The sequence below is a fragment of the Mesoplodon mirus genome, assembly GCF_964341445.2.
Source record: "Mesoplodon mirus genome assembly, chromosome: 10".
In the NCBI taxonomy this organism is placed as follows: domain Eukaryota; kingdom Metazoa; phylum Chordata; class Mammalia; order Artiodactyla; family Ziphiidae; genus Mesoplodon; species Mesoplodon mirus.
The window spans coordinates 68485856-68557944 of record NC_138986.1 but is presented as its reverse complement, the minus strand read 5'-3'; the positions used below and the strand labels follow the sequence as shown (position 1 = coordinate 68557944).

General features: G+C 38.9%; 2 protein-coding genes across 2 annotated transcripts; one reads left to right on the top strand and one right to left on the bottom strand.

Moving 5' to 3' along the window:
* Positions 1-24716: 24716 nt before the first annotated feature.
* Positions 24717-43575, bottom strand: LOC309810898 (SNRPN upstream reading frame protein-like; the record flags this gene model as incomplete). The annotated part of the gene is made up of 3 exons (XM_082633218.1): positions 24717-25837; positions 43364-43448; positions 43553-43575. The coding sequence occupies 3 exons, from the start codon at positions 43573-43575 to the stop codon at positions 25634-25636; spliced, it is 312 nt and encodes a 103-aa protein (XP_082489344.1). The 3' UTR covers positions 24717-25633.
* A 341-nt stretch (positions 43576-43916) lies between these two features.
* Positions 43917-59448, top strand: SPACA1 (sperm acrosome associated 1; the record flags this gene model as incomplete). Its single annotated transcript, XM_082633711.1, has 7 exons — positions 43917-44292; positions 46789-46845; positions 51681-51782; positions 52760-52866; positions 53836-53971; positions 58656-58776; positions 59292-59448. The coding sequence occupies exons 1-7, from the start codon at positions 44049-44051 to the stop codon at positions 59446-59448; spliced, it is 924 nt and encodes a 307-aa protein (XP_082489837.1). The 5' UTR covers positions 43917-44048.
* Positions 59449-72089: the final 12641 nt, after the last annotated feature.

Sequence of the window (72089 nt, the reverse complement as noted above, 5' to 3'; positions counted from 1 at the left end):
CAGGCAGAGAGGGAGTATACAGACACACGGAGGTGACCAAAACTCTTATAATTCATTCATTTAGGCCTTTCCTTATGCCAGCATTGAAGCACTTCCTTGAAGGAGGCTGCCCTAAAGACAGCTGTGGCTAGCTTTCATCACCAAGGAAAGGTAAACAGAAAAACTGACCCACCAGCCAGTGGACGAATGACTACAACTCTCCAGGGAGGACTTGCTCAGTTGACTATTCCAGCTGCTTTCCTCTCCCAATTTCTGTGTGGTGTTGTCCACACACATACACACACCTTCATCCCCATAGGTATTGCAATTCTCCTGATAAGTTGCCCTGTACAGGACTTAGAGGAAAAAAACAAACTAGCATCCAAATAAACTGAGCACTCTCGCTCTCTTTCCCCACCCGCCCCTCCCTCCCTCTAGTTAATTCTTAAATTGCCTAGTTTAAATGATTTTAAAAGGTATCAATAAATTTATTTCGAGTAATAATGGTAACACTTTTTATTTTCATTTGTAAAATAGCTTCTCAAGTTCATTATAAAGGCACATTTCATATGTCAGTCTTGCAGATAGATGTTAGAATTTCCTGGGCTAACCAAAAACATTTTTGTTAGTCTTCTCACATTTACTATAGTATGAGTAACATGTGTCACAATGTGGACCAGTCATCACGTGCACCCAGCCCTGAAGGTGTAGAATATGGTTCTGGTTTCATGGGCTAGATTTGAATTTCCAGAAATCTTCTTGTTCACAGTCCAATTTGTATCAAGCACCAATTTAATTTCTTTCAGGTCTCAGGCCTGTGGCTTCACGCTAATTTGCCAGGCTGCTGATGTTGTATTGATCAAGTCGTTATATTCTTAAGGACTTTTCAACTAATAGCAAATTTATACTTATTAGTTAGCTCCATGGGGTAAGAATACTCAGCGTGTTGCTCAAGTTTCAGTTTAGCACTTCATTTTGCAAACTCTTTTACGGTGCTATCTTTAGAAATTACTTCTCACAACAGTCCTGGGAGATGGGCTAATGCTGTTGGCCGGAAGCTATTTAGGTTTTAGAAAGGGTACATGATGTGTCCCGAGACAGCGTCAGCGCCAAGGTTAGAAATCGCAGTTCCTGGGGCTCAGGCAGCCAGGCCTTGTCACCTGTATACACCCCTTCCTTTTTTTTTTTTTAACATCTTTATTGTAGTATAATTGCTTCACAATGGTGTGTTAGTTTCTGCTTTATAACAAAGTGAATCAGTTATACATATACACATGTTCCCATATCTCTTTCCTCCTGCGTCTCCCTCCCTCCCACCCTCCCTATCCCACCCCTCTAGGCGGTCACAAACCACCTAGCTGATCTCCCTGTGCTATGCGGCTGCTTCCCACTAGCTATCCACTTTACGCTTGGTAGTGTATATATGTCCGTGCGACTCTCTCACCTCATCACAGCCTCCCCCTCCCCCTCCCCATATCCTCAAGTCCATGCTGTAGTAGGTCTGTATTCCCGTCTTACCCCTAGGTTCCTCATGACCTTTTTGTTAACTTTAGATTCCATATATATGTGTTAGCATACGGTATTTGTTTTTCTCTTTCTGACTTACTTTGCTCTGTATGACAAACTCTAGGTCCATCCATCTCACCACAAATAACTCAATTTCGTTTCCTTTTATGGCTGAGTAATATTCCATTGTATATATGTGCCACATCTTCTTTATCCATTCATCTGTTGATGGACACTTAGGTTGCTTCCATGTCCTGGCTATTGTAAATAGATGCAGAGAAAGCTTTTGACAAAATTCAACACCCATTTATGATAAAAACCCTGCAGAAAGTAGGCATAGAGGGAACTTTCCTCAACATAATAAAGGCCATATATGACAAACCCACAGCCAACATTGTCCTCAATGGTGAAAAACTGAAACCATTTCCACTAAGATCGGGAACAAGACAAGGTTCCCCACTCTCACCACTCTTATTCAACATAGTTTTGGAAGTTTTAGCCACAGCAATCAGAGAAGAAAAAGAAATAAAAGGAATCCAAATCAGAAAAGAAGTAAAGCTGTCACTCTTTGCAGATGACATGATACTATACATAGACAATCCTAAAGATACTACCAGAAAACTACTAGAGCTAATCAATGAATTAGGTAAAATAGCAGGATACAAAATTAATGCATAGAAATCTCTGGCATTCTTATACACTAATGATGAAAAATCTGAAAGTGAAATTAAGAAAACACTCCCATTTACCATTGCAACAAAAGAATAAAATATTTAGGAGTAAACCTACCTAAGGAGACAAAAGACCTGTATGCAGAAAATTATAAGACACTGATGAAAGAAATTAAAGATGTTACAAATAGATGGAGAGATATACCATGTTCTTGGATTGGAAGAATCAACATTGTGAAAATGAATCTACTACCCAAAGCAATCTACAGGTTCAATGCAATCCCTATCAAACTACCAGTGGCATTGTTCACAGAACCCTTCCTTTAATTATGTTAAGTTCTGGTGCCACTGCAGAGTCACAGATTAAGATAAAATCACACAGTCTAAATGGAAATGGAGTCCAGTCCATAAAGGCAGCCTGGCATTCAGAGGCCTGAGTTGCACCTCATTGGGGTGGGTGCTCCCATCCCTTCAGGGTCTCTGAGACAAATGGCTCCCCCAGAAGCTATTTCTAGTCTTCTTCTGAGTCTGGCTGTTTGAACTGCAAGATCATTTAGTTCAAACCCTTGTTTTGCAGAGAAGGAAAGTCAGGTCTGGAGAGGCTGACTCGTCCGGGCCTCAGGACAAAATCAGGTATCCTGATGCTGGCTTCAGCACTTCACCCGCTAGACACCCCTGTTTCTCAAGACTGGCTCCCAAGCCACTGTCCATGGAGTTAGAAAGTGAAGAGCGGTATCAGTCAAGGTCCACACAACATGAGTTTGGGATGTTTCCTGGTCCAAATGAAACCCAGAGGTTGACATAGCTTGTTGGTGAGATTAAAGTAAATAAACTGGGGAGTAATGGTCTCTATTTCACCAAGTAATGTTATTTGTTGTGTAACTAGAACTAAGTCTACAAAACTCAAAATGAGATGGACACTTCAAATTGTTACTGTAGATAGCCAAGCCAAACCAATTATCCAGGCCTCCAATGGAACTTTGTGGTCTGAATGCCAGGGATAATAATTTGTTTTCTAAGCAAATTCTGCTTCTTTGTATCGTTCATATGTAAAAATGTTGAGTGAGATGACCCAAGTTAGAAAAAATAAGCCTATGCAATATACACTTTTGAAAACATATTCTGGGAACCAGGATTTCCCACACTTCAGTCATTCACATGCAGCCATCACCATTTTTGTGTGTTTCCATTAAACTGATTTTTAAAAATATAAATAAATGTATGAAAAGAGGAAACTTTATAAAATTATAAAAAATGGTAAGGCAGTATCATTTGCCATAAAAATTTAAAATAAATTTGGAGTTATAAAATTTTTTAACGTTTACCTGTGCTCCCATTAGAACCATCTCATGTATGATCAGCAGTGTGTCTTAGGAAACACTGAACTACGTCAGCAGTTACCAATATTTGGGAGGATGGGAAGATGTGACTCAGGAACCATTTATACTCTTTAAAACAATTTAAAACTCTTAAAGAGATCTTATTTATGTGAGTTATGCCTATAAATATTTGCTATATTAGAAGTTAAAACTGAGATGTTTAAAATATATATGTATTAATTCATTTAAAAATAATAATAACCCATCATGTGGTAACATAAATATCATAAAACAACTATGTTTTCCAAAACAAAAAAAGTATATTAAGAATCATAGCATTGGGACTTCCCTGGTGGTCCAGTGGTTAAGACTCCACCTTTCAGTGCAGGGGCTGCGGGTTGGATCCCTGGTTGGGGAATTAAGATCCCACATGCCTCAGGGTGAGGCCAAAAAATTAAAAATAAATAAATAAAAATAAATTGCACATCTCAAAAGAAAAAAGAATCACGGCATTGTTTTACATTTTTGTAAATTAATGTCTTGCTTAATAGACACCTGTATCTGCAATCACTGTTGTGATACATTGTTTTGGTTGAAGTATATGAAAAATATCTGACTTTACACAGATATGTAGTTGGAAAAGAGAAGTGTATTTTAATAGTGTTTTCACATAATTGTAGATATTCTTCTTTGATACCGTACCAAAGCTCAACAAGATATAGAATCTGAAATCAAATCAATAAATTTTTACTTTAAAATCTATTGGTTTACCTTCTATCTTGAATGAAGATTGGTAAAACAAGATTGGTTTACCAATCTTGGTAAACTAAGATTTTACCCATGCATGGTTTTGAAAGCATACTTTGGTCATTTGGAAAATATTATTTCACTAAGTTATGCAGATCTTCCAAATCTTGGCACATTTCTTCATATAATACTTTAAAAATTGCATTTAAAAATATCATTCCCAGTCACATCAGGAAAATCTCTCAGCATTGGAAAGCTGTTAAGCTCATGATGGCAGATATGAGTTTTCCAAAATTCCAATTTTTCCCTGATAGTTCCAATTTTATTATTGGCAACAAATACTGAAAAACATAGTTTTTTTCCCCTTGAGTTGAGAGGTCCACTAGTTCATTTTCAAGAAAATGTCATCAAATACCAATGTCCCAATAACCATTGTTTGTCTGTAAGTCAAACTTCATCAAATCAAAGTTGGCAAGTGTGTAAGCTGGTGTTCCATGAAAATGGCCACCAGGTCAGCTCACACCTTAGCCATATAAGACAACCATTGTACTTTAGTATGAGGCATACATACTTTATGTGTGCATATCCCATTTCATCACACAAAATATTAAAAATGCATATATTCAAGCATCAAGATTTAACAAAATTAATAACTCTGACTTCTTCATCCAGGACATTCTTGTGAAGCTGGCAATTGTTTTTACCATGAATGCATGAAAAATACAATGACTACAAGCAAAGTTTGGTGCCACTGCCTTGACTGGTACTAACGGGCTGATGGTTTTACCTACCATTGCTTTAATACCATCAGTGCAAAAGTCAACACTGAAAAAAAGGCAAATAATGTCTCCCGTCTTAGTATACTGTGAAAATAGTTTTGATCTCACAAATGCCCTTGAAAGAAGCTTGTTAAACTTCAGGATCCATGGCCACACTTTGAGATCTGCTGATCTAGAACAACTCCTAATTTGTGAAGGGTAAGGGGACAGAATCTGATATTTATTAAGTACCTTATAGACACTGTGTTATGGACTGAGTTGTGTCCCCCCAAATTCATCAGTCGAAGTCCCAACTCCCAGAATGTAACTGTATTTAGAGATAAGGTCTTTAAAAAGGTGATTAAGTTAAAATGAGGCCATTAGGGTGGGGCCCTAATCCAGTATGGCTAGTGTCCTTATAAGAAGAGGAAGAGACACCGGTTGGTGACCCACATGTGCCCAGGGGAATGACCATGTCAAGAGGCAGCAAGAGGATGGCCACCTGCAAACCAAAAAGAGAGGCCTCAGAGGAATCCAGCCCTATTAGCACCATGATCTTAGACTTCCAGCCTCCAGAACTGTGAGAGGCTTCTATTGTTTAAGCCACCCAGTCTGTGGTATTTTGTTATGGAAGCCCTAGCAAACTAATATGCTTTGCTATTCAGTTATCATAAAATCTTTGATGTACATATTGTCATCCTCATCTTATGGAAGAGGCAGCAGAAGCTCAGAAAAGATGGGTAATTTCCCAAAGCTCATGCAATTAAGAGAGAAGAGAGCCAAAATTTGAATCCAGATGTGACCAAGAAGTCAGTGGTCACAGAGCCAGTGCATGAGTGAGCATATAGGACCCATGGTCCAGGGCTCTGTCTTTGACAGAGGGCTGCCCTATAAAAGTGAGGATGTTATTTCCTACGAATGATCCTAATAAACAAGAAACCTGAATTGTAATGAACAATTTCTACTACTAGCGCAATATAAATACTGCCCTAATGAATGAGTTTGCAAAAATTTTCTCTGCTCTATGGACACTAGATTTAAAAAAATTATTATTAAAAATAGATAGAGACTAACGTGACACAAACACAGGATCTTACTACAATTAAGAACTACAAAATCAACCAAACCCTACTCCCTCTAATAAACATGTCTGTGGGAGCTAATACCGACAACCCAAAGAAATAAATAAATGATCTAACACCTCCTCCTTGAACCTGTGGCCTCTTTCTGCCTGTTCCTGTAATGTGTTATCGATCGGTGAGTTGGAAGGGATGCTGGTTCAGCAGCCTGCTGTCTACGGGAGGATGACTTCTTTCCCCACATGGTGTCTCTGTTGACCCCTCAGGAGGTGTGGCTGAAAGTTCAGCATCAAATGGCTTTTAACACCTAGGTTTCATCCTGGGATCTCCCTCATGTCTAGCAGTAATGAAGCAATTGGGTGTCCTGCCATAATAAATCTGAGTCAAAGTAAAGCTGATGCTCCCTTCCTTCCCGTGAGCACAGAGTGTACTGGGGTTTAGATGATGAGGAGGTTTTTGTGCCGTGCCCTGATCGGAGGAAGACCGGAAGCTCCATCCTCTGGCAGAGAGCACCTCTAAGTGCTTTCCCTGTGCTTACTGCCATTTGCATTAGAATTTTGACTGCCAAGGATTTTAAGCTTTGTCCGTGAATTTCTAATCCCTTCTTTCAAAATTCCTGCTTCAGTTAATGTCTTATTTTTGATGCATTTTGAATTAATTCGACAACTGTTAAAGGGGGAAAAAATGTGCACACCTACCAAGTACCAAGCATAGCATTAGACTCCAGGGGTCTTAGGATAAACAGGACACGGGTTTTTGCTCTCAAAGAACTTTTACTGTTTTTTTTTTGTTCACACACACACACTGTATTTTATTTTTACGAGATAAATAAACTGACACCAAGCACTGTAAATGGATGACCACAACAAAAGCAACAATGATGGCAATTACCAAACACAAAACACACTCATACTGTGTCATAATGTTGACATTCAGTCCTTTACTGGTTTTTTTTTAAGGTTCTTTTAATTCAGAATACCACTGCATTGCTTTACTCTATTTTATTTATAGTGTTTATGAGTATCAAATAGTATTTATTTATTTATTTATTTATATGCTTACTGTCCATTTCCCCAACCAGCGTGAAGCTCCGTGAAGGCATGGATCTAGTCTGCTTTGCTCACCACTGTGTTACCAGACCTGAAATAGTGCCTGACACGTTATAGACATCCATAAAAACTGAGTAATCTATAGCTAACAAGCATTGGTACAGTGTACTGAATAGGTCTGAGAACATGACATCTTTTTTCCTCTAAGAATACTAGTCTAATGACTGAGTTCAAAAGAATGGACAGAAGCTCACCTTGTACACTTAGATTTTCTTTTCTTTTTTTTTTTTTGGCTGCGTTGGGTCTCCATTGTTGCATGCGGGCTTTCTCTAGTTGTGGTGGCTACTCTTCGTTGCGGTACACGGGCTTCTCATTGCGGTGGCTTCTCTTGTTGTGGAGCACGGGCTCTAGGCACACCGGCTTCAGTAGTTGCAGCACGTGGGCTCAGTAGTTGTGGCTCGTGGGCTCTAGAGCGCAGGCTCAGTAGTTGTGGCGCACGGACTTAGCTGCTCCACCGCATGTGGGATCTTCCCGGACCAGGGATTGAGCCCACGTACCCTGCATTGGCAGGTGGATTCTTAACCACTGTGCCACCAGAGAAGTCCTGCACTTTGATTTCTCTTAAAAGAGATTTTGGAATATCTGTCGAAACCCATCTGAAGCTGCAATGGTTTAATGGTTGGAGTGATTTCCACAAATTCTCAGTGGAGTAAAATGCTTCCCCAAGAATCCTTCTGACTTAGCTCATTTGGGCTGCTATCACAGAATACCACAGAGTGGGTGGCTTAAACAACAAACATTTATTTCTCACGGTTCTGGAGGTTTAGAAGTCCAAGATTAAGATGTCTGCAGATTCTTTGTCTGCTGAGAGCCCACTTCCTGGTTCATAGGTTCTTTTCACTGTGTCCTCACATGGTGGAAGGAGCAAAAGAGCTCTCTGGGGCCTCTCTTATAAGGGCACTAATCCCAACCATGAGGGCTCCACCCTCATGACCTAATCACCTCCCAAAGGCCCCACCTCCCGTCACCCCAAATCACATTGGGGTTTAGGTTTCAACATATAAAATTTGGAGAGACACATTCGATTGCACCCTTTGTACCACCTCCTTGAGTTGAAAAAGTAGAAAATGTTTTCTTGTGGGTTCCATACCAACTCTTTATAACCTGGTATCCAAAAACATCTGCTGTGACACTCTTACCCTGAATGACACAGAATTTAAACAATTTGTCAAGTGGTTCTTGAGGAAAACCTCTGTGGAGATTATCTTTACCATTTTGAGAAATTCTACAATCAGAATTGGCTTCTACCTTGCACATGACTTCTGTGGTAAAAATTCTGTCTCCTGAGGCACCTCCTCTTCACCCTCTGAGGAAGATTCGTCTCCCCATGATTTATGGTCTTGGAGTAAGAAAAACATCTGTGTTGAGTGGCTTGATTCTACACTCCTGGACCTTTGATGTATAGCCTTGAATGCACACAGAACAGGCATGTGCACATTTGTGTGCGTGTGTGCATTGTGCGGGTCAATGGAGGAGTGGGGGCTGGCCCTTTGCAGAATTTGAATCTGCACTGTAGTTTTCCTGTGTTTGACTGACCCAGGTGGCAAGAATACTTTGCATTCATGATGGCTTTGATTGCTGAGAATGTTACTGTTGAGTTTTATTAACTATGCCCTTTTCTTAGACTGTTATATGTGTCAAATTTGGCGTAGTTAAGAGGCACTCATAGAAATTTTTTTAAGGTCTCTTCATAGAAGATGCTTCCATAGCACGTCATTTAAAAATTTCCCCAAGTTTCAGTGTTGACAGATGGTGCTGCTCTGCAATATAAGCAGCAATGTCCTCACGAGACTATTGATTTTTGTTTGTGAAATATAAATCCCTAAACAGTGACTGATGGGCTGGTGAGAAGTGCTTCTTTAATAATTCAATAATTTCATTAAAAGATCTGGTCCTAAGTGAAACAGGAGTGGTGACAGGCCTGACTGTGGACTGCATTTTAGTCTTGTATAAAAAACAAGACCGTGGTTTCCTTTGTTCATGTTTAGCTATGTTGTTTGCTTCAAGATAAAGTCTTTCAGTATGTGAATTCCAAGAAATAGCGCAAATAACATCAGTTCTTCAATGTGTCTCAGGGCAGCCATTTTAAGCTCAATCTGCCCCGATTCAAGGCAGTGGCTTGGTTCATTTGCTTACTAGGTAGACTTGAACATGGATCTATTTTGCCTGCTGCTCGTTAGTTTTCTTTTTTCTTAGCAGGCTCTCACTTCAATAGAGAATGGATTGGTTTGTAGGGAGTAGAAGCCGAGATGATTCCAATACAGAGCTTCATCACAGCCAAGAAAGACATATTAACTGACGTCGTCTTCCTCTAATGTGCCAGAAGCAAAGACCAACAGAAACTCTAAGAAACAAGTCAAGAACCTGTAACTAAATCATGGAAACTCCTGGAAACACAATTAACACTAACCCTAGAGTATCTTCCTGCATTTTTATAGTTATTATCTAAGCAAGACAAAGTCCTACAAAATCAAATTGATTTATTTTACCTTTATTTACTTCAGAAGAGATTTAAACCATCAGCAAATTCATGTATTATGCTTATATTTACAAAGGAGTTATAGACCTAATGTTTTGTACACGTTGTTATCTTATTAGGGACTCCTACATCGTCGTCAAACAGATGTAATGCCTCTTAAAGTAATACAATTAAGAGGCACAGAGTAAACACATGTACAATTGATTCTTTTTGTTAAGTCTCAGAAAAAACAATTTTGATATGTTAATGGATTCTCATGGGCAAGTAGCTATTAATTAAATAACGCATGAGACTGAGCAGTGAAATGTCAATGCAAGGACAATCTACTAACATTGTTGAAGAATGGTAATTAACTTACAGTCTTTAGCAGTGGCATAGATATTTGTATTTCATTTTGTAGATATTTGTGTCAGCTATACCAAATTAATTAAACTAAATCAGCAATTATTTAGTAAATCTCTACAGTTTGCACAGTGCTGGGCTAAAAATTTGGGATAAAACAAAAAAGTGGAAGACATGCTTTAGATTCTCAGAGAAAAATATAGTGTAGTTTGGAGAGGTGAGACATAAATAAATTTAAAATATAACTATTGTATGTGTCAACATATCAGGAATGTTTTAAGGCATTACATCCTCAATTATTTACTATTTTTCTCATCATCCATCATGACTTATGATCATTTGTTAAGAAATATTAGGTAGGGAAAAACAGTGCTGGGGTAGGGCCTAGGGATATGAAGAAGGCGTAAATCCTGGCTTCTACACAGGAAACCAATGATTTAATTTGGTAGATTGATTGTTCAGTGAAATCTCTGCCAAAGCAGAAAGTCCCATGAATGGGAAAGGGAGAGAGAGAGAGCTGAGGCCTAGGATGTTCTGACAAGTTTTGTGCAGGAGGAGAACTTGAAGTACAGGTAGCATATGACCACACAAAGGAGGGGGAGGTGATGGCTCCGGGGGTGATGAGGCTGGAGCCAGCATCATCCCGTGGTGTGGAGGGCGAGGCTGGAGAAGAGATTTTGTAACTGGGGCCATATGACGTAGATTCTATCAGTTGAAGAATCTGGACTCAGCTGTCCTGCGGAGCATGACAACAGGATCAGAGTCGTCTTAGGAAGACTGATCAGCTGGAAGTGCACCAGGTGGATCTATGGTGGGGAGCAGAGGCTGGAGGAGGCAAGTCTGGCTGGGAGGCCCTTATGAGGGGATAAGACACCCACATGCCTTCCTAAACCAGATCACAGACTTCCTCAGGGACAGAATAGCACCTTGCTTTTCATTTGTTTGTTTTCTTGTTTGCTTTGCCTGATACATGCAGTCCATAATGTATAATGCAATGTAATAACCCCTTGTAGGGTCATTAACTTATGAGCCATCTAAAGACAGGTGCTGTCCTTCGCCACTGAAAACTGTATTTGGCCCCCTGGAACAAGAGAGCCTTGGGCTTCCCTGGTGGCACAGTGGTTGAGAATCCGCCTGCCAATGCAGGGGACACGGGTTCGAGCCCTGGTTCGGGAAGATCCCACATGCCGCGGAGCAACTGGGCCCGTGAGCCACAACTACTGAGCCTGCGCGTCTAGAGCCTGTGCTCCGCAGCAAGAGAGGCCGCGACAGTGAGAGGCCCGTGCACCGCCATGAAGAGTGGCCCCCCCTCGCCACAACTAGAGAAAGCCCTCACACAGAAACGAAGACCCAACACAGCCAAAAAGAAATAAAGAAATAAATAAAAACAGTGCCTCGTGAATAAGGCAAGTCAGAGAAGCCTAAGGAAATTGAGCAGAGGTCACTCACTAGTGAGGCGATAAATTCTGTGACTATCAGGGCCTAGTCACAAGCAATCATTATTGAATTACCTGGTAATAACAACTGCGGGAGAACAAAATACACAGTCTAAGCACAATGCAAATGCAAATTACTAGCTTCCTGGAGAGCCGATCAAAGAAAACTTAGGTTTCAATTAAACTGTGACCAAGTTAATTGAAAGTTACTGCATTGTGTGATAGATAATTATCAACTAGAACGGTATTTATTTTGCTGCAGTATCCTGACTTCTTTATCTCCTTTTCCTTTTCAGAAAATGTACAAGTCCTTTCAACCTTTTAGTTACAGTCAGGCCAAAAAATTACGTTAGCAGTATGTATTAAACATTCATTTAATTAAAGCACAATTGGGGAAGGCGGAATTCTTTTTTCTCTAATTATATCTTAAATTCTCAAGGTAAGTTTTACTGTGGCACATCTACTTTTTGTTTTCCATGAGCTTTTTGTAAAATGTGATAATAATAGTAACTAACGATGTAATGATAGCTGTCATTTCTCTCCATCATCTCAGGATCATTTTGTGCTGAGTGTTCACAACTGAGTCATAACTGTCTACGTTAAAGGATTGTTCCTAGGTTTTATTTATCTTGTTCAGCAAATAAAGAAGCCTTTTAATTCAGTTGGGTTCTTGGCTGATCTGTCTCTCAGTGTGATTAATCAATGGGAACGAGAGGCCCAATTCGCATTTTCATTTAAGTCGATAGAAATGTTGAGCGCAATTGTGGTTGTTTAGAAGGGGTTAAAATGGGGTCACTGACTTAAAGATTATTTCTTCTGGTTTTGGTCCCTTAACTTTATTTTCCCCAGCAGGCTTTCTGGTAACTGATTCTCCTGGTTATGAAAGCCTACAGGGAGCAGAGAGGTAGGTAGCAATTTCTCTTCAGTAGACAGTTTCCATTAGTTTTGTTATTTCTCATCAACTACTGCTGTACGCCCACAGGTGACCTGAGTGAAGGTAAACAATTAGCAATTTGTTTCACTTCATGTCTAATACTTTCTCAAAAGCACTTGTGACCAGTATCTAATAGAAGTTTAATAGACGTCTGAAGCGGGAAGAAAATTTGGGGGCTACGCTGCTTACCTCCCAGCCCTTCCCTCCAACGCCCATCTAGCATTAGACATGATGGTACCACTTCTCTCCTTCAAGGTGTCCAAGCAGGAAGACCCTGCAACAGCCTCTAGGAAATCCATTTCAAGATTAATATCCCTCCTGGCCAAGAGAAGTCATTTGGTTCATATATAATCTGGTTCTTCCTCCTCGTGTTGAAAGCCCTTAATGACCGCATGCCTTCCTTCAGCAGGGTTGAGAGTATTCTGGCAAGATGACATGATGGATGATACACTTGGTGACCTTCTGGGACTTCTCGCAAGGCAGAGAAAGTAGAATGAACGGAGGGCAAGGAGGCACGGAATACCCCTATTTGCCACGCCTGCAGTGGGAAGAAGGCTCAGGGAGGAGACGCTGAGTGATACTCCCCCCTCCTGCTTCCCCGTCCCCACCCCCATGGCCCCTTCCTCCGGGGAAGCAGCAGCAGCTGACACTGAACTCGGGGGGCAGTGCTGGTAGCGGGGGACTGTATCCTCCACTTTGAAATCTTCACAGAAGGAGAAATCATTTAGGGAAAGAAGGAAAATCTCCCTCCTCTGTGCTTAGGAGTCTTTTCAGGGCTCTGACCTCATTCTCGCCCATTGCCTGAGGTACCTCCTCCGACACAGACATGATACAAAGTAGAGTACACTTCGTGTTAAATACTTGTGGGCATTTTTCTCATTTGTGTGTTAACCAAAAAAGTTAAAAAAAAAAAAAAAAGAGCTCACTACATTTAAAGGGATGTAGTAAGAAGCTGTGACAGGTGAGTCGGGTGCTGGCTCACCTGGAAACTGCTCAGGTGACGGGCAGTTTCTCTTCACTGTAAAGGAGCCTTGCTTACCAAAGCCAACCCCGTAACAAAGGCCACTTTCAGTTTGTGCAGAAGTGACCTCAGAATCACAGGCAGGGGAGGGCTGCAGGCAACACTCTGTAGCCAGAGCCCAGTCAGCATTTGTAACACATGTATCTGCAAGACACAGCGCCGCCGTCAAATCACGAAACAGCACAGTTTAAATCATTATAAAACTTTTAAGTTTCCATGTTTCTGCTCTCTTACACTGATGTTCCTCTCTGTGAGGCGCCCTAACTACAGTGTGCTGTGCGTCTTATCTTCCCTTCTAGGCTGAACGCTGGATCGTGCCACTCCTCAGAACCCCCAGCCCCCGCCAGGGTGTGTGGAAATGACAAGGCACTGGTTAAACAACTGAAGAAGGAATAACAGAGAAACTGCCTCTTTCTAGTAGGTTTACCTAGCAAGACTCGTTGATCCTTCTTTGTAAGAGTTTTACTCTAGTGGTTTCTTGGAGGAAAAAAATGAAGAAACAAAAGAATAGGTTTTATTGAAGACTATTTCTAATGAAAGCCATAGCCACTTTTGGACTGAGAAAGGCAAGAAGGCGGGATGAGAAATATCTCATAAGGAAAAGAATATAATGAACCTCTCTGGGGTTTCGGGGGCTTTTATACAGATTGGTTTCTGTTGGGCGCCTATGAACCAGTGTTTGGGTGGGTTGCTCAAAGAGTCTGGAAAGAAGCTCATTTCACTGCTTAGTGTGCAGGAGATTAGGGGTGTGAGGTACAAAGTCAAACCAAGGGGAAAATGCAAATGAAAATCACGTTTCCTTGAACACACTCTATAGCTCTTCATTTTTCTGGCCAGCTTACACTTATGGCAGTTTTCTCTCTGGACCAATATGTCATTTACTTTGGTTCTACTAAGTCACACGCCACTTACCAACTGAGAAGCATCTGCTCTCTGCTAGACAACAGCTATTCTGTTCCGTCTCTTTCCACCTCCTGCTTCTTTCAGTTTTCTCCTATATTTTCAGTCGTATGCATTCTTTTCTCTGTGAATAAGAGACAGTAAACACCAGAGGAATTATCTCTTTGGATACATTTTTTTTCTCAGGCATTGGAATTTTTTTTAACATCTTTATTGAAGTATAATTGCTTTACATGGTTGTGTTAGTTTCTGCTGTATAACAGTGAATCAGCTATATGCACACGTATATCCTCATATGCCCTCCCTCTTGCATCTCCCACCCACCCTCCCTATCCCACCCCTCTAGGTGGTCACAAAGCACCGAGCTGAGCTCCCTGTGCTATGCAGCTGCTTCCCACTAGCTATCTGTTTTACATTTGGTAGTGTATATATGTCCATGCCACTCTCTCACTTTGTCCCAGCTTACCCTTCCCCTCCCCGTTTCCTCAAGTCCATTCTCTAGTAGGTCTGTGTCTTTATTCCTGTCCTGCCCCTAGGTTCTTCATGACTTTTTTTTTTTTTTAGATTCCATATATATGTGTTAGCATATGGTGTTTGTTTTTCTCTTTCTGACTTACTTCACTCTGTATGACAGACTCTAGGTCCATCCACCTCACTACAAATAACTCAATTTCGTTTCTTTTTATGGCTGAGTAATATTTCAGGCATTGGAATTTTAAATTGTTGTTTGTTCCCTTTCAGTTTTTTTTTTTTTTTTTTTTTTTTTTGCGGTACGCGGGCCTCTCACTGTTGTGGCCTCTCCCGTTGCGGAGCACAGGCTCCGGATGCGCAGGCCCAGCGGCCATGGCTCACGGGCCCAGCCGCTCCGCGGCATATGGGATCCTCCCAGACCGGGGCACGAACCCATATCCCCTGCATCGGCAGGCGGACTCTCAACCACTGCGCCACCAGGGAGGCCCCCCTTTCAGTTTTGATCTTCTATATGTAAAATCAAATGTTTATCTGTATACCGGCAAAGGCAAATGTAGTCTTCTGGAAAGTCTCTCCATAGTCCTTAGGTAAACCATGAGTCACTTTTTAACTGGTGACCATTTCCTGTCATATTCCCTTTAGTTCTCAAAAAAATCAGGTAAAAAATGGTAAATAGTTTCCAGAGAAAGTGACAGGTAACACACAAGAAAAATAAAGCAGTTTTAATGTAAACTTACTCTCCCCTCTGCTCTGAGAGCCCAAGGATAGACTCCTCAGTAAAATTCAAGGCATTTTCAGTTACAACTTTGGAGGCGCAAATTCATTCCTGGGCTGCTGGTGTTTACTTGGAGTTTGCGTCTTTGACACCCATGTTCAAGTTTCGTTTCTCATTTATTTGTCCATATGTTTTAGAGGAAACTGTGTGGGACTTAAAGTAACGGGGTGTGGGTTCAAGTACAACTCCGTGGCAAGTTATAAACCTCCGTGAACTTGAGTCTCCTCATCTGTAAGATGCAATTGATACCTATACTACAAAGGTGTTAGGAAGATTAGCTGAGACAGCATATGGGATACCTTGGAATCAGCTGCTGTTCATTAAATGTCAGGTGAATTTTAACCTGCAATTACTGCAAAGTCCAGAAATGAGACCCTAACCAGGATAATTCATCCTCGCACATCCATTTTTTGGATTCCTTGCAGGAAGAGAAAGTCTCAGGATTCAATTATCTGCATAACAATTCAATGTGGCTCTGTAGCTTCTAAACAAGCTTAAAATGTAACAGGCAATCACATTCTTTCTGTAGGTAATGACTTGTAGGGGAAAAGGGGTGAAGGAACTGCTTTTCCCATTTTATCCAAAGATTTTTTTTTAATGATGCCATTAGAAGAGACAGAATCTAAAGTAACATGTCAGCCCCACATCAGCATAAACCTGCTATTATTCCAAAATTCTCTGGGCTTATTAAGATGTTACGAATTTAATTAGCAAAATTCCATCACCTCTCACTCTATTTGTAGAGACCAAAGCATAAAACCATTGTTAAAACCATCTATTAATCAATATGCTGTTCTACTTTTTGGTAATTGAGTTTCCCAGATGAAACAGTATATCAACTTTAGCCGTTTTCTATTCAATCAAAGCTTTCCTTTTACGAGCTGGGACCATTTATGCCATTTTGTATTAAGACTGTTTATGCTTATAATGTTAATCATTAACATAATTTTACCAATTTTGAATAGCATCCTTTAGTTTCCAGACTCTGTAAAGTCTGCATGCCCTAATAATTCTTGGAGTCATCTAAGGTCTTCTGTAATCTTATAATTGAGCATTTTAATTCTGATATATATATTTGCTATTAACTTATTAGTGACATAAAGGTGAATTATAAAAATACCCCCCTCCCCTCCCAGCATCCATCATCCATAACACATCACCAATCTTCCCGGCCTTCAAACAAGTTCCCCTTTGGCCTAATTTCATTACTTCATCAATTTTAGGTATCGTGATCCATTGAAATTAAATCCATTTGGTTGAAATCAATAAAATGCCATATAGTTGCTGTCAAATTTTCTTTTAAAATGGCATCTTTTATATTTAAAAATTTTAAGTGGTATATTTCATATCTTTGCTTTTTCCCATGTTTATTGTAAAGTCTCTTGAGGTCCACTATTGTAGTCTTTTGGAAACCCAGTAGAAAAAAATAATAACACTCAAACAAGGTAACTGAAAGAGTTTCAATAAATGAACTCATAAAAAGGTGCAGGCAGCGTTGAGGGAGACAAAAAGATTTGGGAATGCATTCCAGGGCTAGCCACAGTGGGAGCCATCACCATCGCAGGCAGGAGGGAGCAAGGCAAGGAAGCAACTACTGAAGCCTGAAGAGAGTAACTGTGACTAGGAGACAGGACTGACTGACAAGAGCTAGGTCTTTGCTGGGGACACATTCAATCCAAGGTGACCTTGCATGGAGGGATTTGGGGGAGTATATACCACATTCTCCTCCTGCCCTTCCAAATCCTACCGGGAGTGGCCCCCGACCAAGCCCAACTAGAAGCTAGAGGCAAGAATGCCTTTTGGTGCAGCTCATACAAGTCAGCCTCTGTGGCACAAAGTGAAACACAGTGGTGGAGCATGACTCTGAAGGGGCCAAGGGGCAATACCAGATACAGGTGCTAAACACATATACAGATACAGGTCTCAAACACTTTTTGTTTGTGATCCTTTAAATTCTATTCATTTTAATGGAAAAACAACCTTGGTGATCTACTAGACGAGAGCCACCCTAGCGGGTTCTGAGGATAGAAAGATGAATAAACAGGGCTGGATGAGGGTGAGGCAAGCAAGGCACCTGGGACACCTGCATGAACATGAGAGCGAGTGCCTCCTTAAATTTTGCACCCGAGGTGCTTCAATTGCTTCAACCTAGTCTAAGCCCTATAAATAAGACTCCATCCCTGCCTTCAGAAAATTTTCAGACTAGTCAAACAAACATGAACCAAAAGAATTATAACACAAAAGGTTCAACTCCAAGAGCCATGCTTAAAGGATAAGTATTATGAAAGCCCAGATGCCTAAACACTAAATCTCAATTCCAGGGATCTGGTATGGCTCCTCTGAAGGCTGGGTAAGCTGCATCTTGAAGAACAAGTAAGATTGTGAGAGATTTATTTGGTCAACGTGTATTTACTGAACTTCTACTATCTGCTAAGTGCTGTTTTAGACAGTAGGGGAAAGAGCAGAGACCGAGCAGAGAAGGTCCCTCTTCTCATGGGGCTCATGTTCTGGTGGGAGCAAGAGACAATAAAAAAGTAAACAAATAAGAGAATACCAAGAAGAGAGAGGTGCTGGATGTTGGGAGGCAATTCTCCATGGGTGTTTTTCATGTTCTGCATTTCTTGTGAGCAGAGGCATATCTGCCCTCCTGTTCTGAACTGTCTTTTCAAGCGTGTGTGTATAGCAAACAGCCTCGGAAGAGAGTGCCCTCTTCTGGAGCAGAGGGGATTTGCTTACTGTCCAATTCAAATGCTCAGGGTTCTTCGGTTCTGACACCACCCAGTGTGTGTGCAGCATTCACTGGGGCCCCTCCGCAGTGCTCTCGCTGGATGCGAGAGGCAGGGAGGGGTGACACCAACATGGAGCTCATGCCATTTGCTGCGCTGTGAGTGTAGTAGTCCCCCATTATCCGGCGTTTCTCTTTCCCTGCTTTGAGCTAGCTGCAGTCAACTGCAGTCTGAAAATATTAGATGGAAAATTCCGGAAATAAACAATTCATAAGTTTTAAGTTGCATGCCATTCTGAGTAGAGTGATGAAATATCGCTCCATCAGCCTGGGACATGAATAATCCCTTTGTCCAGTGTATCTTGCCCTTTAGTTACTTAGTAGCTGTCTGGGTTATCAGCACTTTTTAGATTGTTTTCGATTTCAAAAGAGCTCCTCTAATAAATTATGTTTTGTTTAGTTCCAGACTACTGCTGTTCTTTCAAGGTTAATGTCACATTCTTTTGCGTGGCTTAAAAGAGCAGTGTATTTTACCTACATTCATTTCTATTTAATGCACTCATGTTTACTAATGTCCATCTACCAAAATACTTTGGCCAGTCACATACTTGAGGCCCTGAATACTTCTTAAATTTCCTGTGGTATCAGATCCCTGGCTTGGGTGAAAAATATTCTCTCACCACATGAGGTGACAGTCACATTAGCTGTGCGTGGCAAGGGCCATCTTAGCCTACCCCAATCTCCATGTCCCTTTGCTCCTGATTCATCAGAGAAGGCAACGTGCTTAGCTATTTCCCAGCCTCCTTGCAGCCGGGAGTCACCATGTAACCAGTCCTGGAGGATAACTGTCACCTCCTTGTGGGAAATAAATGAAAAACAGGTAATATTTTGTTGTTGTTGTCAGCATCTTCAGGCTTGAGACAAATGCCGATGGTCACCTTACACGTATTTAAAGGTTTACTAGATGGTATGTTTTTGTTCCTCCCCTTGTCCCTTCACCCTTCTCTCCTCTTTTCCTTTCCCTTCCTACCTTTCCCCTCTCTCTCTCTCCTTCTTTCTCATCTCTCTTCCCCCTTTCTCCAAAAAAAGAGCTTTATATTTTAGATGTAAGTTTTTAACGAATAGTTGGACTAGAGGTAGTCAGCCGGTCTTGAGACTGGGGTGTAACGCAGCGGGGTAGTTTCACGTTCATGTAGAAGCCTCCTTCAATTTCCATTCTAGGTTCTTTTATATATCCTCTCTGGCACTTAACTTCACTTGCTTTTAATAATCTACTCTTCTGTGGTTTTGACTTTCCATTGCCTCCTACACATCTGTTTGGATTGATATTCTGCTGTTCATCACGCAAGCATGATTTCACTTTGAAAATGATTTCCTTTTGATGGATGCTCTGGTTGTTCAGGCAAGCATGGTCTCATGTTCTTAACATTCGCTGTTAGCTGGTCTCAGCACTACAACCGTCATCCCTCCGGGTCTTGGGCATTCACTCATGCTCGCTCCGGACTCCTTTGTAATTGAATGCCAAAAACGTTGTATTCCTTGGATTAATCTATATCAGGGCTTGGCAAGCTACATCTGGTGGGCCAAATCTTAGGCCTGCGAGCTAAGACTGATTTTAACATTGTTTAAGTATTGTAAAAGCAAAAAAACAAAGAAGAAAATGTGAGAAACTGTATGTAGCCCACAGAGCCTAAGATATATATATATACTATTTGGTTCTTCATTGAAAAAGCTTGCCTATGTCTGACCTATATTAATCAAATAGTTTCTATGTGACACCCACCCCATCATGTGAAACAAGTCATATGTCCTTCCAAGGCTCTTTTAGGTATGATTTGACTTTAAGTATAAGCTATGTAGACTATATAAAATACACCCTAGGGAGATCCCAGGGAAGATATCATGAGATAGATAGTGATCTCCCAAGGCAGCCAAAGCTGAGATTCAGTGAGACAGATTGTGCATGATCAAACAAGACATACCAGACAAACAATGGTTGTACATGTGAGCCCCAAACTGAAAATAACAAGAGCCAATGCCCCAAATTATATGAAGACTGAGCTTCTTCTCATCTGGCCTTCTCTGCAGCAAGCTGCACGGGGAGTTGTAGCACCAAGGGTTTGTTTACCTGATGACAGGCAATAATTCGCCCAAAAAAACTCAGAGGGAGGTCAGCCAGTATTAAACAACCCTGTCCCTCATTCACACCATTCACTAGTCACACTGCTCACTATACAGCAGAAAGGAACAAGCCTTGGTTACTTGCCTTTTATACTATGACATTCGCAATAAACTTGAACACAATACTAGTTATTTTTACATTGAAAAACTTTGACCCTATGGTCTCCCTAATCTACACATTTCAGCAGTTTTTCTCACTCCACCCACTTCACAAACTCCTTGCCTTATGCCACGTGCTCCCTCCTGTGTGTCTCTCCAGGTAGGTCTCCACCTGGACTGGCCCTCCCCTAATTCTGCCTATTGAAATTCTGTTTATCCTTCAAGGCCCGATTCAAACACCTTACTAGGAAACCTTCCCAGATCCCCTCAGTTGGAACTCCTTCCTCTGGGCCCTAGGATTCCAATGGCCCTGGGCCAATTATAAGCTTGTTTCTTGGCCTGAGATTTCCCCATCATGCAGATAGTATAAATCCAAGTTGTACACCCAGATGCGTCACAGAATTTGGGTTTTGATTTCTGGTGACTGTTTTCCAACCCAAAGCCCAAGGAGGACAGCAACCTTCAGCAGTGCCTGAGGCCTCCATCCCATCCAGTCTCTTTGAGCTACTGCTACATCACACTATCCATTGCATGCTGCTCTGGTTTTGGCTTCTTTCTTTGGATCTGCTTCCTACAGTTTTAACCTTTCTTTTGTGCTGGGCTTGTATTTGTGGTGTTGTCCTGTGTTAACCAGCATTTCTGTTTGGGGAGCTGTGCGTAAGGACAGTGATGCAGGGAGGAACACTGCTCACGTCAGCTCGTTCTGCATGCTGCCTTATGGCCACGGAGCAGTGTAAAGTTCTGTTTAATTATGGGAGCTGTCGCGATTATTCATTCCACTTAATTTGAGCAAACAGAAAGATCCTGAATATGCTTCTTATGTAATATCACTACTTCTCTAACATTTAGCTATCTAGGAGTCCCACACAATATTGTTTCTGACTTTTTCCAACTAAAGGAATAGACCCTGCTGAGGAAAGGTTAAGTGGCCAGAGATGGCTGGGAGAAAAGGAGCAGGCCAAGAGAAATTTCAGACTAATGAAAATACAGGGGCTTCCCTGGTGGCGCAGTGGTTGAGAGTCTGCCTGCCAGTGCAGGGGACACGGGTTCGAGCCCTGGTCTGGGAAGATCCCACATTCTGCGGAGCACCTGGGCCCGTGAGCCACAATTACTGAGCCTGAGCATCTGGAGCCTGTGCTCTGCAACAAGAGAGGCCACGATAGTGAGAGGCCCGCACACCGTGATGAAGAGTGGCCCACACTTGCCACAACTAGAGAAAGCCCTCGCACAGAAACGAAGACCCAACACAGCCATAAATAAATAAATAAATAAATAAATAAATAAATAATTTAAAAAAAGATAAAATACAGTCAATTTTCAGTTACCTGGGCAGATGGCACTTTGCCATATTCAGATAACAGGAATTCACCTATCAGCACAGCCAACCCTATGCCAAATAATGTTTAAATTATAATTTAGCATTCTGAGCCCACACTTTGAGCACTTTTCATAAACTAAAGTAACTGTCGCAACCAGTCAAACAAAGAATGGTTTATACTGAGAATAGTTTGCATTTTAAAGGCTGCATCTTATTTTACAGGTCAATGGACTAACTTCATGCAATTTCCATCAAGTCCACAATGGGGGAATCATACAGGACTGATGGCTAGAAGCCATATATAGCTGGACTTGATTTTATTTCTAAGTTTAGATCTATAGAAAATTAAGGCAACTTGATCAATTACTTGACAGTGCTCACTTGATAATGTTATATATATAACATATATGTATATATACAGACATATACATTTAACGATTGAAAACACAAGTGTCCTCTCTGAAGTTATAGCTTTCAAAGTGAATTCTTGAATTTATTCCTATAATATGTATGACTGGGAAAACACTGAATTAAATCTTTTTTTAAAAAATTAATTTATTTTTGTCTGTGTTGGGTCTTCGTTGCTATGCGCGGGCTTTTCTCTAGTTGCGGCGAGCAGGGGCTACTCTTCATTGTGTTGCGAGGCTTCTCGTTGCGGTGGAGCAGGGGCTCTAGGCGCGTGGGCTTCAGTAGTTGTGGCTCTCAGGCTCTAGAGCGCAGGCTCAGTAGCTGTGGCGCATGGGCTTAGTTGCTTCACGGCATGTGGGATCTTCTCGGACCAGGGCTCGAACCCGTGTCCCCTGCATTGGCAGGTGGATTCTTAACCACTGCACCACCAGGGAAGCCCGAGCCATAGAGTTTTATAGTCAGATGGGAACTCAGGTTGTGAAACGCAGCTTCATCTTTTTCACACATGGGAAGCCAGGCTCAGGAAAGGTGAAATGACTTGCTCAGGGTCACACGGCTGGAAGCAGGGCTACAGCTGGAACCCAGGCCTCTCGTTCCCCAGCTCCTCAGAAGCACATTTACTAGTGGGCTAATGTGAGGAGCTCCGTGCAACAGCAATTGAAGATGATGGGCTCTTTTGGAATAAGTATCTACATCTTGACATAATAAGCACACCCATGTATGTGCAGCTTTGTTACAAAAGGAAGCAGACACATAACTGGTATATTGTTTTCTTCTAGCTCTTGATTCTGAACTATCTGAATGTTTGTAAACATTCTGTAATATAAGGAATTGCAACTCATTTCTCACACTTTGTGCCGGGGGCATGTGGTATTTATGTGGTATTTATGTGGACAGGTTGGCAATTGTGATGGGAAGCTAAAGATGAATAGGACAACGAAAAAAGAAAGGTATTTATTTTCCTTACGTGAACTAACAATCATAATATGGCACATATCAGAGTGTGCATTTAAGGGACAGCGGGGATCCTGGCTCCTGGTACAGTCGGCACTGCATTTTTCTAGATTGGCGGAGCCAAAGGCTCTGCATTTGACATGTTGTATTTTAGTGCCTTGCACAGTCAGTCCTCTGCTTGGGAAGCATTCACAGGACACTTGTTGGTTGGCTGACTAATTCTTCACATCACAGAACTGACCAGTCATGAGGAGTGGCTCAAATCTTTAATCTACAGTTGAGCAGATAAACAAGCGTGAGGGTATAGCTTTAGACTCACAAATTGCATAGCATATTTAAGATACTTTCTGCAGTTCTGATATTGACCTAGGAGCGTTTTTAAAGTACTACTATGGCAACAATTCCTATTCAGTAGGGGAAAGCAGTGCATTGTCTATGCAAAGGAAGAAGTGAGAAGAGTATTTCAGACGTTGCCTCTTTACACCCTGCAGCTGGGCCCTGACCTCTCAGCATTATATTTGCTGAGGACAGTGTCTGGAAAATAAAATTTGTTGATAGTAACTCACTGACTCTGGAAGATATTATCAATTCAAGCACTATGTCATAGAAAACAGCATTTCACTGATTTAAGATTTTCTACAAAATGAATACTTGCATCAGAGTTGACGTCGATCAGGTTATCATTTGAGAACACCATGAAGAAAAAAAAAGGTAATGTTTTCAGCCAGTAGCTGAAAATTACTGCATGGGATACATTACAAAGACATAGCTGTAGGTGTTCATGCATTTGTTCATGTGGCATTCACTGAACAAATATTTATTGAGCATAGTCTATGAGAAGGAAAAGCGCTAAATGTCAATTTCATTAGCAAGAGTTACAAAAGTCTACTGATGCTTTTTGAACATTTACAACCAGATTTTGCTTTTATCACTGAACGAGTCAAGCCTCTGCCAACAATGATCTAACTCCACAACATTCCTTTCTTCCACAGAATTCAGGGTAGGTAACCCACTTTTTATTATCTTTGTTTCAAAAATGAGAAAACTAAGGATACTAGGCTGTCTATATAGCATATATTACAGTGTAAATTGGGCAGTTTCCAAAATTTGCTTGATGTTGATGGCCAAACCTGACAGAACGCTTTGAATGTGTGTATGTGTGTATGCATATGTATGCACATATATGCATATTCATGCATAGGTATACACACATATATAAGTACATGAATTATCGGGATTCACTAGATAAGTAAATTACTCAAATGCTATATGATTATTTACTCAAGTATGGTTGTTGGACCAGCAGCGTAGGCATCGCCTGGGAGCTTGTTAGAAATGAAGAATCTCAGGCCCCACCCTAAAACTACCAAATCAAAGCCTGCCTTTTTGTTTTTTTTTTTTTTTTTTAGATTTATAGCTTTATTACACTGTCAGCTGATTCAAACACATTGGTAAAAAAAGGTAAGAAAAAGATAAAAGAATAATTAGTAAATAAGCATGGGAAATACTTAGCTTCTCATTTGCTAATGGATGTGATGTGTATTTATAATTCAATAGAAACAAATTATATACAATTAACATAAACAATGAAGATGAAAGTGTAACTGGCACTATATTTTTTCATTACAATAGACTAATATAATAATTCATAATACAATTCAGAAAATGTACCTTAATTTCAAATTCCTTGACTCAATTTATTTTTACATCTGCATATCCAAGGAAATGATCCTATCTAAAGTTTTATGCAAAGCAATTCACTGAAGCTTTATTTCAAACTACCAGCAGAAAAAATGAAGTCTCTCACAAAAAGAAATTATAAAACATATTAGCAGGATATTCAGCAGCTATTTATAATGAAATATTTTTCATGTTAAGGTGAAAATCAGTAAAAGTTAAATATGAATAAAACTACCTAGGGCTTCCCTGGTGGCACAGTGGTTGAGAGTCCACCTGCCGATGCAGGGGACACGGGTTCGTGCCCCAGTCCGGGAAGACTCCACATGCCGCAGAGTGGCTAGGCCCGTGAGCCATGGCCGCCGAGCCTGCGCGTCCGGAGCCCGCGCTCCGCAACGGGAGAGGCCACAACAGTGAGAGGCCCGCGTACCGCAAAAAAAAAAAAAACAAAAACTACCTAAAAAAGCAAGGACTATACAATGTCTGAAAAGTAATACATGACAAGTATCAGGGTAAAAGCATTAAGATCCTGCTTTTACTTTTTTAAACTTTCTGCTATGTGTTTATTTGTATGAAGCCTTTAAGAAAAAAAAATTTCTTTGGACATATCCCAAATAATTAAATGACCTCCAAACACCCTACCCTTTAATTAGTTCTTTATTCTTGATCATGACTGCATCAGCTCTAACCTGTTTTGTTTTGTTTGCTCTCTTGGAATCAGCTACCTGGGTGTTCCAATACTGCTTTAACCACCTCTTGGTGTCTCAGCTAAGAATGCCTGTCTCAGTTCCGCCTGGAAATCCACCACAGGTACTTGCTGCTGCTGCTGAGATCGCCTTGGATACAGGTGACACTCCTGGTTGCTCAGTGAGGCTGTTCTTCTCCGTTTGACTTGGACTTCTACCTCTGGTACGTGCTGTTCTGTGGTCCGTCTCAGATGTAAACGGTCCTTTGTTAATTATCCTTTCTCAGCAAATATTCACAGCAGCTCCAACTTCAAAAATGATGGAACGCAAAAGCCTGCCTTTTAATAACGTCCCCAGGCCATTCATATGCAATTAAACTTTGAGAAGCATTGCTGTAACGGACTGTAACCAGCAAAGTGAGTTGAGAGTTGAGACAGTTTTATCTAAAGGAAAAAAACCTGTTTTAATTTTCTGTATGATTTTTTAAAAAGTGATAATTTGGGGGGTGGGGTGTAGAGATGGGGGTCGGTCAGGATGTTGAATTACCTGGATAAGTACCTAAATTCTCAAATTTTTCTGCCAGTGTAGGTACTGCCATGCTGACTGTTCAAGGGTGATCATTCAGGTCTCTTAAATCCCTACTGAATTAAAAGAAGCATAGCATTGCTAGTCATTAAAAGATCAATTATTTATTATACAGACAATGGTAGGAATTTAAAAATTAAAAAAAGGAAATCCTAAATCTCACCATGTGGCTTTTAAATTTCAGTGCTTTGCCAGAATCTGTGTATTCGCATATGATGTTTACGTAGTTGTATCTGTACACTGATCCATTTATTCCAAGTTAAGGAGCGAGCATGGACAAAATTGTGGAGGTTAAAAGGAAAGAATGTAATGTTTGAAGCGTTTGTATTCAGTCTTTTTCATAGAGTGCTATGTTGAGCTAATTGTAATCACTATTATTAACAGCAATTCAAACTATAACAAAACTTCCTAATCATGATTTGTAATGGCTGCATCACATCTCATTGAGTTGATGAACAAAGATTATTCAATCATTCTCCTATTATATGGATATTCAGAGTTTTCATGTTTTGTTATTATAAATAATGTAGTAATAAACATCTTTGTACAATAATTTAATTCATTAAGTTCATTTCCATAGCATAAACTACCAAAAATAAATTATTGTATTCAAGTATATGTAATATTACAGGGTTTTGAAAACTTATGGCTATGTTGTTTTAGAAAAACTCTAACAATTTATTTTGAAACCCGCATTGTTAGAGCATTCCAATTTCACCACATCAGGCCAGCAATAGAAATAACTATTTCCAACTTGCTAATTAGTTGGTATACAGCTCATGATTTTTCACAATGACAATAATTAAAACTACCATTAAAATTCACTTTTTCTCTCTTGTTTTCTTAGAGCAAAATCTCCCAACAGGTGTTCTGCAGCCTAACCTGTAAATGGGCTGCAGATATGTTGATATATTGTGCTCTGTAATCTTCTGAGTAGCACTGGAGGTAGCTAAAGCCTGGATGGTCACTCCCCACCATGAAATAGGTTGAAAAAAGTTTGGAAAGTGTACTCTTATGCTCACTGTTTTCCCTGCTTCAGCTCTCTTTCTTGCTCTTTTTTTCTTTTAATTAAAAAAATTAATATACTTTATTTTTTGAGCAGTTTTAGGTTTACAGAAAAACTGAGCAGAAAGGAGAGAGTTCCTGTACGGTAAATGGAAACCTCCACTCTTTCCCCTGCCTCCCTTCCCCAGTTTCCCCTATTATTATCATCTTGCATTAGTGTAGTACATATGTTAAAACAATTGATGAGCCAATACTGATACATTATTATGAACCAAAGTCCATAGTTTACATTAGAATTCACTCTTCTGTGTTGTACATTCTGTGGGTTTTGACAAACAATGACAAAATCTACTATTACAACAACATACACAACAGTTTCCCTCCCTAAAAATCACCTGTGCTCCACCTATTCATCTCTCCCTTCCCCAAACTTCTCTCACCATTAATCTTTTTATTGTATACAGTTTTGCCTTTTCCAGAATGTTATATAGTTGGAATCATACAGTATGTAGACTTTTCAGATTGGCTTCTTTCACAAAGCCATATACATTTAAGGATCCTCAATGTCTTTTCATGCCTTGATAGCTCATTTCTTTAAAATTGCTGAATAATACTCTGTTGTATGGATGTACCACAATTTGTTTATCCATTCGCTTCTTTGTTGCTTTCAAGTATTAGCAATCATGAATGCTGCTGCTGTAAATATCTGTGTGGTTGTTTTTGTGTGGTCTTAGGTTTTCAACTCATTTTGAGTAAATATCACGGAGCTCAATTGCTCCTTGTTTGACAATATGGTAAGATACTGTATGATAATATGTTTAGTTTTAGAAATACTGCCAAACGGTCTTCTTTGCATTTCTACCAGCAATGAATGAATTTTAGGTATGTAGTGATATATCACTGTTGTTTAATTCACAATTCTCTAATGATATTTACTGTTGAACAGGTTTTTGTGTGCTTATTTGCCATATCTTCTTTGATGAGGTATCTAGTCAAATCTTTGGCCCATTTTAAAACAGGTTGTCTTATTACTGAGTTTTAAGAGTTCTTTGTATATTTTGGATACCAGTCCTTTATCACATATGTGTTTTGCAAGTATTTTCTCCCAGCTTGTGGCTTGTCCTTTCATTCTCTTAACATGTCTTTGCCAGCAGAAGTTTTTTATTTTAATGAAGTCCAACTTATCTATTTTTTCTTCTGTGGATCAGGCTTTTGGTGTTGTATCTAAGAACTTATTGCCAATCCCAGGGTCCCCTAGATTTTCTCCTATGTTATCTTCTATTAGTTTTATGGTTTGTATTTTACATTTAAATATAATTCCACTTTGAATTAAGTTGTTATTCTGGTTGTTTTTATTTTTGCATACGATGGCCTGTTATTACAGCACCATTTGTTGTAAACATTATCCTTTCTCCACTGGACTGATTTTGCTCCTCTGTCAAAGCTCTGTCGACTATATTTGTTTGGGTCTATTTCTGGGCTCTCTGCTGTTCCACGGAACTACTTATCTTTTGTTTTTCTTGGCAGGAGGAGGGGCAATATCACATTGTCTTGATTATGTAGCTTTATATTAAATCTCAAAGTCAGGTAGTGTCCTCTGACTTGTTCTTCTCCTTTAAATATTGTGTTGGCTACTTTGATTCTTTTATCTTTCCATGTAAACATTAGACTCAGGTTGTTAATATCCACAAACTAGGATTTTTATTGGGACTGTGTTAAATTTACAATCAAGTTGGAAAGAACTGACAAACTGAAAATATTGAGTCTTCCTATTCATGTACATGGACTATCTCTCCATATATTTAGATATTCCTTGATTTCTTTCATCAGAGTTTTGCAATTTATCACATATTTTGTTAGATTTATACTTAAGCAGGTTTTTTGGTGCTAATGTATATGATATTGTGTTTTTATTTCAAATTTCAATGTTTTATAGCCAGTATATAAGAAAGCAATTGACTTCTATATATTAACTTTGTCTCTTGCAACCTTGTTATAATTGCTTATTAGTTCCAAAAGATTTTTTGTTGTTTAGTCTTTCACATTTTTTATATAGGCTATCATGTCATCTGCAAACAAAGATAGCTTTATTTCTTCTTTTCCAATCTATATACTTTTTATTTCCTTTTCTTGTTTTATTGCATTAGCTAAGATTTCCAATACAATGTTGACTAGGAGTAGTGAGAGCAGACATTCTTGCCTTCTTCTTGATCTTAGGGAGAAAGCATCTAGTTTTTCACCATTAAGTAATATGTTAGCTGTAGAGTTTTTGTACATGTTCTATATGGAGTTGAGAAAGTTCTCTATTCCTAGTTTGCTCAGAGTTTTGTTTTTTTTTAAATCATGAATGGGTGTTAGATTTTGTTAAATGATTTTTCTGCATCTATTGATGTGATCATGTGATTTTTTTTTTAGCCTGTTGATATAATGGATTACACTGATTGATTTTTGAATGCTGAAGTAGCCTTGCATACCTGGAATAAATCCCACTTGGTCACAGTGTATAATTCTTTTCATACCTTATTAGATCTGATTTACTAATACTTTGTTGAAAAATTTTACATCTATCTTTATGAGAGCTATTGGTCTATAGGTTTTCCTTTCTTGTAATGTCTTTGTCTAATTTTAGTATTAGAGCAATTGTGGTCTCGCAGAATGAGTTAGGAAGTATTGTCTCTGCTTCTATTTTCAGGAAGAGATTGTAGAGAATTGGTATAATTTCCTCCTTAAATGTTTGGTAGAATTCACCGATGAACTCACCCAGGCCTGGTACTTTTGGGTTTGGCAGCTTATTAATTATTATTAATTTTCTTAATAGATATAGGCCTGTTCAGATTGTCTATTTCTCCTTGTGTAAATTTTGGCAGATTGTGTCTTTCTAGGAGTTGGTCCATTTCATCTAGGTTGTCAAATTTGCAGGCATAGAGTTGTTCATAATATTCCTTTACTATCCTTCTAATGCCCATGGGATCAGTAGTGATGCCCCCTCTTTCCTTTCTAATATTAGTTGTATCTTCTCTCCTTTTTTCTTAGTTAGCCTAGCTAGAGGTATGGATTTTATCGATCTTTTCAAAGCTTTTGGTTTTGTTGATCTTCTCCACTGATGTCCTGTTTTCAATTTCATTGATTTCTGTTCTCATTTTTATTATTTATTTCTTCTGCTTACTTTGGGTTTAATTTTTTTCTTTTTCTAGTTCCTTAAGGTGGATGCCTAGATTACTGACTTTTAAAATCTATTTTATCTTCTAATACATACATTCAATACTGTAAAATTCCCTCTAAGCACTGCTTTTGTTATATTTCACAAAATCTTGATAAGTAGTGTTTTAATCTTCACTTAGTTCAAAATATTTCTAAGTTTCCCTTGAGATTTATTGCTTGATTCATGTGTTATTTGGAAGTGTGTTGGTCAATGTCCAAATATCTGAGTGATTTTCCAACAATATTTTACTGATTTCTAGTTTAATTTGATTGTGGTCTGAGAACATTCTTTGTATGATTTCTGTTTTTAAATCTCTCTTATTTATTTATTTATTTATTTGCGGTTCGCGGGCCTCTCACTGCTGTGGCCTCTCCCGTTGCGGAGCACAGGCTCTGGACGCGCAGGCTCAGCAGCCATGGCTCACGGGCCTAGCCACTCCACGGCATGTGGGATCCTCCCGGACCAGGGCACGAACCCATGTCCCCTGCATTGGCAGGCAGACTCCCAACCACTGCGCCACCAGGGAAGCCCCTAAATCTCTCTTAATGTGTGGCTTATGGCTCATTATATGATCTATCTTGATGAATGTTCCAGGTTAGCTTGAGAAGAATGTGTATTCTGTTCCTGTCAGATGGAACATTTTATAAATGTCAGTTAGATCCCGTTGATTGATAGTGCTACTCAGGTCAGCTGTATCTTTAAATTTTAAATTCTGCTTACTTGAACTCTCAGTTACTTCAAAGAAGGGTGTAGAAGTCTCCCACTATAACAGTGGATTTGTCTATTTATACTTTCATTTCCAAAAATTTTTTCCTTTTATATTTTGATACCCAGTTGTTAGGTGCATACAGGTTTTGGATGGTTATGACTTCTTGGATACAAATATATTCTAATTAGAAAGTCAAGAGTAACTGTGTAAGACTGATTCAAGATTTAACAAATCAAATATAAGATGACCTTTCATCTATAACCTCAAAATAATATTCACAATTCCATCGACTGTATACTATGGATAGGAAAAGAGGAGATGTGCCACTATTTGAATCAACTGGTCCTAAATTTGGAGTGAAGACTTTCTTAGGAAACACTTGGAAAGAAGGAATAATGATTCTATCATGATACACAATGCTCTGACAGGTTGCACTGATAGGGTAGCGGCTAGTGCTATTTACAAATAAAAGCATTTTTATTAAATCAACTATTAATTTAAAACTCAGGTTGTAAGTGTAAATGATTCATTTATTTTAAAGGTACTTAGAATTAGTTATCACATAGTAATTGCATGAAAGCCTCTACAACCCAGATATACTGGGGAAAAAGCCATCTTAAACTTGGAAAGCTATCTAATGTCTAGAAATGATGACTAATAGAGATGTCTATTGGATACTTCCCCCTAAATACTTGGCTCTTATAAGGAAACTATGCTACCTACTAGTCAATTAATGATAAACATTCACAGAAGAAGCTCTAGAAGAGGTATCTGAGGTGTAGAAAATGTGGACTCTGAGGAGCTACAAAACTTGGCTCTCAAGAGAAAGTCCCAGAGATCTAACCATATCATTGCACTGTAATGTAAAGTTAGACAACACCTTATTCATAATTAATTGGAGCTTTCTGAAGGTCTGAATTTCCTAGATAGTCATTTAGAGAACAGAAGCACAGAGAATGAGTCACTACATCCAATACTAATAAAACTCATATTGAGACTTGGCTTACACCAAAGATGGAATAAGAGGGGCCAGTTTTACCCTGCCATCTGTAGCAATTCTTCCCCCCACCCCCCGCAAAAAAAAGAAACAAATATATGAAACAACAGTTTTCAAGACACGGACAATCAGGCAATGAAGTGCAGTCATTCCTGAATGATGAAAAAAAAATGAAGTGAACCTTCAGTAGCCCCAGTATATTGCCTTGAGAGAGTTTCCAGTCTGTGGCACAGGGAAGGTAAAGCCAGGCAGAGCCTGATGGGCTCTCTGAGTTGAGGAGATGGAGCTGACATTACATAATGATAAACAGGTCAGTCCATGAAGAAGACACTACAATTCTAAATGGGTATGTAGCAAACAAGATTTAAAAAATGTGTGAAGCAAAAACTGATAGGACTGAAAGGAGAAACAGACGATCCAAAATTATAGCTGGAGACTCCCACAACACTCTCTTAGCAACAGATATAACAACTAGGTAGAAAAATCAGCAAGCATATAGAAGAACTCAACAGCACCATCAACCAACAGGAAACAATTGACATTTATAAAATGTTCCACTCAACAACTGCTGAATATAGATTATTACCAAGTGCCAGTGGAACATACCAAAATAAACCATATCCTGGGCCACAGAACAAACCTCAACAAATTTAAAAGAACTGAAATCATACACTATGTTCTCTGACCACAATGGACTTAAATTAGGACTCAATAACAGGGAGATAACAGGAAAATCTTCAAACATGTGGAAACTAAACAATATGCTATTAAATAATCCATGGGTCAAAGAGAAAACCTCAAAGGAAATAAAAAATAATTTAAACTAAATAAAAATACAATATACCAAAATTTCGGGGACACACCTACAGCTGAGATGAATATATATAGCACTAAATGCTTACAGTAGAAAAGAGAAGAAGTCTCAAATCAATAATTTAAGCTTGCACCTCAAGAACCTAGAAAAAGAAATGGAAAATAAACCCAAAGCAAACAGAAGAAATAACATATGAATAAAACTCAATGAAATTAAAGACAGAATATAGAGAAATTAATGAAACAAAAAGCTCACTCTTGGAAAAGATCAATAAAATTGATAAACCTCTAGCAAGGCTGACAAAGAAAAAAAAAGAGAAGACACAAATTATCAGTATCAAGAATAAAACAAGGGATGTCATTACAGACACTTCAGACAGCAGAAAGATAAGGGGATACTACAAAGAACTCCACACCCATAAATCTGACAACGTAGACAATATGGACCAATTCCTCAAAAAGCACAAACTACTAAAACTCACCCAACATGGAACAGATCATTTGCATAGCCCTACAACTATAAAGAAAATTGATTTGTAATTTAAAAATTCCCTCAAAAGAAATATTGAGGCCCAAATGGTTTCACTAGAGAATTCTACCAAGTGTTTAAAGAATTAACACCAATTCTATAAAATCCCTTCCAGAAAATAGAAGGGTAACACTTCACAATTCATTCAGTGAGGCCAGCTTTACCCTGATACCCGCCCCCCAAAAAAGAAAGACAGTACAGAAAAAGAAAACTACAGACCAATATCCCTCAAGAATTTAGATTTTTAAATCCTTAACAAAATACTAGCAAATAGGATTTAGCAGCGTATAAAAAAGAATTACACATTGTGATCAAGTGGGTTTATTCCAGGGATGCAAAGCTGGTTCGATATTCAAAAATCAATCAACATAATCCATCACACAAACAGGCTATCAAGAAGAAAAATCACGTGATCATATCAACTGATGCAGAAAAAGCATTTGACAAAATTAAACATCCATTCATGACAAAACTACCAGAAAAATAGCAATAAGGAGGACTTCCTCAACTTGTTTAAAGAACATCTGCAAAAACCAATAGTTAACATTATACTTAACAGTGAAAGACTCCACGCTTTCCTCCTGAAGTTGGGAAAAAGGCAAAGATGTCTGCTCTCATCACTTTTATTCAACCTAGTACTGGAAGTTCTGGCCAGTGTAGGAAGGCAAGAAAAGGAAATAAAAGGCATTCAGATTGTAAAGGAAGAAATAAAACTGTCCTTATTTACATATGACATGATTGTCTGTGTGGAAAATTCCAAGAAAGCTGCACAAAGTCTAGAACTAATAAGTGAGTTTAGCAAGTTCATAGGATACAAGATAAACATATAAAAATCAATAATATTTCAGTGAACACACAGAAACAATTTAAAATACAACACCATTTAAAATCACCAAAAAAAGAGAAAAATACTAAGGAATAAATCTAACAAAATGTGTACAACACATATGGTAAAAGCTACCAAATATATAAATAATAATTGGAGAGAATACCATGTTCACGATTGGAAGATTCACAGAGTAAAAACATCAATTCTCCTCAAATTGATATACAAGTTTAACATAATTCCTATCAAAATTTCTTGTAGATACAGGCAGATTATTCTAGAATTTATATGAAAAGGTAAAGGAACTAGAATAGCTATACATTTTTTTGAATAAGAAAAAGAGTGGAAGAAAACAATCTACCCCATTTCAAGATTAATTATGTAGCTACAGTATCAAGACTCTGTAGTGTTGGCAAAGGGATAGACACATAGATCAGTGGAACAGAACAGAGAACCCAGAAATAGACCTACACAAATATGACCAACTAATCTTTGACAAGGGTGCCAATGCCATTCAAAGGAGGAAGAACAGCCTTTTCAACACTCTATGCTGGAATAACTAGATATCCATAGGCAAACCCCGCCCCCTCTAAAACCAAAACAAAACCAAAACTCTAAGTCTCACACCTTACACAAAAATTAACTCAAAATAGATCATAGACTTAAGTATAAAATAGAAAACTGTAAAACTTTCAGAAAAAAGCATAGGAGAAAATCTTCAGGATAGGGCCAGGCAAAGAGTTCTTAGACTTGACATCAACAGCCTGATCAATCAAATGAAAACTGTTAAATTGGACTTCCTTAAAATTAAAAGTTTTGCCCCATGTAAGACTTTGTTAAGAGGTTGAAAAGACAAGCTACACACTGGGAGAAAATATTTTCAAACCACATATCTGACAGAGGACTAGTAGTTAGAACATAGAATACACCTATCAAAATGGCTAAAAATTTTTTTTTAAGTGACAATACCTAATGTTGGTGAGGATGCGAAGAAACTGGATCACTCATACATTTCTGGCAGGAACATAAAATGGTAAAGTTACTCTGGAAGACAGTTTGGCAGTTTCTTTAAAAACTAAATATGCATTTAGCATACAGCCCAGCAACTGTGCTCTTGGCATTTATTCCAGAGAAGTAAAATTTTTGTTAACACAAATATCTACATACAGGTGTTTGTATCAACTTCATTTGTAATAGCCAAAAACTAGAAACAACCCAGGTATCCTTCAATGGGTGAGGTTAAACAAACTGTGTTACATTCATACCATGGAATACTAAACCATAAAAAGGGGCAAACTCTTGATATACACATCATACTGAATAAAAAATGGTAATCCCAAGAGATTACATACTGAATGATTCCATTTGTACAGCATTCTTGAATTGACAAAATCATAGAAATGGACAATAGATTAGTGGTTGCAAGGGGTTAAGGAGGAATTTGAGTAGCAGAGAGTGGGTGTAGCTATAATAAAAGGGCAACATGAGGAGTCTTTGAGGTGAAGCAAATGTTCTGTATCTTGACTGTGTAAATGTTAAATCCTGGTTGATATTTTACTACAGTTTTGCAAACTATTGGGGAAAACTGGGTAAAGGGCACATGGGTCTTCTCTACATTACTTCTTACAACTGCATGTGAATCTACAATTGTCTCAAAATAAAAAAATTTTATTTAACAAAGAGCAACTATATGTTTCCTACCAAAGCCACAATTTAAATATAAAGCCACAATTAGGTTAAAAGTGGAAGGACAGAAAAAGATATACCATTCTAACATTAGTCAAAAGATAACTATTTTTTCCACTCTATCTTGGATTAGCTATTTTACTGTAAGAAAAAGTAGATTTCAGAGAAAAGGATATTACCAGGGATAAAGATAGTTATTTCAGAAGATAAATGGGTCATTAATCATGAGAACATAAAAATCTTAAATATGTATGCCCCTAATAATGGGACTTCAAAATACACAAAGCAAAATTTGATAAAGTTGCAAGGAACAATAAACAAATCCACAATTATGGTTAGAGATTTTAATACCTCTCTTTTAATAACTGATAGAGTAAGTATACATAAAATTAGCAAAGATATAGCTGACTTGACATATATTATCAATCAACTTGACCTAACTGACATTTATAGAACAAGCACCAAACAAGAGACGAAGGGACTTCCCTGGTGGTGCAGTGGTTAAGAATCTGCCTGCCAATGCAGGGGACATGGGTTTGAGCCCTGGTCCGGGAAGATCCCACATGCCGCTGAGCAACTAAGCCTGTGTGCAACAAACTACTGAGCCTGCGCTCCAGAGCCTGTGAGCCACAACTACTGAGCCCACATGCCACAACTACTGAAGCCTGTGTGCCTAGAGCACGTGCTCCACAACAAGAGAAGCCACTGCAATGAGAAGCCCACGCACCACAATGAAGAGCAGTCCCCACTCGCCACAACTAGAGAAAGCCTGTGTGCAGCAACGAAGACCCAACACAGCCAAAAATAAAAAAAAAAAAACAAGAGAAGAACACATATTCTTTTCACATGCACATGAAACATTTACCAATATAGATCATATTCTAGACCATAAAACTGATCTTAATAAAAGATTTCGAGTCATAATACAAAATATTAATATGTCCCCAACTGTAATACAACTAATTAGAAACCAACAGAAAAATATTTGGAAAGTTCCCAAATATGTGAAAACTAAATGTCACACTTCTAAACAATCCACGAGTCAAAGAAGAAATCAAAACGAAAATTAGAAAATATTTTTAATTGAATAAAAATGAAACAACAGCAAATTAGAAACTGAGCTAATGCTAAAGCAGTACTTAGGAAGAAATTTATAGCACTGAATGCCTATATTAAAAAGTAAGAAAAGTCTCGAAACAATGACCTCATCTTTCATCTTAAGGAACTAGAAAAAGAAGAGCAAATTAAATCCAAACTAGACACAAGAAGCAAATAAAGATCAAAGCAGAAATCAATGAAATAGAAAGTATAAAAACAACAGAGAAAGTCATTGGAATCAAAAGCTGGTTCTTTGAGAGTATATCAGTAAAACTGATAAGCTTTTAGCCTGACTGAGAGAGAAGATATAAATTACCAATATCAGAAATGAGAGGGGTAACATCACTGTGGATTCCACAGATAATAAATGGACAATAAGGAAATTTTATAAACACTGAATTTGTTATCCCTCTGAATTTGACAACTAAGGTGAAATTCCTTAGAAGACACAAACTACTAAAGCTCACTCCAAAAGAAACAGATAACCTGAACAAACCTGTATCTATTAAAGAGGTGGAATTTGTAGTTAAAAATCTTCCCATGAAGAAATATTCAAGACGATAATTTACAGGTGAATTGAACCAAATATTAAAAAGGCAATAATGACAATTCAAACAAACTTTTCCAGAACACTGAAGAGGAAAGAATATTCCCCAACTCATACTATGAGGCCAGCGTTGCACTGATACCCAAACAAGACAAAGACATTACAAGAAAACTACAGACTAATATCCTTCATGAATATAGATGTAAACAATTATAAACAAAATATTAGCCAAATGAATGCAACAATATATTAAAAAGATAAAATAAATCATCATAATGAAGTAGATTTCATCCCAGGAATGCAGGGTTGGGTTAACATTAGATAACCAACCAATATAATTCATCACATTAATAAACTAAAAAATTCATCTCAATAGACACAGAAAAAACACCTGAAATAATCCAACATCCATTCCTGATTAAAAACCAAAACAAAATGAAACTAAGAATAAAACAGAACTTCAACCTGACACAGAACAACTGCAAAAAAACCTACAGCTAACATCACACTTAATGGTGAAAGACTAAATTCTGTCCCTCTAAGATCATGAAAAAGACAAAGAGGTCTGTTTACATCATTTCTATTTAACCTCAGACTGGGGACTGTAGCCATTGCAATAAAGCAAGAAAAATAAATAAAATATATCCAGATTAGAATGGAAAAAGTGTCTTTATTCACAGATGGCATGATTGTCTATATAGAAAAGCCAAAGGAATATACAAGAAACCTATTAGAACTAATAAGTGTGTTTAGGAAAGTTGCAGTATACAAGATCAATATACAAATTTTTATTTTTATATACTAGCAATGAACAATCAGCAGTTGAAATTTAAAATAATACCATTAACAAAGCCATTATATGTGACCTAATTATGGATAATTTTGACAAAAGATACAGAAGATTCATATGCTAAAAACTACAAAACATTGCAGAAAATTTTAAAGATTGAGAGGGGTTTACCTTGTTCATGAGTCTGAAGACTCACTAACGATAAGAGGTCTTTTATTTCTAAATTCAAGGCCAATCAAAACCTTAGCAGACTTTTTGTTGGAATTGACATACTGACTAAAATTCATACAAAGATGCAAAGACCTAGAATAGTCAAAATAATTTTGGAACAGTAGAACAAAGTTGGAAGACTGAAACTACCTGATTTCAAGACTATAATAAAGCTACAGTAATCAAAACAGTGTGACATAGGAGTAAAAATGACAGATCAATGGAACAGTATAGAGTTCTGAAATAGACTCACACATAGAAAAAACTGATTTGGGACAATAGTGAAAAGGCAATTCAGTGGTGCTTTTTTTTTTTCAACAAATGGTGTCAGGCTAATTGAATACCCATGTTAAAAAATGACATTTAACCCATACCCCTACCCACATTAAAAAATTAACTCAAAATGTGTCATAGACCTAAAACTTCTGGAAGGAATCTGCAACCCTGCCAAGATTTCCTAGATAAGACATCAAACTCAACCCATAAAAGAACAAATGGGCAAATTGGACTAAATAAAATTTAAATCTTCTACTCTTGAAAAGATACAGCTAGAAGAATGAAAAGCTAAGCTACAGACTGGAAGAAAATATTTGCAAAACGCACATCTGATAAAAGACTTTTATCATGAATATATATCCTAAAACTAAGGGAGCTGTAATACTCCGTGGGGTTTCTGCTATGGGGGTGGTAGGGAGTACAGCTAGAGGTATAATTACAAACTTGAGATTTGGGGGAAATTTCGAGCTCAGAAATTAGGATGGTTTAGGCTTGTCGCCCAGGAGTCTGTGTTCAGAATGCAGGGTGAGGGGTACATCTATTTTGGAGGAATTAGATAAAAGAAACAGGAAAGCAGTTAAGTTGGGTTTGGAGTGGATATGGGTAGAACAGTACTGAAATGGGATTGTGGAAGAGACCTGGTTTCTCAGTAACTAAGGGAAATGAGAGTACTTGTTCATACCACGGATTCAAAACTAAAAGAAAGAAACACAGTATTGGATCAAAAAAACTGCAGGGGAAACCAAAAGATAGGGGCAAATTCTACTTTATTTTGTAATCATGTAGCACATGTAGGTGCCTGTGCACCTATAACCTGAATAACCACTGACAGAGAACCTTATTCAATTTTAGAAAATGTGGCTTAGCCCTACAAATAAGTCAAAACTTATTCACATGTGACACTTATTCCTTTCACAAAATGCTGACCACATTTTTCTAGAATATTATTCAATTTTCAATGGCTTTTTCAATTCTTGTTATTAAAATAGAGAAAGAATATCTTTTGGATACTATTCTTCCCTTAACACTTTGTAAATTCTCATTGCCTTAAGGAGGGCTTTAAAAGAAGGGCTTTGCGGGCAGCTGCATTACATGAGAAAATAAAGGGGTGGTAGAGGCTAAGGCTGGAATAAGAGCAAAAAACTACTGAACATGTGATAGACAGAGAGAATGTATTATGACTATTTGAAACCACTATTTCTATGTACAAAAATTCAGGGGGCTGCCCTCCTAGTTTCTACCATGAAATTCCTCCATATAGCAATATAGTTTTAAGTGATGGACAGAGAATGAGAGCACAACAGGAATAAGGGTGCTAAACAGAAAGATCGGGGAGGGAACTTCCTTAGTGGTCCAGTGGTTAAGACTCCATGCTTCCAACGCAGTGGGTGTGAGTTTGATCCCTGGTTTGGGAACTAAGATCCCACATGCTGCATGGCACAGCTTAAAAAATAAATAAATAAAAATAAAAAGACAGGGGGGAAGTTCTGCTCTTAGACACTTGCTCCAGGAAGAGAAAACTCTTTTCCCCTAAAGATTAGAAATAGGATAAAAGTGGTTTGATGGCCCTCTCTCTGGGGGGTTACTATGGGGAATGCTTTTTACCAATTCAAGCATATTAAAACCAAAATCAATTTGTCTCCCAGACACCTATTTTCATAAATTCTACTATACAACAATGTTGATAACTTTGTAATGTAACATTACAGCAATACTTAGAATATTATATTAAGTGGATGTACATATATATTTTTCCTGCATGTCTTTTCAGTGGCAGTGGTTTTCATCTTCTGGCTTTGTGTGTGTGTGTGTGTGTGTGGTCATCTCAAGCTGTCACTGGACATTTCCACTTGACTTTTTTTGATACCTCCAACTTAATTTCAACCTTAACCTTTTGATCTCCAACTTAACCTATTTGAACAAAACATCTACTGACTTTCCTTAACTCCCTTTACTTGTGCCTCTCCCTCATCTGCTTAGGCAGCCAGTCACTCCATTTTGTTAATCCTTCCTTTGTAATTTCTCTCATTCATTTCTTTTTTCTTTTTTATGGTGATCCTCTATTCAGGGCTTTTGAATCTTGTGTTTATATCACAAATCTTCAAATTGGTCTTCCTTTTCAGAGCATGAGATGGAGTGGAGACTGGATAAAGGAATGCTTTTACTGCCTCCAGACATGCCAAGTGTGCTCACACAAAGGAAGTTCAGGAAGGGTAAGGTCAGACCAACCTATGTGAGATCCTTTGGGGTGGAGTGGGCAGAGGAGTCACAGAAGAATTGCTGAAATCCTTACTCCTTGGCAACTGGAGCTGGAGTTGGAGATGCTTACTGCCAGGCAGGGTGAGGAGAGCTGAGTGAACTGAGGCAAGAAGGTCAAAGGTACAAATCAGGGATTGAGGTTGTAATTCCTGGTCCTTGGTACCTGTAAGGTCAGAGTAGGGTCAACCCCTCTTGATACTATGCCCTTAATGTTTGTTTCACTTATTTATGCTTCAACGAGAAGTACTATAAGTTTGTTGAGGGCAGATACTTTTCTTATAACTTATGTGAGGAACACAGTATTTTCTAAGGGACTAGTATTGCTGCTATTACAGATATTATTTGAATATTCTTTATTTAAGAGTAAAATCTTTCAGCTCCTCTTTGAGGCCCTGAATTTCCTTCCGGATTCTCTTTGGAGCTGTTTATTTAGTCATTAATGGTTCCTTGAATTAAATCACTTACCTTAGAGTTCACAGGACTTCCTCTTCAGGAAACAGGATACCAAAAGATACCATCTTCAGGAAAAAGATGTGTCCTAAATATGAAGAATTCAATAATGTTGCCATGAAATACTACAGATTTTCTTTTTCAAGTTTGTGCTTGAAAGCATAATGGGCGACTTATTTTTCTTAGCATTTAAAAAAGAAAACATTTGGACTCATTTGGCCATGAAACAAACATCTTTGTGCCTCAAGATCATCTCTTAATTTCTCATTTTAATTTCCCTCACAATCTTGTGAGTTGCTCTAATATTTTATGGTATTTTAGTTGATAGAAAATATTATTATGGCCTCCTTACCAATACCAATTTGAACTTTAATGCTGACCATTCTTAGCAGTTCTTGTCTCACTATTTTCAAAACTAAAAGCATTTTTGAAAGAAAAATTCAAATAAAAATTTCATTTTTGTTTCAAGTAATCTACTTTTGCTACAAATAAGTGGCTCTGAAGACCCTAATAGATTTCTCAGTTACTTGCTTAGCTGTTAGTCTGCTGAGGCTGGATGTACATATGTTCCAAAAGCCAGTTTATGCCTGAAGTTCACTCTTGTAGTAGATTACTCTTCAGCCCATGTGTCATAAGAATTTAGACATTAAACCTCAAGGTAGGGGATAATATTACATAGAAACATAGCCAAATGAGCTTTGTTTCAAATCTGAGACAGAAATCCATCAAACCATCTATTCACCAATATTTTCTTAATACCACATTATAGCTATTAGATAAAATGAAATGTGGAAAAACAAGATAAAAAAATTTTAACCCTAATTTGTTTTCAGTCCTTGAACTCTTGACTACCCACTGACTGCTTCTTCATTGTTAATTTTAAATTATATGAAACACTAAGCATTGAATGAGCATTCAGGAAATGTGGTTGTGAGGCCCTGCACTACAGATAATTTTCTGGATGATCTTGGGTGAGTCATTTAATCTCTCCAGCTCTTTTTTTTAATTTTATTTTTTTATACAGCAGGTTCTTATTCATCATCAATTTTATACACATCAGTGTATACATGTCAATCGCAATTGCACAATTCATCACCCCCCCGCCCCCCGTCTCTCCAGTTCTTAATCTCTTCACCTAAAAATGAGGAACTTGGAGTGTTAGATTATTTCTAAGCTTCCTTTGACTCAAAAAGCCTATGAGTCTATTCTTCAGGAAATTTTAATTAATTAGAGCTGACCTCTTGAAATTAACACCATTAACTGAAGGAACCTAACTGAATTTCATTTCTTTCTATGACAAAATTGGACACAGTGATACTAAGTACCATCAAGAGGGCAGTGGGGAGTTACACTTACCTCTAATATTTTCTACTGATTCAAGTGGGAATGCCAAGGTATTCTTGCTTCCAGTCTGATTCAACCTTAGTAAAAGACAGGACTCTTTTTTAGTAAAAGAATTGATTCTTGGGTTAAATCAACGAGTGGATTAGTGGATCATTGTCAGAGACTGACTTCTTAGTGCTCTATTCTTGGCCTGTTACCCTTTTAAACATTTTGTTAGTGGTCTGAAGGAAACTTTTTCCAAATCAAACTTGGGAGAAATATCTAATATATTAAGGCAAGAGAATCAGATTTCATAAGAATCTCAATGAGACCTTAAAAAATAGGCCAAAAGCACGAAGACAGACATTCACAAGGGACAAAGGTTAAGTCCGATATTTGGTTCCCAAAACATCAGCTATCCAAATAGAGAAAGGAGAAGAACTAGTTTGACAGAAGTTGCATCTTGCCCTCTCATTTCCTTTACCCCCACCTCGCATTCTAGCTCACCGAAGCCCCACGTGGAGCTGATGTCACTGCACAAAATCTTAAGACGTGAGCACGTGCCTGAGCTGCAACAGCAATAGTGTTCAGATCAAAGAGAGAAAGTGCACCCCTATATCCTCTACAAATCAAGCCTCACTTGCAGATACGGATCAAGTTTGGGGCAACCTACTTAACAAGGCCACGGTGAATCATTCTTGATACACGCCGAGTTGGCTATTGTGCATAAGTAATTGGAAGCCAAGTCATATAGAGAGTGCTTGAGGGCTCTAGGGAGTCTGGTTTGGAGAGGCGTAAACGCAGGAAGGACTAGCACCTTTTAGCAGAAAGCAGGGTGAGGGAAAACGGCCACCCACAGCAGTTGGCTGGCAGCTCGCCTAATGAGGAAGTGCGAAGGCGTGGCCCCGCCCAGCGTGCCGGGTTGGCCTAGAACGCCGGAAGGGGCGGGGCGGAGCCGAGCGCCGTCGGAAGTGGCCCGCGGGACCCCTGCGGTCAGGCCTGCGTCGCGTTCTGTGGGCCCTGCGTGATGGTGACGTTCCTTGACTCCTCAGTGGTTGCCGGGGAACGGTGTGGGCGTTCGGAGTTGGGCTTCTCCTCTCTTTGAAGCACCTCTCATCCAGAGCGGGCGGGTACGACTGCACCTTGGGCGGTCGTGCGGGCCGTGAACCATGGGCTCCGGGGGCGCAGGCTGCTCCAACGGGCTGCTGCTGACAGTCGGCTGGCTGCTGCTGGCGGGCCTCCAGTCAACGTTCGGGATCAACGTCCCCACGGTCCAGGATCCCAGCTTGGCCACCGAGGGTGAGGACGAGGGCTTGGGCGAGGGCTTGGGCGAGGGCAAGAACGAGGCTGAGGAGGTGGCTGAAAACGACAGCGAGGCCGAGGACGAGCCCCAGGCTGAGGCCGAGGAGGATGGTAAGTGTGGGAGGCTCCTTGGCGGGGACCTGCAGGCACCCGTTGAGGGTCAAGCCTTCCCTGCTCCTTGAGGACGATGAGAATTATCCAAGTTAACATCTGTAGAGCTCTCTCTCGAAAACAACCCCGAATTTATACATTATCACACACCTCATGGCCTTAAAAAAAAGATGTGCTAATTCTCCAAGACCAGAGCAAGATAAATGAGCACATGTATAGAAATTGCTACAGAAATACTACTAAATATTGCTCTGGACAAGGGAATAGATGCTTATTTTTTTAAGCATCAGAGAGTAGCTTCCCACCACGGGGACCGATTTTGACTCCCCTTGCAGTTATGTGTTTTCCTTTCCATTGCAGATTTTTTTTTTCTTGAAGTTCCAAATTGCCTGAGGTCTTCCTCCTTTTCACATTTGCACTTTGGGTTAGAACTCAAGGGAGTTCCCAGTTCCCCTCACGGTGACACGTCTAGATAGACCACTATGCTGACAAAATTCCCCGGAAGCCCCGTGTCAGCTTCATGCAGCCGCCACCCTTGAGCACCTCTGCAGTGTGATAGTGTTTTATTTGTAAGTTCAACTTTGAGTCACAAAGGAACGGTGGCAGTAGAAAACACCAATAAAGGGATCCAACTAGAGGCTTTGTTAGATGATATAATACATGTTAACCAACGAAGACTGAGCCTGTGTTTGATACATAAATTTGCCTTATTCTGGCTCACTAAGCAATAAAACTTGACAAGCTGTGGTACATGTTATATTGATTAGTAACTCACGTGCTTGTAGGTAAAAGGTCAGTTGCAGGTTTTCAGCCATCTAAAGGAGAATACTTCTCTTCCCTCCATAAATGACCCAGCTGAGATTCTTTTAAATATCCTTGGCAGTCTTATGTCTCCTATAAGTACAAAGTAGGTGCTGTATTTATCAGCTATTCTTTTATTTCCTGATGACGGATAGTGACCCTCAGCGACATAAAGAAATTGACTATCTGATGTCAATGGTGGAATTGAGGTTTGCACTGCCTTGATAACATTACATTTCAGAGAGCTTGGAGAAGTCCTTGACTTTGGAAATATGAAAAAGAGAACTAGGGTAGAAAAGAACATGTTCTAAAGCATAGTAGCTATTGCTTCCCTCTAGTTTTAAAAGTAATTAACAGTTTTAACTGGTCAAGGGATAATTCTAGCTGTAAATGCTAGAGTTTAGGCTAAACCCAGGTGATGGAGTTATAATGCCTTAGATTCAAATTTGTGTTTCATAATGTACCAGCAGAAGGTATCCAAGCATTTCAAGCAAAAATGTCAATTCAGAATTGATCAAAGTCATAGTCCAAATTATTTCACAAAGTCAATATTGATTTACTTATATATACATCAAGTGTATATTTGCTTGCTGTATATTCAAGGCACTGTATTTGGTGCTTATAAGTGTAGAAGTGTTTATGAAAAATTACAATAATCAAAATAGGAAAAAATCTTAGAATTATATGAAATTAATAAGTACAAAATGAATGAAGTGTGAATGAGGTTATGCTATCTTAAGCATGCTTGTAGGGCTAAACAAGTTACAGAATGCTTGCAGGTATGTTATCATGTTTAATTCTTATAATAATCAGATAGGTTCTCCTTTCCAAATTTTGCAGAGGGGTTAAATAGGCCTGACACAGTTGAAGGAATTTGCCCAAACTCAGAATAGCTAATTAGTGGTAGACTACAATTTGGACTCCAATTTTGATGCCTAGTCCCGTGTAATATTGTTGCCTCAGGACATAATGCCTTTTAAAAATTACCTTCTAGCACCTCATTTAATATTTATTTTTATTGAACTTTTAGTCCTAATCTGAGTTATGAAGAATTGATTATATGCTACAGCTAGTGGAATTCATGTCAAATTTCAGAACAATTAGAAAAAGAGAAACATGAGATTTAAAACCAACAATATTTAGCTACTCAAATACTTATATATTCCTAGATTATCCTGCTAAATAAAGTGTTGAAATAAATTCTTAGGAATAATTTACCATCTTAACCTGAGAATGAGTAGAACCAATCTATGACATAATTTTAATGAACACTTTGCATAACTACTTCTTTTTGGGTAAAAATAATGCACTTAAATTTTTTTGGAAAACAGAGAATAGAAAAAATTGGGCCCTATAATTGGCAGGCTTTTTTGTGTTTTTCTGACCTCCTATATAACTTTAACTCACCATGTATTACACTGATGAAAAACATTATTTTTAAATTATGTACAAGGTTTAAATATAAATCTTTGTAAGTTATTTCCTAATTTAATTCTTCAAAGGTTTAGTTTTCTTTTGATTTAAACAGTAATAGAAGATGTACTAGGAGTGGCATTGCTTTTCTGATTTAATAAAACTTTAAAAATGTCTGCTTCCCATATGATAAGTGCTTGTATCCTCCATCCCCAAGTAAGAGTTCTTCACTTAGAAAAGTTTTCCTATGATTAAATAATGTATTTTTGCATTTATGTTTAGTTTCAAATAGGACAACAGTCAAAGAAGTAGACTATGGGATGTGCACCGTTACATGTGGTAAGTAGCATAGAGCAGGTAAATAACATTGTATTGGGGCGGGGGGTAAAAACAATGTGTACTCTCATTCATCTCTCACTGATTTCTATTTCTAATATCTATGATTTACACACAAAACTCAAACTGATTGCTTTACAAGGTAGGATATTTTCAGTTCATAACCTCTAAGTCTTACTTTAAGCCAACTCCCTATATGTATATATTTTGGGGGCAGGGGCACATAAACTGCTTTCACCAAAGTAAAACTTTATCTCACAGATGTTCAGAAGATGAAAGATCTTCTCATGCATCTCACAGATGTCTTCCACATACTGTGCTGGTAAACCTATCAAGAAATTTACTTTATTTGTAATAGTCTATTCTAAATGATACATTTTCCCAATTTATATGTCATGTCTTAGAGAAAAGAAGTATTGGCTTTGTGGGGAAAATAATATTCAAAAACTATGACTTATTTTGATCATTCCTGGAATAGATATTGGACATAAAAATCTCTTACATGGGGGTGGGATTAAGACTATACATGCTATAATAGACCAGTGTTTCTCAAACTTAAGTGTTCACCCTAGGTGCCTGAAGGGCTTGTTAAAACATGGATTGCTAGGCCTACTTCAAAATTTCTAACTCACTAGGCCTTTGACGGGGTCTAAGAATTTGTATTTCTAAACAAGTTAATAAATGAAGCTGATGCTGCTTTTTAAAAGACCATCTTTTTAGAACCACTATAGACTAGTGTGCTAAGAAGACAGTAGATAATTCACAATGAAATTAAGTTTATTCTAAATAGAATCTGCCTTGGAAAAAAGGCAGTGACAGGAGGGAAGGACAAAAACCAGAGGATAAGAAGACAGAAAGTCCATGCAGGTATGGATCAGAACAATATGTACATTTTATTTTTTGGTCAAAAATTGTGCCTGAATTGTTTTTGAGATAGCATTTTTTAAATGATGTTAAAATAGACCTAACATAAAATTTACTACTTTAACAATTTTTTAAATGTACAATTTAGTGAAATTAAGCACATTCACATTGTCATGCAATCATTACCACGATCCACCCCAGAACTTTTTCGTCATCCCAAACTGAAACCTCCGCACCAATTCAACAGTAATTCCCCATTCCCCCTGCCCCTTGCAACCATTATTGTACTTTCTGTCTCTTGAGATAGTTTGAAACCTGTTTTTACTTTAACTTCTTAGTGTGTCAGAGTCAGAAAATTAGAGGAATTCTGTGTAATAAACCTGTTTATTCATTTGCAAATTACATCTTCTGGCTGCTTACTTGAGAAATTTTCACAGGTAGAGAATTATTTTTATGACAGTTCTAGTAATTGATACTATCCTACTCTATTATTTAAAGATGTGCTTCAGGGACTTCCCTGGTGGTGCAGTGGTTAAGAATCCACCTGCCAATGCAGGGGACATGAGTTCGAGCCCTGGTCCGGGAGGATCCCACATGCCGCGGAGCAACTAAGCCCGTGTGCCACAACTGCTGAGCTTGCACTCTGGAGCCCGTGAGCCACAACTGCTGAGCCCACGTGCCACAATTACTGAAGCCCGCGTGCCTGGAGCCCATGCTCCGCAATGGGAGAGGCCACCGCAGTGAGAGGCCTGTGCGCCACAGTGAGGAGTGGCCCCTGCTCGCCACAACTAGAGAGGGCCCACGTGCAGTAACAAAGACCCAAAGCAGCCAAAAAAAAAAAAAAAAAAAAGATGTGCTTCAGAAATTATATATTTGTTTATTCAGCAATTTTTTTTGTTTTCTGTTTTTTTATTTTTGCCTACTCTGTGTCAGGTATTGTTATAGGTGCTAGGAATAAAGCAGTGAACAAAGAAGTGGAAACTCTGTGCCTTCAAAGAACATATTTTTTGGTAGGGGCAAAGAGGTTAAAAGTGCCTTCGGTTTTTTAAGTAAAAATAAAAGGCACATTTTTCATTTTCACCACGAACTTTATTGAACAACGTATTCACCCTTTTGCTTCAATACCTTCTGCCATTTTTCAGGCAACTTCATAATTCCATCTTCCCAAAACTTTTTATCTTTTTGAGCAAAGAACGGTTCCAGGTGCCTTTTACAGTCTTCCAGGGAATTGAAATTTTTTCCATTAAGAGAATTTTGTAAAGACTGAAATAAATGGAAATCTGAAGGTGCAACGTCTGATGAATATGATGGATGAATCAGAACTTCTCAGCCAAGCTGTAACAGTTTTTGCCTGGTCATCAAAGAAACATGCAGTCTTGTGTTATCCTGCTGGAAGATTATGCGTTTTCTGTTGACTCATTCTGGACACTTCGTGCCGCTTTCAGATGGTCTAATTGGGAGCAGTACTTGTTGGAATTAATCGTTTCGTTTTCCCGAAGGAGCTCATAATAGAGGACTCCCTTCCAATCCCACTGTATACACAACATCACCTTCTTTGGATGAAGACCAGCCTTTGGTGTGGTTGGTGGTGGTTCATTTCGCTTGCCCCACAATCTCTTCCGTTCCACATGGTTACAACGTCCACTTTTCATTGCCTGTCACAATTTGTTTTAAAAATGGAATGTTTTCATTAAACAAATGTTTTCATTACTTTTCAGTAGAGAATCGCATGCAGAAATATGGTCAAGAAGGTTTTTTTTGCTTAACTTACCTGGAACCCAAACATCAAAGCGATTCACATAACCAGGCTGGTGCCAATGATTTTCAACGCTTGATTTGGATATTTTTGAGTATGTCGGCTACCTCCTGCATGGTATAACATTGATTGTTCTCAATTACTGTTTCAATTTGATTGCTGTCAACTTCAACTGGTCTACCTGACTGTGGAGCATCGTCCAGTGAGAAATCTCCAGCACAAAACTTCACAAACCACTTTTGACATGTTCAGTCCGTCACAGTACCTTCTCCATAAACTGCACAAATCTTTTTGTGCATTTCAGTTGCATTTTTACCTTTCTTGAAATAATCAATCATAATATGCCAAAAATGTTGCTTTTTTCTTCCATCTTCCATATTAAAATGGCTACACAAAAATTCACCAATTTTGATAAGTCTTTTTTTAAATGCACACTGATATGATAGCTGTCACATACTATCTAACAAAATTGTTTCAAATGAAGTTAAAGACAACTAAGTGCTACTAGAGCCATCTTACGGAAAAAATCGAATGAACCTTTTGGCCCACCCAATAATATGTAAAACATGTAATATGTCAGATGGTGTTAAGTTCTAAAAAGAAAAACCATAAAAGGCAATATTTCACATCTGTAATTTTAAGTATTAAGAAATCTTTTCAATTTATAACAACTATTTAAAGGAAAAAATGCTTTAGTGAAACTTCTGTTGAACCCCCAAAACAATATTTTAGCAGTCAAAAAGTTTTTTTTTCTTGGAATACACAGGCAGATTTTTAAGTATGGACTTACAGAAAATCTCACATCTACACACATCATTGCGATAAACTGTATCTGGCTAAATAAATAAATGCATAAAATACCTGCTTGGAAAATATGCATTTCAGAATAAGGCTATGCCTCTAAAGAAGTACCATTCATAAATTCAAGGGGAGCCATTCTGCAGCCATTCTTAAGCATCTCTTTTAATCAGGAGACCTTTCCCCCTCCAACCTTCCTTCTCTTTATCTTATATGGAGTACTCTCCTTTGTGTCTCAAAGTTTGGTCCACAGACTTGCTATATCAGCATCGACTGAGAGCTTGTTAGAAATGCAGAACCTCAGGACCTACTGCAGACCTACTTACTGAATCAGAATTCACATGTTAGTATGTCTCCAGGTGTTTTGCAAGCACTCTGAAGTTTGAGGAGCACTGTTATAAGCCATCTCTAGACTTCAGCTTTCCCTTGCCTTAAGAATGGGTTTTATGATTAACATCTTGCAGGGACTGAAAGAGGGAATCTGGTAGAAAGGATATCAAGATGGAGTATTCCTTAGCCTGTGACAACACAGTCTTAATCACAGGTCATTTATCACAGGACACGTTCAGCACATCACTGAACCAGCTTTTATCATTTCCCTCAGTTCTGGTGATGGTAGGGCAAACTCAGTGGAGATCTGAGATCAGTCAGTAAAGACGTGATTTCTTGCTATGAAATGTGTGGCAATTCTAATGAGAGTATCTTTTTGGAAATGGAGATTTGGTCATTAATAGTCTGTCTTGATGTATTTAATACAGGGATTTTTACCAATTTAGATATTAAAAAGCATCATTTATGTTAAAATGTAATTTTTGTAATTTCCTCTGCAAGCTCAACCCACCCACCCCCCCAAAAAAGTTCCATGATCAAATAAATTTGGAAGATCCTGTGTACTACTGTATTTCATCAAATCTAAGACTTTCTTGGCTGTGTTAATCACATTTTATGCATCTCTAAAAAAGGAAAAATGCTGCCATTCTTGACACGCTGTCAATTCTAAGATGCATTCTGATTTCAAAGATGTTAATGTAAAAATTTTACATCTTAGATCAGTGAAAGTTTCCACATAAAAGCACATTAATTTACTAGCATATTAAAATTTCCCCTAAAATTCTGAGGAAAGAGGTTCCTTTCATTTTAAAGTAATGTATAATTTCCAAATGTATATAATCATGGAATCCTTTTTCTTATGGTAACAACCAGAGGAAATAGTGTTTCATGTAACTCGCTTTGGAAAATGCTGTTTTATGAAATAATTCAAAATGAGGGACCTAAAAATATCTAAATGTTATTACCCTGAATTTAGGAATTTAATTTCTGAAATTAGGAGAAAAGTCTCAAAAAGACCTAGGTGCAAAAGTAAAGGAACTCTGGAATTATTATTATTATTTTTAACATTTGCTGATTTCTTTTACCAAAGGTGTTGGCATAAGAGAAGTTATATTAACAAATGGATGCCCTGGGAGTGAATCCAAATGTATCATACGGGTGGAAGAATGTCGTGGACCAGTAGATTGTGGCTGTGAGTTGGCCTATGTATTGGAGGGAGACTGAGGGGGAAGCATTTACTCTGAGGAAATATCCTTAACCTCAGGTTGCTGTGAGTGGAAGGAGGTGATCAAGTGATATACTGAAAGGAATTCATAAGAAAACTTAAGCTTCCGCATCTCTAGACAGTTACAACTCTTTCTACTTTTGCTTCACATTTTTTCAGTGATGTGTAAATTTAACATATATTCTCTCTAGTACACTGGAACCGTATTGCACTCAGGGTCTGTGGTTGAGGCTGTCCTCCAGTGAAACTCTTTTGACACTTTGGTCGTGACAGCTTATCAGTAGATTGGTAAACCCTACATTGGAAACTTTGAGAGCCACTCTATACCACCTTTCACTAGTCTGAGATTCCATTATCTTTAAACTTGGAAGGGGCGGAGTGTATGGGGCGGGAGGGGGTTCTGACTCTAACCAGTAAATTGGAAGCCACTAGTAGATCTCAAAGTTTAATAGATCACTAGGTAGTTTGCCCTTGCTATCTCTTCTCCACAATTTATTCTGCTGAAGGAACAGACAGGTACGGTGTTTTCTACCTGCCTCTTTTGGTGACTTAATCTTTGACGCCTCTCTGCTCCTCTACAGTCAAACTTTCAGTAATACATTTGCTAACTTCCAGCATGTAATTGGTTTTAAAGTTGAAAGTGACTTTTAAAAGTAGTATTGTGGGGGCTTCCCTGGTGGCGCAGTGGTTGGGGGTCCGCCTGCCGATGCGGGGGACACGGGTTCGTGCCCCGGTCTGGGAGGATCCCGTGTGCCGTGGAGCTGCTGGGCCCGTGAGCCGTGGCCGCTGGGCCTGCGCGTCCGGAGCCTGTGCTCCGCAGCGGGAGGGGCCACAACAGTGAGAGGCCCGTGCACCGCAAAAAAAAAAAAAAAAAAAAAAAAGTAGTATAAAGCAGTTTACAGTGCCCGTTGGTATATATGTATTTAATTTTTCTTTTTTTTCAGGGGGTAAACCAATTTCAGAAAGTCTTGAAGATGTTAGGCTAGCATGTGTTCATACATCTCCTATAAACCGTTTCAAATATATTTGGAGACTTCTAAGGCCAGACCAAGTGAGTAATGAATGTATGTAATTTGGTGCTTTCTAGTAAGTGATAAAATTTGTTTCCCAGTGCTTGATGACTCTCAGAAAACTTTCTCTTTAAAAGCAGTTTGCAAAAATGAAGTTAAAATCATACAACTTTATTATTATTGGGATTTAAATTTTTTCATTGCTTAGGGAGGCTAAGACTTTACATATGCCTTAGGGCCAGCTACTATCAGAACTTAAAAACACCTATTTTATATAAAGTGTTCTATTTTGGAAGCAAGAGTTTCATTTGTATATACAGTACAAACAGGACAGATAACAGTAGCTAACATTAATAGAGGACTTAATCAGTGCCAGACATACACAAAGTGCTAGAGTTTCTTTTACTCACGTAACAATCTATGAGGTAATTCCCATCATTATACCCATTTACAGATAAGTACAGTTGTTGCTCAGTATGCTCAGGGGATTGATTCCAGGACCCCTTCAGATACTAAAACTTGGGATGCCCAAGTTCCTTATGTAAAATGGCGTAGTATTTGCATATAACATAAGTACATCCTCCCATATACTTTAAAGCATCTCTAGATTATTTATAATACAATGCAAATGCTATATAAATACTTGTAAATAAGATGTAAATGCCAAGTAAATACTACTGTGCAACCAATTCAAGTTTTGCTTTTTGGAACTTTCTGGAATTTTTTTCTGAATATTTTTAATCTCTGGTTGGTTGAGTCCACTGACATGGAACCCAAGGATATGGAGGACCAGCTGCAGCTGAGATGCAGAGAGTAACTTGCCCTGCTTCACACAGGCAGGAAGTTGGTACTTGTTATCTGGATTACCTGACTTTAAAATACATGTGCATAATTAATTACTGTCCTAGACTGAGAGAAAATGACTCTTATTTTGTTACAAGAAATAAATTGTTTCCTGATCTTAAGTTTTCATGAAGAATGTTGATACCATTTTTTTTCTTTTAAAATAGCAAGGCATTATACTTGCAAACGATTCAGCAATTCTGGAGGTTCACAGGGATACTCACCCCAAGGCTTTTGAGTGTGAAACGTTGGATAATAATGAAATAGTAGCATCTATTAAATTCGCAGTCTATACAACAACTGGTAAGTACCCAGCAATGTTTTGGTTTGCTTATATCTCAAACTTCAAAGCATATCAAAATCACCTAGAGGTCTTGTTGAAACACAGATCACTAGCCCAACCCCCATAATTTCTGATTCTGTAGATCTTTAGTGGAGCTGGCACAAGAATTTCCATTTCTAACAAGTTCCTAGGTGCTGTTGGTCCAGAGGTCACATTTTGGGAACCACTAGTTTTATACCATTTAGACTTTTCTACAAGGTAATACTTAATTCTTATTTTTTTCCACAAAGAGAGTGAGATGTACCTTACTTTGGGAAACTGGTGTATTTCTGAAGTGTCTCCAAAGAACAGTCCTTTAACTTGAATTATATTCTTACTTTTACTTCTATCACAGAGGTGAAAATGGATACATAGAATTCTAATGGATGCTTAACAAAAGTTTTGATACAGTAAAATAAATAAAATTAAGAAACGTTATGTCAAAGCATATCTTTTTAAAAATTATTCATTCGAAAACATTTTTTTATGAAACAATAAATACAGTCCTCAATATATGTCACAAAAGGCAAATCTTGACCCAAACATAATTTTACATGTTCGAAACTGTGCTTCCCTTGCAAAAAGGATCCATGTGCATGTCTTTTCAATTTAAACTATGATGTCTTCTATGTCCAAATAATTATTTCCTTTTGTTGAGTTGCTCTTAACCATTTTTATTATTGTCATCTGTGTTTTTGGGTGTGTGAAGGGTTTGGTCACAAGTTCTTTTGAGAATCCAATCAAGGCTCAGGAGGCTTTTCCCAGAAAAATACCCACATATACTAACATGCCAAAAGTTACCCGTAATTTTAAGAGAGTTCATGGATTTCTTGAAGCTCTTTCTCAATCCCAAGTAAAGAACTCAAGCTGCAGTCTAGAGATACCATGAAACATAACACCCTTTATTGAACTGGAAGCAAGCTAAGGTGTTTTGGGGGTGATTTAAAAAAATAAACTATAACTTTCTTTGATGTGTTGTTCAGTGTCCTTAAAAAACCATCTTTATGGTGAAAGCTAATAACCTTACTCTTATGTTGGGATAACAGGTGTTATTAAAAGGATAATTTCAATAAAGTGCTATAAAAGGCAAAAAAGGACCAAACATCATCAACTAAATAGTATCTCAGTGAGTCATAGTTCAGGATGTTAAAGGATTCAAAGGCCATTCTCAGTTATTGTCCCCACAGCTTGGTCCCTGTTAGGACAGCTTAGTAGTGGTTAGCTCTTCCTATGTTAGAAGGCAACATGTGTAAGCTAAGGGCTGGAGCACAGACCCCAGTGTCAGCAAGTGAGACAAAGTTGATTTTTCTCTCTTGTAGCTGTCCAAGGCTGGTGGCGTAGCTCTGCCATCTCAGCACATGCACTGGTTAAATGACAAAATGTTTTCAGAAAACTTTGGTATTTATTAGTTTCTTTTTAAAATGACAATTGGGCATACCGCTGTGACAGACCCTTTTGGCTCTTTAGACATCAAACAAATATTTTGGCTATAAATGTCCACACAATATGGTACTGGCTTGAAACAAATGCATGATTGAAATATTTTCAGGGTAAATATGGTTTAATTAATGAAAATGTCCCATCCATTCTCTCATATAACAGGTTTTTCACTTCCACAATAGTTGTCTTTCATAGTTAGACATGGTTTTGATTGAATTATGTCCCCCTGAAAAGATACTTTCAAGTCCAAACTCCTAGAACTTCAGGAATGTGACTGTGTCTGGAAATAGGGTAGTTGCAGATGTAATTAATTCAGTTAAGACAAGATCATACACACTAGAGGAGAGTGGGCCTTTAATCCAATATGACTAGTGTCCTTATAAGAAGAAGGAAATTTAGACACAGACACACAGAGAGACAGGAGAATGTATGTGAAGACTCAAAGACACACGGGGAGAAGACAGCCATGTGAAGACACACAGAGATTAGAGTTGTGCTGCCACAAGCCAAGGAACATCTGGGGCTACCAGAAGCTGGAAGAGGAAAGGAAGGATCCTTCCCCAGAGCCACTGGGGAGAGCATGGCCTTACCATCACCTTATGTTCAGACGTTTATCTTCCAAAACTGTGAGACAATATATTTCTGTTGTTTTTAAGCCACCTAGTTAGTGGTACTTTGTTATGGTGTCCCTAAGAAACTAATATAAACATAAACTTAGTTTTTCTAAAAAGTGAGAGCATGGAAATTCAGCCTGTTTTTCATCAGAAAATTTCAGTAGAAATGCAGACTATCTTTTTATTAGATATAAAAGTAATCTAAGGGACCCTTGCAAGAAGACTACCATTGAAATGAACCAAAATCTTTATACCTCTCATTCTCCATCTTCTCTTGGCTAGTATTGCAGGGTAGTAGATAAATGGAAAGAAATTTTGCATTTCTTCTTCTCAAGTTTTAATCCTAAAAGGTTTTTTTAAATTGGAGCTTAAAAAATCCCACTGCTTCTATAAATCTAAAATTATCAAAAATAAAAAGACTTTTAAAATCCAACAATGTTGGAATATAAATATGATATAAATTGTCTACCATATTTGGAACTATTTAGTGAGATTACTAAATTGAGTTTATAGCTCTAGAATTACCAAGGAAAATGGAAAATTATACTCCATGGTGTTTAAAAAATAGGAAGAAAATCCAGATGAATAAGCAATTGAGATTGCTCATATATGAGACTAATTTTGTTAGAGTGGTACTTACCAAAATATTAAAATACATAAAACATAGCTTGCACAAATCATTATATCTCCCTGGATGTTGGTTTGCTTATCTGTATAAAAGTTGTATAAGATGATCTTTCTGGCCCTTCCCACATGAATCTTTTATGAGTCTATGATTTAGGGGCCAGGAAGAGCCAAAAGAAAGCCACATAATTCACTAGGTAAGTAATGCTTGATATAAATTGAATTTTTATCAGTTTACAATGTAGCAGTGTTATAATGCATATGGTAGACTGGTCATGTCTCTGTAATAGCATTATTTTCAGGAAGAACAGAAAGATATGGGAAAGAATGCTGATTTGAAAGTGGTGTTTGGCTATTTGTATGAAGAAGAATGAGCTTCAATTCCTACTTTACAATGTATACAAAAATTAGAGATGTATTATGGTCCTAAATGTAAAAGCTAAAACCATAAAGCTTAAAAAAGGAAACATAAGAGAGTATCTATATGATTCAGGAGTAGGCAAGTTTCTTTTTAGACATGACAAAAAAAAATCACCATAAAGGAAAGATTGCTAAATTAGGCTTCATCAGAATTAAAAACTTCATCTTCAAAAAATGGTGTTGAGGGGCTTCCCTGGTGACGCAGTGGTTGAGAGTCCACCTGCTGATGCAGGGGACACGGGTTTGTGCCCCGGTCTGGGAAGATCCCACATGCCACAGAGTGGCTGGGCCCATGAGCCATGGCTGTTGAGCCTGCGCGTCCGGAGCCTGTGCTCCGCAACGGGAGAGGCCACAACAGTGAGAGGCCCACGTACCGCAAAAAAAAAAGAAAAAAAAAAAAAAAGTGTTGAGAAAACTGGACAGCCACATGCAAACAATGAAAGGTCACTATCTTACATCATACAGAGAAATTAACTCAAAATGGATTAAAGACTTGAATGTAAGACCTAAAACCATAAAATTCCTAGAAAAAACATAGGCAGTAACCTTACTGATAGAGGTCTTAGTGATATTTTTGTAGATCTGACTCCAAAGACAAGGGAAACGAGCAAAAATAAACAAATGGGACTACATCAAACTAAAAAGCTTCTGTACAGTAAAGGAAACCATCATCAAAACGAAAAGACAACTTATGGAATGGGAGAAGACATTTGTAATGATGTCTCTGATGAGGGGTTCATAGCCAAAATATATAAAAACTCACACTAATCAACATCAACAGCAACAAAAAACAAACATCCTGATTAAAAATTGGGCAGAAGATCTGAATAGACCTTTTTCCCAAAGAAAACGTACAGATGGGCAACAGGCACATAAAAAAATGTGCTTGACACCACTAATCAGGGAAATGCCAATGAAACCCACAAAGAGAGATTACCTTACACCTGTAGGAATGTCTGTTATCAAACGGGACAAGAAATAACAAATGTTGGAGAGGATGTGGAGGAAAGGGAGCCCTTGTGCACTGTTGGTGCAGCTACCGTGGGACTCGGCATGGAGATCCCTCGAAGAGTGAAGCACAGGGCTTGAATTATATATGTCTGTCTGCATTTGCCAAAACTAAATAAATGCACATTTAAGATCATTGTGCAATTTGGTGTTCATAAATTTTACCTCAAAAAAATATATATAAACAAATGTTGAACTCTAGTTAATGATATGACTATTGAAGAATTTTGTAGGAAGTGTGCAGACATCAGCAAATTATCTTGAAATGCATCAAAAAATAAGATGAATCAATGGATTGAGAAGAGTATGGATAGAGGGATAGTTAAAATGCTGATGGTAGTGTCTAGGCGGTGGGATGTTTATTGTCAAATGCTTTCAACTTTTCTGTGTGTTTGAAAAGGACATTTCTGACACGCAGAACAAGTTCATTAATAACTTTGTTTCCACTCATTCTTTCTGTATTTTTCTAGAGTTGTTTTTCAAATATAAAGTTTCCATTTAGATATCCGTTTTCTTTTATTTGCCAGTAGTAATAATCCTCAGGTGTTTTTTTCCCTAGAATTGCAGATGAAAAGATCAAGCCGACCAGACACTGATGCAGTCTTAGTTTTTGTTCTGGTCGTAGGAGTTATTATATGTATATTCGTGATCTTTTTACTGATCTTCATAATGACAAACTGGTAGGTGAAGGGCTGAAACTAAGCCAACACCCTTGATAGATGTCCTCCTTGTCTGTTGAATCCAAGGCCCTGTCCATGATGCTTCTCACATGGGTTTTGAAACTGTCCAACTCTCTTCATCCCTCCTGAGACTCTCCTAGTTCAAGCTACCTAATCTCATGACTTGATTCCCAGCCATGAGAAAGCTTTTAAATGCAATTTTTACAATTTTACATAGTAGTTGCTAAAGAAAAACGTTTATTGACTTAATATCTGTGTTGTCTAGTTGTAGTTATCACAACTTTAAAACTTGGTTATTGTAACCTACTAATTCATTTATATGAGAATATTTCTAATACCTACATGCGTATCACCCCCTGGTACATCTGAGGGCTCATCTACTATCACAATGCAGCTGGTGCACCACACACTAAAAATAAATCATGACTAAGGAGGCACTTCTATATATAGAAAACTAAATATAAATCTATTTAGTTTTCATTTCATAAAAGATGTAAAAAACATTTTTCTTCCAGGGCGGCAGTCAAAGCTTTCTGGGGGGCAAAAGCCTCGAAAACTGAGATGCAGTGTGAGCTGGATTCAGTGAGATACAAAGATTCAGCCTATCTTTACCAATCACCAGCAGAAATACCTGGACATGAAGATGATGCTTTAAGTGACTGGAGTGAATGATGTATGGATGATACATAGCAAACCAAAGGAGATTAGAGCATATCAGATTCATTATTATAAAAATAAAATATATAGTGAAATACTTTAACAATATGGTAAGTGATTTATTATAGTCTGAAGGTAATGCAGTATGAGAAGGGGCTGTTTTAATCAGTGCATCTTTGTGGTGGAGTTATCAAAAAGTTTTAAATTTGTTCTCAACATTTACCATTTCAAGTAGTCACTTAGTAGCTTTTATCTAGAGGCACACACACAAAATCTTTTAAACACATTTTTGATCACTTTGATCACTTCTAAGGTGATTTGCCTGTTCTGTCACAAACAAGAAAAAAATATATAGAAGATGCCTTGCATATTAGACTTTCTCCCCGCTGGGAGCACTGGATTGAACTTGCTTAAAGCAAACCATACTTTAGAATTTCTGCAGGGCATGTGACATACAAAGCATCACTTTTTTTTTTTTTTTTTTTTTTTTTTTGCGGTACGTGGACCTCTCACTGTTGTGGCCTCTCCCATTGCGGAGCACAGGCCCCGGACGCGCAGGCTCAGCAGCCATGGCTCACGAGCCCAGCCACTCCACAGCATGTGGGATCTTCCCGGATCAGGGCACGAACCCGTGTCCCCTGCATCGGCAGGCGGACTCTCAACCACTGCGCCACCAGGGAAGCCCCAAAGCATCACTTTTAACACATGAAATAATAATAATGATAACAACCAACACTTATTAGCTACTATGTGCCAAGCATTGCTCAAAGCATTTTACATGTATTAAGTGATTTAGTTATGATCGCGTATAGGAAGTATATAAGGAAGAACTGAGGAGGAACTTGGGGATGGCTGAGTAAATGGCATGAATTTAACATGCCCTGTAATTCTCACAGAAACAGTGAATTAAGGAGTTTTGCATGACCACTGATAAGTACCTTCCTTGTGTTTGGTATGCGGGCGATAACGTCTCAAAACTTATATCTGGATATCATCACTGGCTTTTTGTGCTGTGTCATTATGTGATACAGTTGTGGTCAACTATCAGACAAGATAACAAGACATTAGATAATTTGATTTGGTAGACTTCATCAGAAATTAATTTTCAGAGTCTATGATAGTAGCACAAAATACACTTAGTTTTTTGTTTAGATGAACTGTATGCCAACTTTATTGCTATCACGATGGGATTTATCTGATGAAAGCATTAACTCTGCACACCTGTGAAAAAGTCATTGTAGATGGGCATTTATGGTGTACCTCCCTCTGGTAGCCTAGACAGAGGCTGTGTTGTGGAATTATCCATGCTTTTTGTTATACAGCATTTGTATTTGAGAGAAGCAATGAAGAATTGGGTGGAAAATTATTTTGTTATCTGTTGTAGGAATTCCACTAGAGATTTTAAGTGAAAAGAAATTGTTTTCATAAAATCTTTCAAAAGAATTTGTGTGTATGTGTGTGTGACACCCCTTCTTCCCTCATATAAGTGTGGGGAAAAAAATAAGCCTTCCCACTTCTTATTCCTGATTAAGTATGGTCATGTAACTTTAGCATAGATGTTAGACATTCTTGAATAGTAATTACTATCAATTCTTTTTTTTTTTTTTTTTTTTTTGCTGTACGCGGGCCTCTCACTGCTGTGGCCTCTCCCGTTGCGGAGCACAGGCTCCAGACGCGCAGGCTCAGCGGCCATGGCTCAGGGGCCCAGCCGCTCTGCAGCATGTGGGATCTTCCCGGACCGGGGCACGAACCCGTGTCCCCTGCATCGGCAGGCGGACTCTCAACCACTGCCCCACCAGGGAGGCCCAATTCTTATTTTTAAAACCATGAACAGCAGTCGTTTCCAACTATACTTCAATGACCACTAATGTTCAGTCAGGTTTACAGGTTTAGTTGTCAGTACTGTTCACTGGATGTTTCTGGCTGTCTACTTACCAGCCATGTGCTAGGGCAGTACCTCCTCTGCCCCTTGTAATTGGGTGGGGTCGTGTGACTACTTCTGGCCAATGAGTTATGAGCCCAGATTTCAAATGTCACTTTCAGTCTAGAACATTTCACTGTGAAAACATCCAGAGCTCACCCTTCTCTCTGCTAGAACAACCAGAAATGTTTAGATGGTGGCTGCTCTGACACCTTGGATCCCAGAGGGAAGACCACGTGACACAGGATCTCCAGTCAATAAACAGTGGATATGTAGTGTGAGAGAGAAATAAGCTGTGTTATTTTAAGCCCTGGGGGTTAGAGATTGTTTGATACAGCAGCCTTAGTAAGACTATCCTGAGTGACATATGTTTTCTGAAAAACAAGTTTTCATGGTCAAATGAGTCAAAGACTTCTTCAGTACAGGACTTCCCATCAATGTGTTATATACATTGTGACTCTCCAACAAGGGGATATAGGTGCAATATTTTCCTAACTTATTGGTGATCTGTGGAACAAAATTGAAAGCTGCCATCCCAACTCAGAAACACACTTTTGAGCAGGACTCTCTGGTAGGTCTGTCTACGAGGAGTCAAGGCTCAGTGAGGTAGTCTTTCGTAATGTGTAACACACAACAAGTCAGCAATGCAGCTTGACAACAGTAGCACCTTCCCTCTTGGATCTTTCGGTGTTACTTAGACCTTTCACTCATCCAGACCCACCTTGATGGACTTTGTTGAAATCACCCTCCTAAGACCACAGCTCCTCTCTTAAGTACTATGACCACACTGCATTAAGTTCAAATAATCGACAAATCTTATATTGAAGTGGATTATAATATGTTCCAGGTCTCCATGAACTCACTCCAGGTCTCATGGAAACCCTCTGTCTTTTGCCACTTGGTCATAGTCTGTGTGTAAGGGGATCTCTCGCTGCCATGGGCCATGGGGTCTCTGTTGCACGTCACTAAAGATTAATGGGGCCAGTCACTTTCCTCTCCAGGCAGACCAGGCCAGAGACATCTTCTAGTTCCCATCTACTCCTAAATTCCAGACATCTGTTACTTTTCCTGGTCACCAAAATATCCACCAAAAAAAACCTTGAAGTTTGCATCTGGATCCAGGGGGTAAAAAAAATGTAAGCAATTATATACCAAAAAGAGACCTTCCTTTTGGACCCCAGGACATTGGTCTCTGCATATGCAGCAGCTGGATTTTGTGAAGCATTCAAATAACAGCGTACTCACCAAGAGAATCTTTCATTTGTCCTTCCAATCAACTAACATCATTCATTGGGCTACCCCATGGACCAGATACTGTACTAACCACTAGGAATACAGTCTGTGCAAAAAAACCCAGAAAAGATAAGATCCTTCTTCTCTTGGAGTTGGTCAATGACCCAAGACAGCCATTAAAATTAACTAAAACTGGGATGAATAAATTGAAAGAAACTTGCATATTTCTATGAAGCTGTAGGAGGGGAAATGACCTTTAAAGGAGCTGTAAATGTACACACTGCTATATTTAAAATAGATAAGCAACAAGAACCTATATATAAACCTATATATAAAATAGATAACTAATAAGGACCTACTGTATACACAGGGAACTCTACTCAATATTCTGTAATAACCTAAATGGGAAAAGAATTTGAAAAAGAATAGATAACATGTATATGTATAACAGAATCATTTTGCTATATACCTGAAACTAACACAACATTGTTAATCAACTATACTGCAATATAAAATAAAAATTAAAAAAATAAAGGAGATGTAAAGCCTCCATAGGAGTTACTCTAGTTAATGGGAAAGAGGGCCTAGGCAGAGGGAACAGTAGTTGTGAATGCTCTGAGTCAGGAAGGAACATGACACATCCTGAAGAAGCATTAGCTGAGCTGGAGTGTAAAGAAAGAGGAAAAGAGTGGTGGGAGATGAGGCTGGAGATGTATGCAGGAACTGGTGATTGTGTGTGTGTGTGTGTTTACAACACATATGAAAAAATATAGCTAAGTGACCTGAGAATACAAATCAAGGGAGTCATTGTTGAAATTGGCACTCCTGATTTTTTTTTGCTATACTGCATTTGTCTATGCCTTCCTGGAATTCATTTATTATTGGTCTTTTAACAAACAATGACTATTGATGCTCACCTAGATAGGGTAGTCTATACTTTAATTTGGGTTCCTTTGAGTCCTACTGAAATGCAAAATCTCATTAATCAGACCTTAATTCTCATCCATAATAGTTCCTAATTCACATATTATGAAGCTAAGAGCTAGATAGAGAAGATTAAGAGTTCACAACAATGACCAGGGCTGGTGGGTATGCCTCGGAGCCAGCAGCAAGCGATAAAGTGGTTGATAGACATAGTAAGCTGCAGTTTTCTGCAATCTTGAACATGACATGGAATTACTCATTCTGTTGAAACACATTTGAATTTTCTTTAGTTAACATAGGCATAATGTTTCAATTCAAAATGGTTTTCTTCCCAGAGTGTTTCTAGTATAATCCATATATTCTCTGTTTCTGTCTTCTTGATCTCTTGAAAATTGACGTGCTTTTCTGTTGTTGTTGTTCCACTTTACCTTTTAAATCTACTTCTCCAGTCATTTTTGGTTATATTCTGGAGGACAATCTTTTTGGATTTCATAACCCATCACTGTTGTGATCCACCATCTGTCTCAAAAAACATATAACCCATTCACATGGTTATTTAGGCTTTGAGGTCTGTGCAATTTTATTATCTGTGATCAAGTCATTTGTGTGATGGAAAACAATTTGTCTTTGACAGTTTTCGGATTCTTGTTGAAAATGAAACTAGGATGTTGAATATCAAGGGTTTTTTCCTTCACCATTTAAAGGAAATAAATTTCAAAAGGGAACGCATCTTTCTCTGATGTTCAACTTCTACATTTTGTGAAAATACCCAGTGTATTTAAGTAAATGATAGGTATTCAAGTTTTTTTCTTATTAAGAGGAAAATTTAGGATTAAGCAACAATTATTTAAATCATGTCCTTAGAGACATGTGTACTAGTTGGTTATTTTTTGTACCTGTCCATGTATTTATAAATATAGACCATATTTGAAATAACAAGAGCCTCTAGGCTCTGTAGTATGTACTTTCACTACATGAAAGTACATGACTGTCTCTACTAAGTGAAATTTGTATGAGAAAAGGTCCAAAGGTGGCAATGTAAATGGTTGCTTTATGTGGTGATAGTAGGATATATCCTTGAGGAATGTTTCCATCGCTGTAGAGAATTTATGCTGAGCTACCTACAATGCCCACTGAGTTTCTTTTTCACTCAGATACATTTTTGGGGGGTGTGCATTATTTGTTGAGGACAATAGGAACATCACAGCTTCCTTTCTGTACATTAATCTTCCTCCCTTTTCTGACAGACGTGGTTTTAGGTATTCCTGAGATAAAGCTCAAGGTGATTTTGGACAAACTGGTTGGGTTTAAGCCCTCTCATTAGAAAGGCATTGTGAGATTTGTATTATTTACGCAGTACCCCAAGGTAACACCAATAAAGTGATTTACAAGGAACAGAAATCATCTGACAGTAATGAAATCATGTTCTTCCAGAACAAACATAAGACCCTAGAGGTAATAGGGACAGGAAAGGGTACAGTACAAGCAATACTCTTTTGTATGCTCTGGGGAACAGCAGTGCACAGCATACAGTTATTAGCGTGAGCAAGCTTCATAAAGGAAGTGGATGTGCTGGGTTGCTTTGCAGCAGGAATAGGAGTTGTGTCGATGTGCACGAGTTGGGAGCTCTGTGGGGGAGGATGACGTAGAGTGTTGGCCTGAAGTTATGAGTGCCTGAATCTGATGGCTAGAGATGCCAGAGGAGCTGACAGGGTCAGAGGAAGGAGTGGGGGTAGGGTGCGGCCTGGGGGCTGCAGGAAGAATGAGAAAGAGTTCTAAGCAGGTGCAGAGTCGTGGGGAGGCTGGAAGGTGAAGAGAAGCCAAAGCAGAGTGGGGGTCGGGTGCGGCCTGGGGGCTGCAGGAAGAATGAGAAAGAGTTCTAAGCAGGTGCAGAGTCGTGGGGAGGCTGGAAGGTGAAGAGAAGCCAAAGCAGAGTGGGAGAAACAGAGTCTGAACAGCAGGAAAGGAAAGTGGACTTGGCAGTCACAGTTGGCAAAGACTGGAGTAGGGAACCAATGAGAAAGAGGCCAATGAGAAGGAGTTTGTGTAAATCAAGGCAGGATGTGATGAGTGTCTTGGCAGCAGAGAGAAATAAAAAAGAACAGATTTTAGGGAAAAAAAGATTTTAAGTAAAGCTAGATATTAGGATATACAGAAAAAGAGAACATGAACGCAGAAGCCAACTTTAATCTCTCTATCGTTACCTTCCCTCTCACCTACTCCATGTTAATTAGTCCCTATTTTATCAAAAATCTCCTTTGACCTTCAGTAACACCGCTTTCCATCTACCTCCCTGTCATCCCCTTTCTTATGGCTTAATATCTTAGTCTTCCTTATCTCTCTTTTGGATGCCTCTAATTATATATCTCCAACCTGAACAGATCCCCAGTGCTTTAATTTTGTATTTCTGCTGTTGGATATTTCCTCATGGATGCACTGCTATTATCTTCAGAAATTGAAGTTTTCTTTATATACATATTTTTTTAAAGTACCTCCTCTGTGATATCACTATCTTCCAGTCATTCAGTCTCAAAACCTCACCTCTACATATCCAAATAGTCTCCAAGGCCAGTAAATGTCTCCCTAGAATCTGTTCTTCGTTTTCATCCAAGTTCAGACTCACCTTTCCCTAACCCTCCTAGGGGATTATCTCTCCCAGCTGTCTCTGGCCATTCAGTGCCCTTCAGACAGGTTTTCTATTAAAACACTGGTCCCTTTTCCTACATGAAGAATTTAATTTTAGTTATTCAAGTGCTCCCACAATCCGGCCCAAAACGCAACTTGAACTTTGTCTTTTATTCCTCCTATAAGTGTATCTTTAGCTTCAACAAGATCAATCCGTCAACTCCCCCTCAAGCGTGTCGTGTGCTACATCCACAGCTTGGTCCTTATTCTTCTTCAGGTGGGAATTTTCATTTTCTTTCTTCCTCCATCGCTCATTTTCACTTCTCTTTAATCTAACTCTTAGCCACCCTTTAAGCCATTCCATCACGAAGCTTCCCGTTTACACTGTACATATTAAGCCCCCATATTAAAGAGACCGAAGCATTTAACAACTAAATAAGAGGTTTATTTTCCTCTCCTATGTAATAATCTAGAGGCAGGCGGGCAGTTGCCTATGAGTTGATTTGGAGATTGTCCATCTTGTTGCTCTACTCATTCCCGTGGTGAGAGCTTCAGGAAGGGCAAAAGGCACAGTTCCACACTACAGTAAAGGCAAAAGAGAAAGTTGAGGATAAAGCAGCTTCCTTTGGAGGGTGTGACCTGGAAGTTGCACACACCATTTACCACTCACATCTCATTGGGTGCCCTTCGTCACATGGCCGCGCTTAGCTGCAAGGGACGCTGGGAGTCTGATCCCAGTTAAAATTCAGAATCGTATTTCTAAACGGAAGAAGGTGAAATAGGGGGTGGAAGGTGCAGAGAGCACTGGGGGGAGGAGAGGAGGAATTAGCATCCTGTGCTACAACCACCACCCCACAAGGAGCTCCACTGCCTCTAATCGTCTGTATTGATCTGCTTACATTGAATTTATGCTCTTTTCTTTATTTCTTCTTTTACATGTTTCTTAGCACTCCACCTAAAATAGAAGCTCCTTGAGGACTCCAACTGCATGATATAATCTTCGTGTCTGTGTACCTAACACAGTACTTGGTACCCAGAGGGTGTGTAAAAATGATCATTCTTGCAAATTATGGTAATGATGATGCCTTTCGGATCTGAACATGATTGGAATTTGTGGTTCAAGCTGAGAGAGAAGAATCTATTCTGAATGCTACATTATTCTTAATGCTACGTGAAGACTTTTTGGTAGGAAGAGCATTACAAACTCCAAGAAAGCTGAAGATTGGGTATGCTGCTGCTCTCTAGAGATGAATATTCTCATCTAATGAGGCTTAAAATGGGAAATTGTCTTACTCAAAATTCTTTGTGTGCTTCTCCATTTCCCTGTGTTCACGGGGAAGGGTTTCCTACACACTTAGCAAGTGCAAACATAATGCATTCTTTTGGCTGCCATGTCCAAGGGCTGCCTTGGGTGGTCTGTTTAATGGCTGTCTTCACAAAGTAGAGGTGAAGACCTCTTTTCTACCCAACCAGTGGCAGAACCAGGGCAAGACTCGGGGTGGGGAGGGGTTCAGTGGGACTTTAAGATCCTCATAAACTTCACAGTCTCATCAATTCTGTGATATGAAAAATAGAAGACTTCCAAAGTATGCAAATGTAGCTTTCCTTATACCCCCACCATACTAGAATGCTGCCCCTAATTTCTGCTTTTACAGAAACACTAGAGTTATTATGTTCAGATAAGCAAGGTATTAGAGCTTTCTCAAATGCAGTGGATGGGAGGATAATGGGACGACAAAGATCTGATTGTATAACATATACTTTGTGCACATACTCAAGTTTTACCTAAAAGTGCTTCAGCATCACTTGCCTAATTTCCCTCCTTCCATGTGAACATATGGTGAATCAACAGGTCCGAGGAGTTTACGTCCAGACTCATGATCTCAATGAATCCTTATAACATCTGGGTGAGGTCATTATTAGTCTCCTTTTAAATATGAGAAAGCTAAGGCTTAGTGAAGGTTGAAGAACTTACCCAATACTATGTGAGTGTTAAGGGATAGATTGTTAACTCTGGTTTTGCCGACCTCAAACCCAGATCCCTTCCTACGTACAACCAATTTATGAGCATGCTACATTAAAGATGGCAATAAGATAAGCAGGCATTCTGAACGTGAATAGGAGCAATGTTTCAAAGGAGGAAGGCAAAATTTAATAGGCAAACCCATGGAAACCAATGAGATCATGCAGCTAACTGTACTTTTAGGTTAGAAATTGGGTGACACTTCACAGAAGCCGTGCTGTAGTATGTTAATGCAAATAAAGTAAAAATTCTCCATCACTTCAAAAGGTTAAACGTTGTGACTCCAGATGCTAAACTGCTAGAGACAAATTTCAGACTGGTACATTGACTCTGTCAGCTATCAGAAAAGCTAAAATGAGCAGTGCAAGGTGGCCATGAGAGCAGGGTGAAGGTGGGAGGATTTCAGAAAAAAAGAGGAAAGGGATTACATGTGAATAGTCAGGAGGCTATCATTGGTAAGGGACTAGGTCAAGATGCAAAGTCCTACAGAGAAAGGACAGGGTGTGTGTAAAAGGAGTCACGTAAATAGAAAGAAGTGACCTTCTCAACAAGGGAAATGGAACCTAGGAGCATGAGAAAAGAACTACAGATGGCCAAGAAGCCATTGACGTCAATTATAAACACTGCCACACTGAATGAAATTGGCAAAACCGAATTCCAAGTTCATTTCATAAAGAAGTAAAAGAAACATGAGGTACAGAGATAATCACTTAATAATTTAAAGGAGGGCTTCCCTGGTGGCGCAGTGGTTGAGAGTCCGCCTGCCGATGCAGGGGACATGGGTTCGTGCCCCGGTCCGGGAAGATCCCACATGCTGTGGGGCGGCTGGGCCCGTGAGCCATGGCCACTGAGCCTGTGCGTCCGGAGCCTGTGCTCCGCAATGGGAGAGGCCACAACAGTGAGAGGCCCACATACCGCAAATAATAATAATAATAATTTAAAGTCTTCTGGCAAATGGAGGGGTCAGAAGAGGCTGGGTAACAAAAGAAATTTTTGAGGTAAGAATTTTAAACAGTAGACCATGGCTTCAAGTGATGCTAATTTCACTGAGGGGACACAACTGGATCCCAGTTCTTCTGAAGTGGGAGTGGGAGCACACACAGCCTTCCACTGTGTGATTAAGAATGGTTGAAAGTATGCTTCAGTTTTTTTCACTAGGAAGAAAAAGTGCCTTTATGTTATTAAATTGTACATTAACTTATTGATATAATTCCATAATAATGTCAGAAATCTGACATTCTGGTCCAAAGGATCTCCCATGAAGATTTTTCTTTCCAGAAAGGAGAATATTGGGAAAAATGCAACCAACAACATTTTTTTAAAGAAAATTTGATAGGATCAACTGCCTTTTGTCTTAACGATGGAGATGATAACTTATATGGTAATGTTGACAATATATTGTCTATGCCTCATTTTACAGGATGTTGTACCTGACACTGGACTCTCCATATTTTTTGACAGAATGGGGGATAAAAGTCCAAAACTTCAACTAGAAGCAGAGATATGCATTCAACTTTAAGAGAAAATTGTCCTTTTTTTGTATTAGGAAAACATCTATTTTAGCTAATGGTTAAGCAAAGATGAGCAAAAATAATTTTTCTTTTAAGTCAGGGGTCTGAGTTCCATATCCCAATGACAAGTTTGTCCCCTTACGACAGGAATTATATTCCAGCAGACACTGCTCTGAGCCTGGGGGTGAGAGGAGGCTTCTGAGGGGTTGAGGGCTTGGATTGGGTGAGAAAGGAAATTCAGGTTGGCACTGGCACCTGAAGAGAGGTCATGGGCTAAGGAGAGAGACACCAATACAGGCCCCTACAGGGGCATAACCTGGAGACCTTAGGCAAAATCTAGTTTTTGTTGTTGTTGTTGTTTTAAGTAATTTATTTATTTTTGGCTGTGTTGGGTCTTCGTTTCTGTGCGAGGGCTTTCTCTAGTTGTGGCAAGCGGGGGCCACTCTTCATCACGGTGCACGGGCCTCTCGCTATCGCGGCCTCTCTTGTTGCAGAGCACAGGCTCCAGACGCGCAGGCTCGGTAATTGTGACTCATGGGCCTAGTTGTTCCGTGGCACGTGGGATCTTCCCAGACCAGGACTCGAACCCATGTCCCCTGCATTGGCAGGCAGATTCTCAACCACTGCACCACCAGGGAAGCCCCCAAATCTAGGTGTTTTTTTTTTATTGATTTATTTATTTTTGCTGTATTGGGTCTTCGTTTCTGTGCGAGGGCTTCCCCTAGTTGTGGCAAGCGGGGACCACTCTTCATCGCGGTGCGCGGGCCTCTCACTATTGCGGCCTCTCTTGTTGCGGAGCACAAGCTCCAGACGCGCAGGCTCAGTAATTGTGGCTCATGGGCCTAGTGGCTCTGCGGCATGTGGGATCTTCCCAGACCAGGGCTCGAACCCGTGTCTCCTGCATTGGCAAGCAGATTCTCAACCACTGCGCCACCAGGGAAGCCCCCAAATCTAGTTTTATATCAATTTTTAAGTTTTCTGTACTTTAATTCCCTTCTGAGATTTCTAAACCAGCAATAAGATTTGGTTAAACATAATCATCTGGTCGAAGCCATGCTTTGGAGGACTGAGGGATAGATCTATAATAACGTACAGCTGGGACAGGTTTGTAGAACTTGCAAGCATTCCTTGTAGGTTCTAGAAATAACCAGTGAGGGAAGCCTTGTAAAGGGCTGGACTTCTGCAGTAAAATAAATCGAGAGTGGAGCCATGGCTGTCCAGGCCTTAGAAAGAAATGCCATCATGGACACGCAGACGGTTAGGAGATAGCTGGATTAAACATTTGACCCCCCCCCAAAAAAAAAGGGCCCAAAATGTTTCCTCTCTATAAAAACTCTAGGCATCAATTAAATAAATACTAATAATTATTTGTTCCTGTTGATTGGCTCACACAATGTCTTGAGACAGCTCATGTCCCATTCTTTTTCTTTATTCTTCTCTATTCAAATCAAAACACTCATTCAGACATTGGCTGGAGTCAATCATCTCCTTCTCTGCAGCCCGGAGTACCTTCTCCTGGAAATGATGGGTTTCCCTGAGGTTAAAACAGACACTAGCAAGGCTGAGATCTCCCAAGCCTGGTTCCCCCTTCACTATAATCCCTATACCGATATAGCCCCTTATCTCTCCTTTGCCATTTTCTCAACATCCTAGAGGGCAATCAGACATGATCAACAAGGGAAGGTAGTGTGGGAAAGTGGGCATTCAGAGACGTATAACCCAGGGGAGATGGTGTGGGAAAGTGTTGCAATTTTAAAGACTAATCTGTCACTTAGTAGTCATGACCCTTTATGAGGACCTGGGTAAACTTTTATAAAAGATAAAGCTTCCTCGGTGAGTTAAGTCTTGGGAAATTTTACTGGCCAGATGGCACCTTCCATGCGATGTTCTAGTTCAAGGACAACTTAAAAAAGGAAGATCTTCTAAAGGAATTGTCAGCCAAAAATGTCACCGTATTTTGCCCTGATGTCCCAGTTCCTCAGCCCATTACCAAAAGGGACCAGCAGAGGGGGGTTGTCTGATGCTACCGAGGTCAGGAGCTTCTTTCTTTGTGATCATCTGTGGTTGATATCATCACAGATGGGTTCCTCACTGTGCTTTGGAGAAATATATTTCCTAAATTTTACCCACCAGTGGGACTAGAAATCTAGAAAAGAAGAAAGTCATTCTAAAGCAATTAGTTGGGATCAGCTGAAAGAACAAGATGATGAAAGGAAAGTCATTATGGAAATATCAAGTAATCCAATAAACTTGAGGTTAAAACAACCAAACAAACCCTGTCTTGGAGAAGGAGGCAGTCCCAAAAATTTTTAACAAACAGTTACTTCCTCTGCTATTAATGCCACTGCTGTTGCTTTTAGTATTTCCTGTTCTCTACGGATAATAGAAAATAACAAGCTTCTGAAACCTTATTAACATT